This window comes from Oratosquilla oratoria, chromosome 41 (genome assembly GCF_046742065.1).
Source record: "Oratosquilla oratoria isolate Oo_2021 chromosome 41, ASM4674206v1, whole genome shotgun sequence".
Taxonomy (NCBI): domain Eukaryota; kingdom Metazoa; phylum Arthropoda; class Malacostraca; order Stomatopoda; family Squillidae; genus Oratosquilla; species Oratosquilla oratoria.
In genome coordinates, this window is record NC_134817.1 from 37,725,116 (window position 1) to 37,791,229 (window position 66,114).

Below are 66,114 nucleotides of genomic sequence, written 5' to 3' on the forward strand. Positions count from 1 at the left end.
CAGGGAGTTACTAAATACAATGTCACTGTGGTGTGGGGAAAAGAATATTGCCACCAAATATTTCCACTTGGATCGTAAGAGGTGAGAAAAATGGGACGGAGATTGGGACCAGGCTCCTTCTCCCTGTAGCCCCACAAGGGACATTCCTAATGTGTGTGGATGTGGTACTGATGAGAGTAAAAGGGAAGAGGTAGGTAGTATATTTGTGAGAAGAAGGATGGATGTGTTGGCTTTGAGTGAAACTAAGTTCAGAGGGAAGGGCAAGTGTGAGTTTGGGAGTGTAATTGGGAGGCGTTCTGGAGAGAAGGGGTGGCTATACTAGTAAGTGAAGAGATAGGTAAACGTGTAGTGGAGTGGAAGGAGGTTTCCTCAAGGATAATGTGGATGAAGGTGAAACTGGGAAAGGAGATGTGGGTTTTTGTAAGTGCATATGGGCCTGGTAGTGAGAAGAGTGTAGAAGAAAGGGAGGCTTTTTGGATAGATTTAAATGAGTGCATAGAGGGATTAGGGAGAAACGTCAATGTAGTAGTACTGAGAGACCTTAATGCTAGGGTAGGAAATGAACCAATTGATGGAGTGGTTGGGAGATGTGGAGTTCCAGGAAAGTATTGTAGTGGAGAGTTGATGGTGGAGATGTTTGGAAAGAGAGTTGATGATAGCAAATACAGTTTGTTCCGAAGAATACAAACTCTTCGGTACTCCTTACCCAAGGATACGCGGCGCGTTTCTACCGCTAACACTGTGTGTGCTTGAAAACACCTCACTCCGAGGGTCTGGGCAACCATTATCCTCAGTAAGGGGCCCTCCTGGGGCAAGGGGGCCCCCCCTCCCCCCACAAGGGTAGGAGGGTAGAAGCTCCATTGTCTAAGCGGTAGCGATCGAGTCAACATCTCTCACAGTCCGGCTAACACTGAAGTTCAGTTGGGGGACAGTATTCCCCGCTCCCGTGCTTGTATCAGGGAAAAATTAATTTCCTGCGCCAAACCCGACCTCGTTCGATTGTGACGAACGGAAGGCACGCACGCTGCTTCGGCCTTCTACACCCTTCCAACGGCGTCCTTTGTGTGGAGCGTCCTGCATCGCCGCCATCCCCCCGCTTGGAAGCGCTTGAGAACCCTGTTCCCTACCTTTTCCCTCTCTTTAATCTCCACCGGGTATTCTCCGCTTCTCTGTAAGTATGGAATCTGGTCCTAGTGTTGTTGTTCGCGATAGCATGTGTGCCTTCGCCCGCGGTGAATTTCGCTGCCGGGCTATTCTCCCACCGACAACTGTGGACCCACACTCTTGGTGTATCCATTGTCGGAATCTGGAATGTTCCCCTTCATCCCCGTGTACTACGTGCGCTCAATGGGATGATAAGCAGTGGTCCGCGTATTTTCATGCTCACCGGAAGGTGCAGCCACGGGTCAAAGTACGCGGGCAAGGAAGATGGCTTCCCCCCTCACCCGACACAAAGAGAAGGCATGCTACGTCGGCGGAGGACGCGGGCAGTTGTCTCCCCCCTCCTAAGCGTAGTAAACGGAAAGGTTGTACAATAGCCGCCCCGAGTCAGTCTCAGGCTAAATTGTCTCCTGTTCCTTCCCACAGGGTGGTTAGCTTCGACGGGCACGCGCCTCTGGCCCCCGCGAACTACCCCCCCGGGTACGAGCTTTTTCCCGGATGCGTCCGCCGGCCCCGCGATGCTACCCGGCAGCTCCACCCCCCCACGGACAAAGGAACCGAGTTCGGAGATTCGGAGCGCGTCAGCCTCTTCTCCTTCTCGGGTAACCCCCAGTCCCCCTTCCACCTATCGTCAGACGAGCCGGGTCATCACCGGAACCCTTTCTATGCCCGGTGGGCAGGAAGCCCGAGGTGTACCCACACGCGCGTTCGTCGTAGGTGACTCAGCTTCGTCCAGAGGAGGCAGTCTCCCCTTGGCGTCTCCCGGACCATCCGCACCCAGGCGGGACTCTCCAAGCGGACATTCCCCGGACCTCCTCCCCACTCTCTGTTCACTCGTCACTACGTTGAAGGAACAGATGGAGGCCCAACGGGAATTTTTCCGCGCTTCTCAAGCGCGGTTCGTGCACCGCACGGAAGCTCGTGAGGAGTCACCGCCCCCAAGGGCCCCCCTCGACCAGCTTCCACTTGCTCAGCCCCCCCCTGAACCCATCAGTGACGAGGATGGTAGCGTGAGGTTCCTCTCTGCCCGTGCCGACCCCTCCTACGCCGACGACGATGTCCACAGCGCCGTAGGGGGGGGGGGGGCACGCTCCCTTTCCCCTCCCGTTTCCCAGTCGGAATCCTCGATGGTGGTCCCACCTTCCTTCTCGGACGTCCTCGCGAGGGTTCGGAGGGCGAATCGACTGGGCCCCCCGAAAGAAGAGGAAGCCACATTCGAGTCTGACATCTTCATGACGGCCAACTCTCAGAAAGCCCAGCCTACTCCCCTCCACCTTCCATGGAGTACGCAGACGGCGAGAGCCATGGCCCAGGCCTCCGACGCTCTCGCAACAAGGACGACCGAGAAGGCGCGTTGGCTTCCGGTCCCATTGGAACACCAGAAGCGCTTCTACACCCCATCGGGGTCAACCCTCAGAGCAGCCTCGATCCCGGCGAGGTTACCAGAGCTGGTTAAGGCGGACGCCGAGTCGCTGCGCAGACGAAACGTCCTCCTTTCCGGCAGGGAAGTCAGCGACCACATTCATTCACTGGCTCTGTCCCTGGCGGTGAACTCTTGGCTAGAACGCCTCCTTGCCTCGGCGAGGGAGTTCTTACCCGAACTACAACCCCAGGAAGAATGCGACCTCCAGGCTTTTTTGGCAAGCGCGAGCAGAGCCCTGAAGCATCAGGCTTCCTGTCTCTCAACGTCCTGGGCCAACTTCGAGTCCCGCAGGAGAGACACCATCCTCGGGGACCCCAGTGACCCCCCTCCTCAGGGAGATTTATGCTCCTTTGAGGAGGGCCCCCCTGCTCACCCACACGCTGATTCCCCCGGATATGGTGGACTCGGCAATCACTAGCACCAACCAGTTGCTACACAACAGATCCATCGAGAGAACAGCCGTCTCTAGCTCGAGGCCAAGGACCACCCCCCCATCGACCCCTCGGTCCTTTCAGACGCAGAGGCAGCCTTTTCGTCTCCCTAAGCGGGAAGACGGGCCCCCTCCCCATTCGAAGTCCAAAGCCCAGACAGGAAAGCCCCGCCCCTTCCCCAATAGAGAACAGGGGCGCAAACATCATAGAGGTTCTGGACCCCAACGCAGGAAATTCTAGGAACTCGCCTGCCCTCCCGCACAGGATAGGAGGTTGCCTCTCTACTGGAGAGAATGGGAGGCTGCCGGGGCGGAGGACTGGACCATACAGGTCATCAAGGCGGGCTATCGTCTTCCTTTTCACACCATCCCCAGCCTCTCCCCCTATCCCATCCAAGTCAGCAACTACCATCCGGACTCGGATCGCGGGCGGGCCCTAGTGGAGGAAATCTCCACTCTGCTTCAGAAAGGAGCGCTCGAGGAAGTCTCAACTCCGGACCCGGGGTTCTACTCGAGGCTATTCCTAGTACCAAAGGCTACAGGGGGGTGGAGACCTGTCATCGATCTGTCTCCTCTCAACAAGTTCCTTTCCCTGACGAAGTTCCGGATGGACACCCCAGAGGCCGTGAGGGCGTCTATCAGGGAAGGGGACTTCATGGTGTCACTGGACCTCCAGGACGCCTATTTCCAAATACCTGTGCATCCCTCATCCCGAAAATTCCTCCGCTTCGTCCACAAGGGCACCACCTTGCAATTCACCTGCCTATGCTTCGGCCTCTCCACAGCACCCCAAGTCTTCACCAGAGTGTTCAAACTCGTCTCAGCGTGGTCCCACTCCAGAGGGATTCGCCTACTCCGTTACCTGGACGATTGGCTGATCCTGGCACACTCCGCCCAGCTATGCCGCGACCACCTGGGGACGGTCCTAGCCTTCATCCGCAAATTGGGCTCCATGGTCAACCAGACGAAGTCAGATTTCATTCCAAGACAGAGAGTCACGTACCTGGGTATGGTTCTGGACTCTTCCCTCATGCAGGCATTCCCAGTAGAGAAGCGAATCCAGAATCTCTCTTCTCTCGTCGTGCAGGCACTATCGACCGGGTTCCTCACGGCCAAACAGTGCCAAGTCCTCCTGGGCCACATGGCCTCCGTCGAGAGGTTAATACCCAGGAGCAGACTGAGAATGCGACCCCTACAGTGGCTCCTCAAGTCCCAGTGGTCCCCGCTAAGGGGAAACACCCGTCAACACATCACCCTTACCGGAGAGGTCAAGCATTCTCTTCTCTGGTGGAAGGACCCGTGCAACCTGCTCGTGGGGATGCCCCTCGGCCCATCTTCCCCCGAAGTCCTCCTCTTCTCCGACGCCTCCAAGGAGGGCTGGGGGGCCCACCTCAACGACGATCACGTCAGCGGTTCCTGGTCCACGGTCGAGCGGACAGCCCATATCAACTGGCTAGAATTGAAAGCGGTACTGCTGGCTCTCCGTCACTTCTCGGGTCAAATCTCGGGGAAAGTTGTGGGCATCATGTCGGACAATTCCTCGGTAGTAGCCTACCTGAACAAGCAGGGGGGCACAGTCTCCCAGGACCTCTGCCATCTCACTATGGAGATCCTCCTATTAGCCGAGAACCTCCAAGTGGCACTCAGATCTCGCTACATCCCAGGGAAGAAGAATGTCTGGGCGGACCACCTCAGCAGGAGTCAGGTAATCAGCACGGAGTGGTCCCTCCATCCGGAAGTGGCGACCTTCCTCATCAACAAATGGGGCTCCCCTCTAGTGGACCTTTTCGCCACCAGATGGAACCACCAGCTCCCGGTGTATTTCAGCCCTCTCCCGGATCCGCTGGCAGCGGGAGAGGATGCTCTTCTGCAAAGCTGGGACAACCTCGACACCTACGCTTTCCCACCGTTTCCCTTGCTCCAGAAGGTGCTCCAGAGAGTACGAACCGCATCCAACCTTCGGATGACTTTGATCGCTCCCTGGTGGCCGGAAGCCCCATGGTTTCCAGACGCCCTCGAGCTAGCAGTGGAGGAGCCCCTGGCCCTTCAGGGAAGACCCGACCTTCTACATCAACCAGTCAACGGGGCCTGGCACAAGAACCCGTCAGCCCTGGCGCTTCACGCGTTCAGACTATGGTCCGGATCCTCCTAGAGAAGGGTTTCCCCAAAGAAGTGGCAGAAGACATGTCCTCCCCTATTCGCTCTTCCTCAGCTGCCCTTTATCAAGGGAAGTGGAATGCTTTTGCAGAATGGTGCCACTCCCGAGCAATAGCCCCAGAGCAAGCCACCATTCCTCTGATTGCCTCCTTCTTCCACTTCCTCCGGAAGTCCAAGAAGATCTCCCTCTCGGCAGTGCAGGGCTATAGGGCAGCTCTTAATCAGGTGTTTTCTCTGAAGGGCATGGATCTAACCCTGTCTCCAGAAATTTCCATGCTCTTCAGACATTTCAGAAAATCATGCCCCCCCAGGGAGATCACTTCTCCTCCATGGGATGTGGCATTAGTCCTCAACGCTCTGCGGGGCCCCCCCTTACGAACCCCTCCGAGATGCTAATTTCAAGGACCTCACCTTGAAGACAGTTTTTCTCTTGGCCCTGGCGTCTTCCAAGAGGGTCGGGGAGTTGCATGCCATCTCTTATCGAGTCGCCCACTCGAAAGGATGGCAAGAGGTCTCCTTCACTTTTCTGCCCCAATTCATTGCCAAAAACCAGGATCCGGCCAAAGACGACCCTAGATTCTGGTCCTTTAGTATACCTTCCTTGGACGACTTTGTAGGGGGTGAACATGCGGAAATGGTACTATGCCCGGTACGTGCTATCCGGACCTACCTCAAGAGGACTAAGCATCTTAGACCAGACTTGCCAAGACTGTTCGTCTCTACCAGGGGTACACCCAAGCCCGTCACTAAGACTTCCATTTCTTACTGGATCAAGGAAGTCATCCACAGGGCCTACGCCTTGAGCCCCACGGATTGCCCTAGAGCAAAAGCTCATGACCTCAGGGCAATAGGGCCCTCCCTAGTCTTCCGAAAGAATCTGTCAGTCAACCAGGTCCCTCAAGCAGGTATATGGAAGTCCCAGACTACGTTCACTTCCTTTTACCTCAAAGAAATCATGTGGGAATCCTTAGGGACCTTCTCTCTAGGCCCCATAGTGGCCGCCCAAGAAGTCCTGAGATAACATACCCCGTACCAATGGCACACAGCCAACCCTGAAGCCTCATCCAAGTTCTGGATCGGCAACCACGGGGATACCTATCTCAAGTCCTTCTCATACTCCTACATTCCCTTACCTCACCGAGGGCTCTCAAGCATTCCAAGGGAATCAGTTCGAGCCCTGCAAGGGGTACAAAGTGAGTATGCCCTGTCTGTCTCCACTCTGGGAACAGATCCAGGTGCCCTTCACAGTTTCGGGGAATGTATAAGGGTCTGGTCAACGTAGATCTTAGCACTCTACATTTTCTCCTTACGAGGGTTTCCCAGGCTAGATAAATACTTCCTTCCCCCCTAAGTCCAAGTCTCCTTGGGTAAGGAGTACCGAAGAGTTTGTATTCTTCGGAACAAATGTAATTTTCGCAGGAAAATTAATTTTTCCCTGATACAAACCTGAGGTACTCCTTACCTCTAATGGCCCTCCTCATCCACCCCGCTAGTAGTTCCTTCTCCCTGGCCTGTCAACCCTCGTGACTAATTTCATACCTAGCTCAGACAATGGAGCTTCTACCCTCCTACCCTTGTGGGGGGAGGGGGGGCCCCCTTGCCCCAGGAGGGCCCCTTACTGAGGATAATGGTTGCCCAGACCCTCGGAGTGAGGTGTTTTCAAGCACACACAGTGTTAGCGGTAGAAACGCGCCGCGTATCCTTGGGTAAGGAGTACCTCAGGTTTGTATCAGGGAAAAATTAATTTTCCTGCGAAAATTACATATTTCGGAAGAAAGTCAAGCATAAGTACACATGGGAGAGGGTGGTAGATAGAGCGTTAATGGACTATGTTGTGGTAGATAGGAGTCTAATAGGATGTACATGTGCTAAGGGGAGAGAGTGGGGGGATATCAGATAATTTTTTGGTGGAAGGTAAGTTGAGAGTGGAGGATAGATGGAGAAAGAAGAAAAGGACAAAAGGTAGAGAAATGCTTACATACATACACCAAAGGATTTTTTCCCCATATAAGGGAGGTAGCCAAAAAACAAAGGCATAAAAACCACTCCCACCCATTCCATCCCCATCACACTCCACTCCCCTTCCTATTGGCACCTCCTGGATGACGGGTCATCCCTGCATCTTGCCCACTGCCCTAGGTCAGAAGCAGTGTCACAAGACACAGCACATCCACAGCAAGGCCACTTCATTAAATCAGCGATCCCTCCTCTCTGTCACCTCGTGCAGAAAAGAAGACAGGGAGAAATCCCTTCGGGATGCATCAAATTATTTCTCACACACTCCCTCGCTCCCCATCCCCCACCCATTCCACCTCATGCATCACAGCATCATCTATATACAACCATTCTCCATTCACCCCTATCTTCTGTCCTCTCCCATCCTTCCTCAACAGACATTCCCCTCTTTCCCAATGCCTTTTTCACCCCATCCATCCATCTCATCCTAGGACATCCCCTCATGTTCACTCCTTCCACACCTCTTTTATAAGTCTTTCTTCACTCATTCTTTCCCTATGTCCAAACCATCCTAATACTCTTTCATCTACCCTATCTCCCAACTACCTCTCTACTCCTGTTTTCCTCCTCACCTCCTCATTTCTCACTCTAGCCTAGTAGCCCCTATCATACTTCTCAGACACATTCAAACTCCTCCTCTCTTATGTTCCATGTTTCTGCCCCATACAGTGCTGTCAGTACAATCACTCCTTCATACAATTCTCTTAGCATCCATTCCCATATGCCTTTTTCTCATCACACTTTTTAAACCCCCAAGGCATTTACTCACTTCTCTCAATCTACATTCTACCTCCACATCCACTCCTATTCCAGCCACATTCGCACCCAAGTATCTAAAACTATCCACTTTCTCCAGTCTCTCTCCCTTAATACTCACTTCCAGTCTGTTGCCACTTTCTCCCCATGTACATCTCATCACCTTACTTTTACCCACATTTATCTTCAACTTCCTTCTTTTGCACACCTTCCCAAACTCTGTCACTAACTTCCTCAATCCCTCCTCTGATCCTGCTACAAGCACAGTGTCATCCACAAACAACAACTGGCTTATCTCCCACTTTTCTCCATTTTCTTTAACCATCTCTAAACCCTGACCCACTACCCTTGCATTTACCTCTCACACCACCCCATCCATGTATAAATTGAACAGCCAGGGCAACATAACACACCCCTGACGAAGTCCCAGGTTTACCTCAAACCACGCTCTCCATTTCTAATCCTGACACATGCTCTACTACTCTCGTAAAAACTCCTGACAGCTCCTAAAATCTTTCCTCCTATCTCATATATCTGCAATACCTCCCACGGTGCCTTCCTGTCTACCCTGTCCTAAGCCTTTTCCAGATCCATAAAAGTCCAAAAACATCCTTACCTTTTCTGTTGAGGAAGGACGGGAGAGGACAGAAGACAGGTGAATGGAGAATGGTTGTATATGGATGATGTTGTGATGCATGAGGTGGAATGGGCGGGGGGATGGGGGGAGAGGTAGTATGTGTGAGCAAAATTTGACGCAGCCCGAAGGGATTTCTCCCCGTCTTCTTTTATACAGGGGGGTCGCCGATTTAATGAAGCGTCCTTGCTATATAAATCGTTAGTTCGTTCACATTTGGAATATGCTGTTTCTGTATTGTCACCGAATCTCATTAAAGACATTGACAGACTGGAAAAAGTACAACAGCGAGCCACAAAACTGATTCCAAATATCAAAAATAAATTATACAAAAATTGACTAAAACATGTGAATCTGTTTTCCCTAAAAAAGCATAGACTCAGAGGTGACTTGATACAGGTCTTTAAAATTCTAAAGGTAATTGACAACATCAAAAGTGACAAAATTTTCACACTGAATGAGAATCACAAGAAACGATGGTCTCCAACTGTCCAGAAATAGATTCAATTTGGAAGTAGGTAGAAACAACATTGCCAACCGTGTAGTTAATGAATAGAGTAAACTTCCTGCACAGGTAGTGCAATGTAGTTCAGTTCAAAGCTTTAAGAATCATTTAGATAAACACCTAAGCAAGATGCTGTAATGATTATAATTTATTTTATATTTGTTTTTGTTTTGTTATCATTTGTGTTCCCGTCTGGGGTATTGGCTGCTTGTTATTGTGGCAAAGTAGCATGCAGTTGATACTTTAGGGTCTATATGGGGCGCCCCTACGGACCAGAGCCACACATCATTTTGTCTATGATAGAGGAAAACTCTGTTCATAGAGAAATGATGACACTTTTATACTACGACTGTCCCTCCGTTATGCTGTCCCCCAACCCCTTGTTGCTGTCCTGTACCATTTCTCTGAGTATTCTTTTTCTGTGGTGGGGGAATTCCCTGTGGTGGGGGAAAAGAATACTGCCACCAAGTATTCCCACTTGGACCGTAAGAGGTGAGAAGAAAGGGACATTCCTAAAAGTGAAAGCAAAGGCATAAGAGGGTCTGGAAGTTCTCGGACCAGCACCCTAAGGTTTGGGTCTTTCAATGTGCGTGGATGTGGTACAGATGAGAGTAAAAGGGAAGAGATAGGTAGTATGTTTGTGAGAAGAAAGATGGATGTGTTGGCTTTGAGTGAAACCAAGCTGAAAGGGAAGGGCGATTGTAAGTTTGGGAGTGTAAGTGGGAGGTTATCAGGAGTGAAGTGAGGGTGAGGGAGGGAAGGGATGGCTATACTAGTAAGTGAAGAGATAGGTAAACGTGTAGTGGAGTGGAAGGAGGTTTCCTCAAGGATAATGTGGATGAAGGTGAAACTGGGAAAGATGTGGGTTTTTGTAAGTGCATATGGGCCTGGCAGTGAGAAGAGTGTAGAAGAAAGGGAGGCCTTTTGGATAGATTTAAATGAGTGCATAGAGGGTTTAGGGAGAAAAGTCAATGTAATAGTACTGGGAGACCTTAATGCTAGGGTAGGAAAGGATCCAATTGATGGAGTGGTTGCAAAATGTGGAGAGTTGATGGTGGAAATGTGTCTAGAGAGTTGATGATAGCAAATACAGTGTTTCAGAAGAAAGTCAAGCATAAGTACACATGGGAGAAGGTGGTGGAGGGAAGGGTGGTAGATAGAGCTTTAATGGACTATGTAGTGGTAAATAGGATTATGATAGGAAGAGTTAAGGATGTACATGTGCTAAGGGGAGAGGGTGAGGGAATATCAGATCATTTTCTGGTGGAAGGTAAGTTGAGAGTGGAGGACAGATGGAGAAAGAGGAAAGGGACAAAAGGTAGGGAGGTGCTTAGAGTGAACTCTTTAAATGAAGAGGAAAAGGAGAAGGAGTACAAGAAGCTGAAGGAGTGGGAGGGAGTGAAGGATAGAGTAGAGGTAGGTGTGGAGGAGGAATGGGGATGGTTCAAGGAGGGAGTCAAAATGTGCAAAGATGGTGTGTGGAACAAGAAGGACAGGAGGAAATAGAAGGAAGGGTAGTGAATGGTGGGATGAGGAAATGAAGAAGGTTGTAGAGGAGAAGAAGCGAGCTTACACAGATTGGTTACAAAATAGGACGAGGGAGTCATATGAGACGTACAAAGAAAAGAAAAGAGAAGTAAAGAAAAAGGTAAAGGAGGCAAAGAGGAGAGCAGATGTAAAATGGGGTAAGAGTATGACAGAAAATTTTGAGAGTAATAAAAAGATGTTTTGGAAAGAAATTAAGAGAGGCAGAGGAGGCGAATCAAGTAGAGAAGAAAAGGTAAAAGGTGTGGATGGAGAGATGATAATGGAGGAGAAGGCAGTAAGGGGAAGATGGGCAGAATATTTTAGGGAGTTGCTAGATGTGAAGGAGGATAGGGAGGGAAAGATAGCTGCAGTGGGAAATGCTAAGAAAATGACCGTGATGAGTGAGGAAAATGGAGGAGAAATAAGGAAGGATGAAGTGAAGGCAGCAGTTAAGATGATTAAAGCAGGTAAGGCACCTGGTCTGGATGGTTGCCATGCAGAATGTCTCAAAAAAGGAGGTACGGTCATGGTGGACTGGTTGATGAGGTTATTTAATGTTTGCTGGAGAGAGGGTAAAGTGCCAGAGGACTGGAGGAGTGCTTGTATAGTTCCACTTTACAAGGGAAAGGGTGACAAGTGTGAATGTAGTAGTTTCAGAGGGATTAGCTTGTTAAGTGTAGTTGGGAAGGCTTATGGGAGGATCTTGATTGAGAGGATTAGGAGAGGAACAGAGGGAGTAATTGGTGAGGAACAGTGTGGATTTAGGACAGGTAGAGGTTGCGTAGATCAGATTTTTGTGGTAAGACAGATATGTGAGAAAGCTATAGGAAAGGGGAAGAATGTTTTTTGGGCCTTTATGGATCTGGAAAAGGCTTACGACAGGGTAGACAGAAAGGCACTGTGGGAGGTTATGCGGATATACGGGATAGGAGGAAAGCTTCTAGGAGCTCTCAAGAGTTTTTATGAGAGTAGTAGAGCTTGTGTCAGGATTAGAAATGGAGAGAGTGAATGGTTTGAGGTAAAGGTGGAACTTCGTCAAGGATGCGTGATGTCACCCTGGCTGTTCAACTTATACATGGATGGGGTAGTGCGAGAGGTAAATGCAAGGGTAGTGGGTCAGGGATTGGAGATGGTTAAAGAAAATGGAGAAAAGTGGGAGGTGAGCTAGCTGTTGTTTGCGGACAACACTGCGCTTCTGTCAGGATCAGAGGAGGGATTGAGGAAGTTGGTGACAGAGTTTGGGAGTGTGTGTGATAGAAGAAATCTGAAGATAAATGTGGGTAAAGGTAAGGTGATGAGATGTACAAGGGGTGAAAGTGGCAGTAATCTGGAAGTGAGCATTAAGGGAGAGCAACTGGAGGAAGTGGATAGTTTTAGATACTTGGGTGCAAATGTGGCAGGAAAAGGTGGAGGTAGAATGTAGATTGAGAGAAGCGAGTAAATGCCTTGGTGGATTAAAAAGTGTAATGAGGAATAGAAATTTGGGAATGGATGCTAAGAGGAGACTGTATGAGGGAGTGATTGTGCCAACAGCACTGTATGGAGCAGAAACATGTAATATAAGAGAGGAAGAGAGAAGGATCTTGAATGTGTTTGAGATGAGGTGTCTGAGAAGTATGATGGGGGTTACTAGGCTGGATAGAGTGAGAAATGAGGAGGTGAGGAGGAGAACAGGTGTGGAAAGGGAGTTGGGAGATAGGGTAGATGAAAGAGTATTAGGATGGTTTGGACACATGGAAAGAATGAGTGAAGATAGACTAGTAAAGGAGGTATGGAAGGTAGATGTGGAGGGAGTGAACATGAGGGGACGTCCTAGGATGAGATGGATGGATGGGGTGAAAGGGGCTTTGGGGAAGAGGGGAATGTCTGTTGAGGAAGGACGGGAGAGGACAGAAGACAGGGGTGAATGGAGAATGGTTGTATATGGAAGATGTTGTGATGCATGAGGTGGAATGGACGGGGGGAGAGGTAGTCTGTGAGCAAAATTTTGACTCAGCCCGAAGGGATTTCTCCCCGTCCTCTCCTTTATATGAGGGGACGGAGAGGGGGGGTTGCCGATTTAATGAAGCGGCCTTGCTGTGGATGTGCTGTGTCTTGCGACACTGCTTCTGACCCAGGGCAGTGGACAGGGTGCAGGGATGACCCGTCATCCAGGAGGTGCTAAGATGGGAGGGAGGGTGGAGGGGTGTGGAGTGTTTTCAGGGATGGAATGGGTGGGAATGATTTTATGCCTTTTCCTTTTTGGCTACCTCTCTAGTAAGGGGGAAAAAGCCTTGGTATATGTATGTATGTATCATTTGTGTTTTTCATCCATTATTAGTTATACGTCAATTTATTATTATTTACTATTTACCTATTTGTTTATTAACTATACCTATGCACTTATGTATTTTATTTATTATTTACATTATTATATTTTTATTTATTATTTCATTAGTATGATTTTTTTCCGCATCCGACCTAGATATGGACCAAAAGGTCTCCTGTTGGCATGCTCCGCCTTTGTAATCCTTTTTGCTGTGTCTTGCGACACTGCTTCTGACCCAGGGCAATGGACAAGGTGCAGGGATGACCTGTCATCCAGGAGTGCTAAGATAAGAGGGAGGGTGGAGGGGTGTGGAGTGTATTCAGGGATGGAATGGGTGGGAATGATTTTATGCCTTTTCCTTTTTGGCTACCTCCCTTGAAAGGGGGAAAAAGCCTTGGTATATGTATGTATGTCTTACCACAAAAATGTGATCTACACAACCCCTACCTGTCCTAAACCCACACTTCCTCACCAATTACTCCCTTTGTTCCTCTCCTAATCCTTTCAATCAAGACCCTCCCAAAGTCTTCCCAACTGCACTTACCAAGCTGATCCCCCTGAAACTACTACACTCACACTTTTTACCTTTTTCCTTGTAGAGTGGAACTATACAGGCACTCCTCCAGTCCTCTGGCACTCAACCCTCTCTTAACCACTTCACTCCGGGCCAAAATCTCGCGGGCAGCATCAGCTGCCAGACATACGATGTTGCGTCATAATACTTGCATCATAAAAAATAGTCACCGCTTATATCACTCGTTCTCTCTTTCACCCGTGAATTTTGATAACCATAGAAAATGTGATGAAGCCAGTTTAGAGAGTATATCAGTTACACAGGGACAACTACAATAAATATAATCAAGACGCCGATATGGCAGCCTCGAGTATCCACTTGCTCCCCATGCCGCCTTATGTAGGCGGCACTATATGGAAGGGGTTAAACAAACGTTAAATAACCTCACCAGTCAGTACTTCATTACTGTACCTCCTTTTTTCACATTCTGCATGACATCCACCCAACCTAGGTGCCTTACCTGCTCTCATCATCTTAACAACTGCCTTCACTTCATCTTTTCTTATTTCTCCTCCATTTTCCTCACTCATTTTGATAATTTTCTTAGTACTTCCCACTGCAAATACCTTTCCCTCCCTATCCTCCTTCACATTTAGCAACTCCCCAAAATATTCTGCCCATCTTCCTCTTACTGTCTTCTCTTCCATTATTATGTCTGCATCTGTACCTTTTACCTTTTCTTCTCTACTTGATTCGCCTCCTCTTCCTTTCTTAATTTCCTTCCAAAACATCATTTTATTACTTTCAAAATTTTCTGTCCTACTCTTATCCCATATCATATCTGCTCTCCTCTTTGCTTCCTGTATCTCATGGTTTACTTCTCTTTTCTTTGTACCTCTCATATGATTCCCTCATCCTATTTTGTAACCAATCTGTGAAAACTTGCTTCTTTTCTACAACCTTCTTTGCTTCCTCATCCCACCACTCAGTACCCATCCTTCTATTCCCTCCCGTCCTCCTTGTTCCACACACCATCTTTACACACTTTGTTACTCCCTCCTTGAACCATCCCCATTCCTCCACTCCTAGTTCTACTCTTTCACTCCCATTCCTCTCTCAGCTTCTTCTTGTAGTCCTTCTTTTCTTTCTCATTTAAGCAGTTCACTCTAAGCACCTCCCTACCTTTTGTCCTTTTCCTCTTTCTCCATCTATCCTCCACTCTCAACTTATCTTCTACCAGAAAATGATCTGTTATTCCCCTACTCTCTCCCCTTAGAACATGTACATCCTTTACTATACTCCTATTTACCACTACATAGTCCATTAACACTATCTACCATCCTTCCATCCACCACCCTCTCCCATGTGTACTTATGCTGGACTTTCTTCCTAGACACTGTATTTGCTGTCATCAACTCTCTAGACACATCTCCATAAACTCTCCACTATGATTCTTTCCTGGAACTCCACACTTCCCAACCACTCTGTCTATTGGATCATTTCCTACCCTAACATTGGTCTCCCAGTACAATTACATTGACGTTTCCCCCTAATCCCTCTATGCACTTGTTTAAATCTATCCAAAAAGCCTCCCTTTCTTCTACACTCTTCTCACTACTCAGCCCATATGCACTTACAAAAACCCACATCTCCCTTCATCCACATTAATCTTGAACCTTCCAATCCACTACATGGTTCAACAAAAGGTGTAGTGAGGCTAGAGTCAGGAGAGACAAAGCCTGGGAAAAAACAAAAACAAAAAACATCTAAATGGTAAAGATATACAAAACTTAGGAATGAATAAAGGCACTGTGGGAGGTTATGCAGATTTATGGGATAGGAGGAAAGCTTTTGGGAGCTGTCAAGAGTTTTTATGAGAGTAGTAGAGCTTGTGTCAGGATTAGAAATGGAGAGAGTGAGTGGTTTGAAGTAAAGGTGGGACTTCGTCAATGATGCGTTATGTCGCCCTGGCTGTTCAACTTATACATGGATGGGGTGGTGCGAGAGGTGAATGCTAGGGTAGTGGGTCAGGGATTGGAGATGGTTAAAGAAAATGGAGAAAAGTGGGAGGTGAGCCAGCTGTTGTTTGCGGACGACACTGCGCTTGTGGCAGGGTCAGAGGAGGGATTGAGGAAGCTGGTGGCAGAGTTTGGGAGAGTATGTGATAGAAGAAAGCTAAAGATAAATGTGGGTAAAAGTAAGGTGATGAGATGTACAAGGGGTGAAAGTGGCAGTAGACTGGAAGTGAACATTAAGGGAGAGCGACTGGAGGAAGTGGATAGTTTTAGATACTTGGGTGCAAGTGTAGCAGGAAAAGGTGGAGTGAAGGTGGAGGTAGAATGTAGATTGAGAGAAGCGAGTAAATGCCTTGGTGGATTAAAGAGTGTAATGAGGAATAGACATTTGGGAATGGATGCGAAGAGGAGACTGTATGAAGGAGTGATTGTGCCAACAGCACTGTATGGGGCAGAAACGTGGAACATAAGAGAAGAAGAGAGAAGGAGTTTGAATGTGTTTGAGATGAGGTGTCTGAGAAGTATGGTGGGGGTTACTAGGCTGGATAGAGTGAGAAATGAGGAGGTGAGGAGGAGAACAGGGGTGAAAAAGGATTTGGGAGATAGGGTTGATGAAAGAATATTAGGATGGTTTGGACACATGGAAAGAATGAGTGAAGAAAGACTAGTAAAAGAGGTATGGAAGGCAGATGTGGAGGGAGTGAACATGAGGGGACGTCCTAGGATGAGGTGGATGGATGGGATGAAGGGGGCTTTGGGGAAGAGGGGAATGTCTGTTGAGGAAGGAAGGGAGAGGACGGAAGACAGAGGTGAGTGGAGAATGGTTGTATATGGATGATGTTGTGATTGCATGAGGAGGAATGGGCAGGGGGGTGGGGTAGTATGTGTGAGTAAATTTTGACGCAGCCCGAAGGGATTTCTCCCCGTCCTCTCCTTATATGCAAGGGGGGACGGAGAGGGGGGGTCGCCGATTAAATGAAGCGGCCTTGCTGTGGATGTGCTGTGTCTTGCGACACTGCTTCTGACCCAGGGCGGTGGGCAGGGTGCAGGGATGACCCGTCATCCAGGAGGTGCTCAGATGAGAGGGAGGGTGGGAGGGGTGTGGAGTATATTTAGGGATGAAATGGGTGGGAGTGTTTTTATGCCTTTCCCTTTTTGGCTACCTCCCTTGGAAGGGGGAAAAAGCCTTGGTATATGTATGTAGGAATGAATATGTGAATATATGCAGGAAAGAAAAAAGAGAATATAAAAGGGATATCATAGACAAATGTAAGGATCAACCTAAACTCTTACAGATATATAAATGACAAACTAAAGGATAAACATGAAATAGTGAAACTGCATGAAGGAGATAAAGAATACATAGATGACACAGAGATGGTAGTAGTTATGATCAAACATTTCAGGTCTGTTTTTACAATTGAGAGCTCACAATCTTGGGAAGATGGACAACAAGAAAGATCACCCATGATGAAAGAAATAAAGATAACACAAATAGAAATAAGAGACCAAATAAAAAGCCTAGATGTCAGAAAATTGCATGGATCAGATGGAATTGCAAATTGGATACTGAAAGAGTGTATAGATGAACTGACAGACTATACAAGATAATTGACTTCTCACTCAAAGTGGGAAAGGTGCTCCTCACCACCTCATTTCTCCCTCTATCCAGCCCAGTAACCCCTGTCATACTTCTCAGACACCTTAATCCATAAAGGAGATAAAAAAAAAAAAAAAAAATCCTTGTCCTTCCAGTCTCTCACATATCTGCCTTACCACGAAAATATGATTCATGCAACCCCTGCTTTTCCTATACTCACACTGTTCCTCTCCAAATCCTCAAAAGGCATAATTCCACTCCCATTCATCACTCCACCCTACCTCTTTTCTTGGCTCCTCCTGGATGATGGGTCAGAAGGAATGTAGCAAGACACAGCACATCCTAAATGACCACACTAAAACCCTCACAAATCATAGCAGCAGCACTCCTCCCAATCCCAAAAATTTCAGTGGCCACCCTTGTATAATGGGAAGTGCCTTATAATATGTGTGTGTACATCCCAGGAAAGTAGAAGAAAAAAAAAAATAATAATACTATCATGGTCTGATAGATGGTAAGTGAAACAAGTGTTGGATATTTTCTATATATTAATACACAAAATAACAAGTACCTGCATGCTGAAGTTGATAAAATTTCAATTTCATGAACTCAAATTCCTTCCTTTGGCAATATTCCATGTCAAACTTTACTAAACATCGATTCCATCTTATTCCAGCAAAATTTGATTATAAAACTTTTAGTCAACAAAATGTGACTTTCAAAAAATGGCACTGCAAACTGCCTACTGAATTCTAATGTCATACTATTCACTTTGTATGAAACAGGTTAATACAAATACATACAAGAATTGTACAAGTTCTCAGACTGGACATGGCCAAAGTGTGCCTGTTGAAATATTTAACTAAACATTCTTTCCTAAAACATCAATTATCATTGGTCTCCATGGATTCATCATCTGCATCCATATCGTCTGCATCTTCATCTTGAGGGGGTCTCTCTGGAGGTTTCTCGTAAGCCTTCTCCAATGCTGACACCACTACGCCATCCCAGACTGACATCTCACTTGCTATACCTGTAATCATAAAAAACAATACTGTATGCATCTCTTAAACATCTATTTATACCAAGGGTCCCCCCCCACCTTCCCTCAAGGGAGGCAGCAAAGTAAAAAAGTAAGTATCTATTCCACTCCCATCCACAACACTTTCCTGTAATCTTAGATCCTCATGGAAGACAGGTCATTTCTGTATCTCACCCACTGCCCTAGATCAGAAGCAATGCAACAAGACTACATCCACAGCAAGGTTGCTTCACTTTATCGGCAACCCTCCCTCTCCATCCCCTCATGCAGAAAAAGAAAAGATGGCTATGTCATTCAAAACCACTCCCTACCCTCCCCCATTTCATCCCTTCCTTACATCACAGTATCATCTATAAACAGCCATTCTCCACTTAACCCTATCTCCTGATTTCTCTCTTCCATCCTAAACAAGTATTCCACTTTTAGCTCAACACCCAGTCATCCCATCCATCCATCTCGTCCTCAGTCACCCTTGTAAGTTCACTCCCCCACCTTTGCCTTCCACACACTTTTTCCTAACATTTCTTCACTTATTCTTTCCATATGTCTGAACCATCCCAATACTCTTTCATCAGCCCTGCCTTGTTTAAATTCCAGGTCTCTGTCTTGTACAGTGCCGTCAGCACACTCACCCCTTCATGTAGTCTCCTTTTTTGCATGCATTCCCAAATGTCAATTTCTCATGACACTTATTAATTCACACAGCCATTTCTTTGGTTCTCTCAGTCTACAATTTACTTCCATTACCACCCCAAATACCTAAAGCTATCCACTTCCTCCAGCTCCTCTTTTAAGACTTACTTCCAACTCAGTGCCATCCTCCCCTTGTACATCTCATCACCTTGCTTTTATCCACAATTTCCTTCAACTTTCTCCTATCCCACACCCTCCTGAACTCACTCAATCCCTCCTCTGACTCTGCCACAAGTGCATGTTGTCAACAAACAACTAGCTCCCCTCCCACTTTTCTCCATTTTCTTTAACCATTTCCAGTCCCCTGCATATGGCCCTCACCAACATCCTGCACCTCTTAACCACTTCAGTACGGGACTTAAATCTCGCGGGCAGCAGCCAATGTCAGCCATATGACGTAACGTAATAATATTCGCATCATAAAATATAGTCGCTGCTTATATTGATCGTCCTCTCTTTCACCCGCGAATTTTGAAAACCACAGAGAATGGGATTCAGGGCGCATTTGGGAGAATGTAAAAACACAGGGGCGACTACAATAAATATAATCAAGACGCCGATATGGCAGCGTCGCGAATCCACTTGCTCCTCATGACGCCTACGTGTGCGGCACCGTATGGAAGGGGTTAAACATACACTGTAAGTAACAATGATCTATCCCCTTTCTCTCTTTTTGGCTAGGCTTTCTTTGTTCTTTTAATGTACTTTGTGAGGCAGTTGCCTCACTGGCAGAGCTGGGCATGTTCCTCAGTGTGTTCTGCTTTAGTTTGGCTGCAGTTAGCGCTCCCAAACTATTAAAGCAATATAGGCGCAGGTATAGCATGTGGCCTACAAAAATTTTCTTTGTGGCCTACTAAACCATTATTTCAGTATGAACCTGTCTCTTAAACTTTAATAGTTTGGGAGCGCTAACTGCAGCTAAACTAAAATGGAACACACCCAGCTCCGCTCGCTGGTGACACATACGTAGCATTGGTGCCTCAGCAGGTCCCTAGGGACCAAACACCTGGCAGTCACTGGCTAGGTCATGACCCAGCTGCATCGGGTCAGACAAATCAGGTCTTTGAGTTCCAACCCACAAAAGACTCCTGGAACACCTGCAGCCCCCAGTTGTGCTGAACATCCCCCAAAATATATTTAATGCAAGGGTTATGACTTGATCCCAGTGAATACAAGGGGTCACTGGGAGTTCACCAAGGACAGACAGCCTTGGGAATTGAGGTAGCTATCTCCAGCCACCTTCCACACTGAGACTTTGCCGAGGACAGACACCATCTCTTTCTGCTCCTCTTGCAGCCTGAGCAAGCTTATTTACCTGTGCTTTAGCACCCAACTTTAAAAACAAACTAACAAAAATTTCCAGAATTTGCCTTCAGCCAGGGACATTCCTGACATTTGGGGCCCTGATTCCTGGTCTGTTGAGGTCTAGTTGCCCAACTACTGTTAGTTCAACTGCCTGCCAGCCAGCCTGCCCTCACCATTTTCCTGCTACATGCTCTTCTATCAGATACTAGCATTCACAATACAACATTCGACCTATGTCCACTCTCACACTGCTAGCCTCGCCAGTACAACATCCAACTGCTGAGTACCATGCTGAATTGTTTTGTGGTCTACTCCCACCACTAGATCATTTAACACACTAGAGCTGTGAGCAACCCCACCTTGACCCATTCACACTCGATGGAGATCATAAGGTCCTGAACCTCAACTCTGGTAAAGCTAATGACTAGCAAACTCAACTATCAACTCCAAACACCGACCATGGCCCATGATGGAGAGCCTTTCTAACAGAGATGACATCCTCGCCACTATCAGAGGCATTTGTATGGAAGTCCAGCTGCTGGGATATATGGAAAACAGTGAAGATAACCTTCACTATGAATGAAAAGCACTTCAGCACCATCAAGACCTCAAATCAAGGCGCCTAAATCAAACACACTACCATTTCTGGTCCAGCACCTAGTTTCCTACCTCCCCCATCCACCTTCACCCCAGAGAATGAGAAGCTAGACACTTTCTTAGGAAAGTTTGACCCATACACCAAAAGTGCAATCTATGGTTTGATGTATGCACTAACTTGCCTTCTCTTTCTTATCCCAATAGAGGCATGGGACATGGATCAATCCCTACCCTTTGACCTTCAACATGATTACCAGGAGGTTCAAAGCTGCTGAAAGATGTATACCAGCTGACACTGGTAAAACTCTGCAGTAGTTTCTTCAATGCTGCACCAAAAGTGCATGATGACATGTGACGGTTCACGCTCAGGACCCTTCAGTACCTGAATGTGTGGATCAAGGCTTGTCACATGCCAGAGACCTTCGGCAACCTCCGTGATTTCTTCGTTGCCGATCTCATCCACAGCCAACTGCCCTCTGCCATGGTAGTTCACCTTATGGACCGAAACTGCACATTCCCCAAGCAAATGATTACAACTGGGGACCAATACCTGACCACATGCCCAGACTACCTTACAACAACCGTATCGAAACCGGGTACCTCACAAACTTCCTGTGTCATCCTCTAACCCTCTTCCACAGGTGACTAGATGCCCAGAACCCCATAGTCACCAGCCATGTCCCCAATCCATGCTATTCCCATTTGACCATCAAATACCAGCCAGAACCAACCAGGCTGTGATTTCCACAGTCCAAGCAGCTACCACATGACCCAAGAATGCCAGGCCCTGCAGCAAAACTCATGGCCAAGAATGTCACCAATTCCACGTGCCACCCACATCATCATGACAGACAAGGCTGATATTACTGCCAGCCTCCTTACAACTGTCCCATTATTGAAATGTTCTGCCCTGGCAACCAGCAATGACCTCCCCTGCAACTCCTTGTCAACACCTCACAAACTGGCACCAAAGTCAAGAGTCCACAACGCCCTGCTACCAACCAGAACAAGTCTGATGTGTCCTTATTTTCAAAATGTTGCAGCCACGCCACCAAAAACACCATACCACATGAGTAGCTGAGTACTCCAAGGCTTGCTACCCTGTGACAAGTGAACCACCACATGCTACTGCCCCTGCAGTCTACCGGCCAGTTCCAAATCCGTTTTTCAGTTCCTGCCCTGTCATATTCAGTACGAGGGCAACTATCTTGACATTTCTTGTTGAGGCTCCACATGTCACTACTGCCTTGACTTCCATGGGGGCGTGTGAGGTAGTTGCCTTGTTGGTGATGCTTAAGTAACATCAGTGCCTCAGAAGGTCCACAGGGACTGAACACCTGGCAGTCAATGGCTGCCCTGAGGTCATGACCCAGCCACATCTGGCCAGACAAAAGGGGCCCTTAAGGTCCAAACCACCACAAATCACCTGCAGCCTCCAGCTGTGCTGAGCACCTCCCATGAGACAGTTAATACAACGCTCATGACCTCATCCCAGTTATAAGGGGCCACTGGGAGTTCACCAAGGAAGTTAACTCCAGCTACCTCCCATATATGTATGTATGTATGTACCTCCCATACCAAGACTTCACCAAGGAGACACCCCCCCACCCCTCCATCCTCTTGAGGCAGAGCAAGCTTATTTACCTGTTCTTAGGGGGTCCAATTTTAAAAATGAACTAACAAAACTTTCCAGAGTTTGCCTTCAGCCAGGCCCATGTCCCCTACATTCATGACATACTTAAACCATGTCAATATCTTAGAAAGCATGCATGAAATTACATACATATACCAAGGCCTTTTCCTCCCTTATAAAGGAGGTAGTCCAAGGCATAAATCCACTCCCATTCACCACCCCTCCCTATTTTCTTGGCTCCTTGTGCAAGAAATTAAACCCCATAAATGCATGCCATTCTGTTCAAAACACTTACTTGAATTTCCTTCTAACCCAAGGATCTGTTTATAGCCTCCATGTGATAGAACCCTCAAAAGTGTTTGTGCAGTCAAACAGACTTGATCCTGCTGTTCCAAGGTCATGGCAGTATGTACCCGAATATTGCCACCTTCACATGGGTCACTGATTCCTGTAATAAAATAAAATCAGACATTGAAAACAACAGGAAGGGAAAGAGACAGATGGAAGGAGGGGATGACCTTTCCCCTCCTTGGATACAGTCAGGATATGGATTATCTGCAAGGGAGAACCAGGGGAACCAAATGATTTTCTTTACACAGTATGATCAATTATCAAATGCCCAGGAATAGGTTCAGGTACATAAAAACTCCCATAGACAAAGCCATTGTATTGTAACATGGAAGAACTATATGTATACACATTCAACTCTACATTTCTAACATCCTGGACATCAAACTTTAAAAAAAATTCCATCTATACCTGCTGAGCCTGGCAGAAACAGTCCTGCTGCAAGAAGCTGCAAACATCGTCGAAATGCTGCATTGATTGGTAATGCCTGGCGACTTGGATTATTCAGGATTGCATAGTGAGCCTAAAAATAATACACAAGTTATTGTAAAAGAGAAGTATTGTCAGAGGAGGGTCTGAGACAGTGCAAGAGTTTGATATGCACAAGAGGTGGAAGTGGTAAGTCTTAAAAGAGAGAAGTTTGAGTATGTGGACAGTTTTAAATATTTACGGTCACATGTTGGAAATAGAAGAGTGGGAGGAGGTAAACTGTACAGTGAGAGAAGCAAGTAATCTCTTGCAGGAATGTTAAGAAATATGTATTTGGGAATGGATGGGAAGACTTTATAGATGGGTGATTGTGTCTATCACACTGTATGGGGCAGACTTGGAATAGAATGGAGAAATTTAAAAAAAATTGAGAGCATGGTGGATTTTACAAGGAAAGCAGGGTTGGAAAGATCTGGCAGATATGGTGATGATGACAATTCTGTTTAACATCACAAGACTAGGACAGTTCCCCTTACAGAGGACTTTGTAATGTGGAATTAAATTAACCATGCCCTTAGTCCAACTTGCTGGTGGCAGGGTTCGAATTTCCATCACTTCAACTTCTGCCGCAAGTAGTTATGCTCTAACCCACTTGGCCAGCAAGTATTCAGCAGAGAAGGTACAAGAATCAATATTGGGATTGTTTGGGCACATTGAAAGAATAAATGAAGACTAGCAAAAAATGTGTTATAGTCATAGGTGGATGGAATGAACCAGAGGGGGAAGACCAACAATAAGATGGATGGGTAAAGTAAAATAGGCTTTGACTAGAAGGGAAATGTCTTTTGAGGAGGGAAAAGAGAAAGCAAGAGAGGAGTGCGAGTTGGAAATGGTTGCGAATGGAATATATATTGACACGGCCCAAAGGGTTCTCCTCATCTTCTCTATTGTTGTATGAGGGGATGAGGGAGGGAGGGGCACTATGTAAATGAAGCAGCCAGCCCTACTGTGGATGTGCTGTCTTGCTACTGTGGGCAGGGGATCAGGACGGCCCTTCATCCACAAGGAGCCAAGATAAAAAGGAAATGGGTAATGGGTGAGTCAAATGGGTGGGGATGGGTGCATGCCTTGGCAGGCTATATCCCTTTTAAGGGGGAAGAAGCCTATTGGAATACAGAATAGATTGTAAAAGAATATGAATAATAACCCTCACACTATTTTCTCTCTTGCTTCCCAGGTCTCACACTTTACATTAATATATACCAGAAAGCCCTTTCTCAATTAAATGGGGGTCAACCAAATTGAAGTACACATTTATCATACATACATATACCAAGGGTTTTCCCCCCTTACAAGGGAGGTAGCCAAGAAGAAAAAGGCATAAAATCATTCCCACCCATTCCATCCCTAAATACACTCCCCTCCCCTCCACCCTCCCTCTTATCTTAGCACCTCCTGGATGATGGGTCATCCCTGCACCTTGTCCACTGCCCTAGGTCAGAGGCAGTGTCTCAAGGCACAGCACATCCACAGCAAGGCTGCTTCATTAAATCGGCGACCCCCCCTCTCCGTCCCCCCATGCATAAAGGCGAAGACGGGGAGAAATCCCTTCGGGCAGCGTCAAATTTTGCTCACACATACTACCTCACACCCCATTGCCCCACCCATTCCACCTCATGCATCACATCATCCATATACAACCATTCTCCTTTCACCCGTCTTCTGTCCTCTCTCGTCCTTCCTCAACAGACATTCCCCTCTTCCCCAAAGCCCCCTTCACCCCATCCATCCATCTCATCCTAGGATATCCCCTCATGTTCACTCCCTCCACATCTGCCTTCCATACCTCTGTCTTTCTTCATTCATTCTTTCCATGTGTCCAAACCATCCTAATACTCTTTCATCAACCCTATCTCCCAACTCCCTTTCCATCCCTGTTCTCCTCACCTCCTCATTTCTCAGTCTATCCTGCCTAGTAACCCCCATCATACTTCTCAGACACCTCATCTCAAACACATTCAAACTCTTCTCTTCCTCTCGTATGTTCCATGTTTCTGCCCCATACAGTATACATTTATCACCATACAGAAACTAGATGTATTTTCTAACATAATGTACAGCTTTTTCTACATTTCATATGTTGTTTTTAATAAACCTATTGCAGATATATGGGATAGGAGGAAAGCTGTTAAGAGCAGTCATGAGTTTTTATGAGAGTAGTACAGCGCGTGTTAGGATTGAAACTCCCATAGTGTACAAGAGGAGAAAGTGGCAGCAGATGAAGTGAGCAAGACTGGAGGAAGTAGATAGTTTTAGCTACTTGGGTGCAAATGTGGCAGGAAAGGGAGTGGAGGTGGAGGCAGAATGTAGATTGAAAGAAGTGAGTAAATGCCTTGGGGGATTAAAAAGTGTAATAAGAAATAGACATTTGGGAATGGATGCTAAGAGGAGACTGTATGAAGGAGTGATTGTGCCGACAGAAACATGGAACATAAGAGAGGAAGAGTTTGAATATGTTTGAGATGAGGTACCTGAGAATTATGATAAGAGTTACTAGGCTGGACAGCGTGAGAAATGAGGTGAGGAAGAGAATGAGGCTGGAAAGGGAGTTGGAAGATAGGGTTGATGAAAGAGTAGTGGGATGGTTTGGACACATGGAAAGAATGAGTGAAGGAGTGAAGAAAGACTAGTAAAAGAGGTGTGGAAGGCAGAGGAGGAAGGAGTGAACATGAGGGGTCAACCTAGGATGAGATGGATGGATGGGGTAAAAGGGGCATTGGGAAAAAGGGCAATGTCCATTAAGAAAAGGCAGGAAAGGACAAAAGATTAGAGTGAATGGAGAATGGTTGTGTATAGATGATGCTGTGATGCATGAGGTGGAGTGGGTGGGGGAGTATGCATGAGAAATAAATTGATGCAATCTGAAGGGATTTCTCCCTATCTTCTCCTTTTCTGCATGAAGGGGACAGAGAGGGGGGGGTCGCCGGTTTAATGAAGTGGCCTTGCTGTGGATGTGCTGTGTCTTGCAACACTGCTTCTGACCCAGGGCAGTGGATGGGGTGCAGGGATGACCTGTAATCCAGAAGGTGCCAAGATAAGAGGGAGGGAAGAGGGTGGATGGGGGTGGAGTATGTTAGGGATAGAATGGGTGGGAGTGGTTTTTATAGCTTTGTTTTTTGGCTACCTCTGTTATAAGAGGGAAAAAGCCTTTGGTATATATATGTATGTAATAAACCTATTAAGTTAATTTGTAATGGTCAACAAATAACACAAACTACAAACCAGCAAATCCAGCATCCAGGGGGACAAGGGCTCAAAACCTTCAAAGCGGCTTCTCAAATCTCTCAATAAACGTATGAGGACTTTAATTGATGAGTGGTGGGCATTTTCCTCAAACCATCGACTGAAAAATTATATTACTTTGTGCAAGATGATTTATTATATGGAGATTAAAAATATCTTACCGTGGTTATCTTTCAGACATATATAATATGCAATTCTCTTGTTGCATTTCACCTCAGACATAATGCCCTATCTACTTTACAAATTACGTAAAAGCTAACAACAAATAATTTTCTTCAGCTAATGAATAAACTCTAAGCAAAACGGGGGTCAATTATTAATTCATAACACTCTTACAATCTCAAAGACATCATGGATCTGAGCTTTCTACTATTCCTCCTCACGTTTCTCCCTTCCCTTACCATATATAAAAGTCCACCTCTTCAACATGATAGCGTCTCCAAGGTAAATTCACTAGGTTTCACCACTGAAATGCCAATCAAGATGTGGCACTGAGGTGGATTGAATTAGGGTGACTTCCATGGCACCATGTCCCTAGCAAGGAATCATCGGTCACCTGCCCAGAACAACCTGCAAACCCTCACCTCCATGTGGAGATGTGGCCCTAAAGGGTTGGTACATGGTCTCTGGAACAAGCCCAGTGTTCACTCACATTTTCTGAACATTCAAATATACTCTTTCCTATTCTATTTTACTTTCTAATGCAAAGCTCACTGCACTGCTACCTGATCTTTTTCTTCTTTAAGCTGGTGACAGTGAAGAGAGGAAGAAAGAAAAAGAAACTAAATAAAATAAATAAATAAATAATAATTTTGTTTTGGACGACTCTGTAAAAACTTCTGGATAACAGAGGACTTGTACCTATATCAATGAGCCCATTCAGCATGGAGTGGCACTTTCCCTATCATTCAGGCCATAGTTTGGTTATTTCACTAATCTCAACAGCACTATTTCAATGTTACACAGTTCAATAAGTAGTAAAATATATAAAGAAAAAGATAACTTCATTCACTATAGCCTTACAGGCATGTGAATAGCTTAACAAACCTATGTCTAATAGCTGCCAAATGTGATTGAAGAATCTTCTGATCCAAATGCAACTCTGGGTCTAACTTCCGTAGATTCTGATGGATGGTGGTGACCAGAACCCTCACAGTTGCTTCACTGTTGCTGATTTCAAAACCTCTGTCATTAGGTAGCATTGTCAGCACCAAAACTGTAAGACAATATGATACAATAAAGATATAGGAGAATAAGTATTAATCCAATTACCTATTACAACTAACAATCATGTATAATGAGTACAGAAACTAACCTTCCTGAGGATCCTGTGACCTGAGGTCCTCACATACTTTCTTGCCTAGGGCCTCCACAGCCTCTTTTGTGGGCAACGTCTTCAAGATGACCACAATGTCGGCAACATTGTGTCCCGTCATCATGGTGCCCTTTTTATATGAGCCCACCTGACGAACTTCCTCTATCTGCTGCATGTTACAGAGTGAATGAATAAAGAAATAAAAACACCTAATCATAAAAAGTTAAATTTACTTGGTAAAAATTATCTTTATAAAACTTCCGATATAAAGATACCTGAACAGTTGTACAGTAAAATATTGATAAATTAGCTGCCCTGACTTCTTGGGACCCTTAGAGAACCAATTATAGCCACCAGTTAAGCTTACAAGTCACTTAGTGAAGAGATTTCGTGTTCTTGTCTGGAAATACTGAGTGTAGGGTAACTTTCCATAACATTCCATGTTTCCTGATATTGTTTCAATGCAGGATGCCAGTGCAATTCTTGCATGTATTTGAAGAGAGACATTTTAAGAAGGCAAACTTAATAATGCTACAACTTGTAAAATGAAAGGATGTACCCCTACATGAGAATCTTGATTATAAAATCAAACTACATAGATATACTGATCTGTGAGAACAATATTTAGGAGGTCAAAGATACATACGCAAGCATCAAAGTTCCCAGGATCAACTATAAGATTGTCCATAACACCCTGGATTTTGGTGACCAAATTAAGCACCGCAGCTTGTTCCTGTGCAGTTGGCGAAAGGTCGGCATTTCTCTTCAGTAGTGCCTGTTGACAAAATATGGCCAATTTAAATCTACAACAAAACAAAAATCATATCAAGTTCATCAAACTACTGACCCAAACAGTGGGTACAGATGCCCTTTCATCTACAGAGAACTAAGATATTTTTACATACATACATATACCAAGGCTTTTTCCCCCTTCCAAGGGAGGTAGCCAAAAAGGGAAAGGCATAAAAACACTCCCACCCATTTCATCCCTAGATACACTCCACACCCCTCCCACCCTCCCTCTCATCTGAGCACCTCCTGGATGACGGGTCATCCCTGCACCCTGCCCACCGCCCTGGGTCAGAAGCAGTGTCGCAAGACACAGTACATCCACAGCAAGGCCGCTTCATTTAATCGGCGACCCCCCCTCTCCGTCTCCCTCTGCATATAAGGCGAGGACGGGGAGAAATCCCTTCGGGCTGCGTCAAAATTTACTCACACATACTACCCCGGCCCCCACCCCCCCGCCTATTCCTCCTCATGCAGTCACAACATCATCCATATACAACCATTCTCCACTCACCTCTGTCTTCCGTCCTCTCACTTCCTTCCTCAACAGACATTCTCCTCTTCCCCAAAGCCCCCTTCACCCCATCCATCCACCTCATCCTAGGACGTCCCCTCATGAAATAAATGGGTGTGGGATAGATGGGTGTATGCCTTGGCTGGCTACCACCCTTATAAGGATAGGTATACAGATACAGCAAACTACTTGCACGCTTAGACTTGTTCCTGATAACTCACCTTTAAACTAATAAAGGTGGACCATAAAAACATGAAAGGCTTGCATCCTCCAGTCTAGGGGGGCAACACATTTAACTTGACAAAATCATCTGACCCAAAACTTGACAAAATTTACAGTGAGACTCAAGGATTCAAAGAGAAAATTTCTCTTTAAAATACAAGTAAATGTACACAGACGTGACATACCTGAATAAACACCAAGAGAAATCATTTGACTTATTAAACAAGCAATTGATACTATTAAAGTGCTTATAAATGGTCACAATGTAAATAACTAATACTTGGCTGACATCCCCTTTGCTTTTTTCAATGCAAGAACCCCTCTAGGCATGCTAGTGACTAGTTCACGAATATCATCCTGAGGGATTTCTTGCCATGTTTCCTGTAGTAATCCTAAGAGTGGCTTTGAAGATGGCTTCCTGTTCTTTGTGTGAAGTTGTCGGTCTAATATGCCTCAGAGGTGTTCAACAGGGTTAATATCTGGGGACTGACTTGGCCATGGAAGTTTCCTGATCCCATTTTGGCTCAACCAATTTTGTGTTGCTTGAGCAGTGTGACAAAGAGCTCCATCTTCCATAAATAGGAAGACATTTTTACTCATTCTACCACTGGAGAATATTGGAACAAGTCCTTCCTTTAAGGGAGTGTTGCCAGCATTCTGGTACATGTGCAAGTTTTAGGTAAACATATCAAAATAATCTCTATGACGGTGGCAACACTCATACAAAGTTATACAGCTGTATATATTTTTTTTTTTACAGAATAAAATAGATAAAATATTGGCAACCTCTGACAACCCCATCACATAAAAAAATATCCTATATATTGAAATAGTCAATATTTCTATAGCTATTTCATTTTTTGCTACAGAATTGTGTTTAAGGAGATATTTGGCAACTCCTCCCACCAGCATACCCCACAAAGACAGTGGACAGGGCATCAGTACTCTTCAAAATGTCAAAGGTGACGTCGCTCCTGGCACTCTCACCATACACCACAATTTTGATTCCTTGCCTTGTATTGTTGCTGTGATGATGGGAAAATTAACAAGAAACAAGAGAGTGAAGTGGCAGAATACAGAGAGGGCCTGTAAGTGCCTGAAAAAGAAACAAGGAAAATGAAAGAGGAAAGCATCACAGCTGCACCCAGCACTCCACAAGCATATACTAGCCACACCCACCTTACACCTTCTCCACTCACACCACACACCCTCACCTCACACCTCATTAGCAAAGAAGAGGAAATTGGAGGTTTGCTATATACTGCAACCATCAAACAAATGGTTGTGAAAAGTTAATTCCCCATCCTGTTAAGTTTATGTTTTTGTTCTTTCTGTTATAATATCTTCAGTTGTTCTTTATGGATTTTTGTCATTTTTATTTCATTTGAAAGAAAATATCATGCTCTATATTTTCCAAAGTAAAAAATTAAATTAATTTGAATTCTTTTATGAAACATGAACTTTTCTGGCATTTTTTTTTTATATTATTCAGAGAAACAAATTAAAAATTAAAGGTATTTAATAATTTTTGTTCCCCAGACTTTCATTTCATCCATAGCTGAGTGATGTGGAAGAATTTTCCATCAAGTAATTAGAGCTTCATTATATCTTCACTATGCTTTATATATACATGGGAGGAACACAATACCCCGAGGTCATCCCTGCCCCCAACCACATTGCTCACGTGGTTGCCCACATGAGCCAGACACAGGACCTCCACAGCAGTTGGAGCTAGTTTACCCAATTTCATTCTATGTCAACCCCATCCCCTCATCCACTCAATCTATGGACCTCATCCCTTTGGGCCACATCATTCATTCACCCATTTACAATCTCTCCACTTACATCTTTACCACCATTCCTTGTCTGACATTCTTCTTGCATCCAAAGTCCCTTTTGATCTATCCTATCCATATGCTATTTCCACCCTAATAATAATACATTCATGCATAAACACCAAAAGGCCTTTTCCCACTTATAAAGGGGTGACTAATTCAAAGGAAATACCCACACTACACTCATCCAATACACATTTGTTATCCCTTCCATCTTGGCATTTTATGGATAAAGATACCATCCCAATCCCCTGCCACACCTCTTGGGTCAAAGGCAAAGCACAGAGACACAATGTTCTCACAACTGAACCTGACAATTGGAGCTGTGACCCACACTAGTTCATTATAAGGTGACCCCCTTCTTCATTTACTTAAAATAATTTATAGAGCACACATCAATTCATGCTACATCATTTCTTCATCTATTTACAACCATCCTTCATTCACTCCTCTTCTGGACTTTTTCTTCCTTAATTAACAGACATCTCAGATATTTAAGGATCAGCAACCCCAGAATTCAGAATACCCATGTGAAGATGAGCTACCCTACATATTAGCTTTCTCTTCAATACAAGTCAAATTCTCGCACACAACATTGTATGCCTGAGGTACAATGATGCATCATAATACTTGCTTTACAAAATAGTTACTGCTGTATTACTCATTCTCTTTCACTCAGAGTAATAATAAACACAGAAAACATGATCAAGCCTGTTCAAAGGATTCAGAGGTCACTCATCTACAACTACAAAATAAATATAATCAAAATGCCAACACCGGCATCCTCACATACCAACTTGCGCCTCATGATGCCTACGTAGGCATCATCATGCAAAAGAGGTTAAAATAGTAGCATCCCCAGAAATGTGCCTGGTTAGGTTACTGAACCAAACCTAACCAAACAACATAACCTAGTTAAGACCAGTCACTCCAAACATTAGCTTGTAAAGATAATCTACACACAGGCACTCTGAGGTTGCAGATCTTTACAACATCCAAAATCTTTTCTCACCAATATCTGTTTCATAGGACCACCAAAACCAATAAGAACATAAGAATGAAGAAGACTGCAAGAGACCATAAAGCCTACACTAGGCAGCTCCATATCCATCACCACCTGTCATCCCCATCTATAAAGTTGTCTAATCACTTCTTAACCACTTCCATACTGTGACGCCTACGTAGGCGGCATGAGGAGCAAGTGGGTACTCGATGATGCCGACGTCGGCATCTTGATTATATTTATTGTAGTCGTACCTACGTAATTTCCATTCTCTCTAAACTGGCTTCATCAATTTTCTATGGTTATCAAAATACACGGGTGAAAGAGAATGAACGATTGAGCACTGACTTTATTTTTTATGCGATTATTATGACGCAACATCGCACGTCGGGTAGCTAATGCTGCCAGACGTGTGATGTGCCCCGGAGTGAAGAGGTTAAAACAACTGATTGTTTCAGCGCTTACTACATGGTTACTAAGTCTATTCCATTCGTTGACCACCCTATTAGTAAACCAATTCTTGCCTATTTCCTTCTTAAATCTAAACTTGTCCAGTTTATAACCATTACTGAGTCCTGCCCTGTTGTATTAATATGATGACCTTGTTTGCATCACCCTTGTTAAAGCCTTTGATCCACTTGCACCTCTATTAGATCACCTGCACTCTACGTCTTTCCAGAGAGTGTAATGCAAATTTCTGAGTCCATGTATCATTTCGGTCATTCTTCTCTGTACTGATTCTAATGAATTGATGTCCATTCTGTAGGATGGAGACCAAAAATGTACTGCATAGTCAAGGATGGGTCTAACTATCGCTAGATAGAGTCTGATAATTACCTCTGCACTTTTATTCGTTACCATCCTAGCAATGAAACCTAATGCTCTGTTAGCTTTATTCCTGGCACTAATGCACTGTTTCCTGGTTTTAAGGTCCAGACTCACTAGAACTCCCAAGTCTCTCTTCCACTCTGTTTTCTCTAAAAGCATGTTATCTAAGCTGTATCTATTTTCAGGGTTGTGTAGCCCTACATTTAACACACTACACTTTGAGATATTAAAGTTCATCATATTTGCCATTTCACCGACCATGTGAACAATTTAAGATCATCCTGCATCATCTCTGCATAATCTCCTGCCATAATTAGGCGTCTTATTTTAGTGTCATCTACAAACTTATCAACATCAATCTTTATCCCATCGTGTAAGTCATTTATGTACATAATGAACAAAATGGGATCCAAAACCGAGCCCTGGGGGACCCCACTAGTAACACTGCCCTACCTAGATTTTACTCCATTTATGGTGACCTGCTGTTTTCTGTTACTAATCTAAGCTCTAATCCCTTCTAACACTTTTCCTCCTATGCCATGGACTTTGATTTTATTTAGTAGTCTCTGGTGTGGCACCTTGTCGAACGCTTTGCTAAAGTCAAGGTAAACAACATCGTAATTATCATTGTTATATGATGCCTTATATACTTTAGTGTAAAAGGATAGAAAAGTAGTCACACATGACTTACCCTTGGAAAAACCATGCTGTGTATCACCAATTTAATTATCTCTTTCGATGTGTTCTCCGAGTCTATTTACTATAACTGATTCAAGCATTTTTCCTATAACCGATTTCAAACTGATTGGCCTAAAAACAGGAACAACGTTTGTCTGCCTCCAAGTAATAGGCACAAAACCAGTGTCTACCGATTTATTAAATATCTCAGTTAACTGGTCGCAGATTTCAAATTTACACTCCTTAAGCATTCTCGGAAAAATTTCATCTGGACCTGGGGATTTTGTAGCTTTAAGTCTTTCAATCTGCTTGACTACTACTTCTTTACTAATGCTGATATTAGATAGACTACTTTCTTCATCCCCTCTGAAAATTGGATGGCAGTCAGGTACTATATCTAACCTCTCATTAGTAAACACCAAGAGAAAATAATTGTTAAAGTCCTCACTCATTTTTTCCTCCGATTCTATCATGAGATTTTCATCGTTTTTTATTGGTCCTTTTCTTTCTTTATATTTTGTTCTATAGAGATGAAAGAAACCCTTTGGGTTGGATCTTGCTTGACTGGCAACCATAATTTCATAATTACATTTTGCTATACTTGTATTCTTTTTAACTAGCTTTGCCATTTCATTATATTTTGACCTAAGGTGTGTTTCCCCGTTTTTATTTTTATTTTTATGTAAAATACTCTTTTCATTCCGATCTCATGTATCAATCTGTCCGTCATCCATTTGGGAGTATTACTATTTTCCGTATAAGGGGGATAAATGTATTTTGTGAATTAATAATTAGATCAGTTAGATTGCTATACCCATTGTTATTCCTTTTAACACTCTAAGTTCCAACTAACCTGTTGGAAAGCTGACTCATCTGGAGCAGTTTTGACACGGGGAAATGCAGACTCGCACAGCACCATATCAAAAGGTAATCTGGGCACAAATTGCTTCATCTTGGGAACAAAGTGTGGCCCTGGTCCCATGGGCCTTGGTCCCATTCCACCCCTCATGCCACGACCTCTTCCTCTCGTCATTACCATGCCGTGCTCTGTAAAGACAAATTTTGTATTATGTATATGTGCTCTAAATCAACCAAATATGCATTTAACCCTATCTTTTTTTTGCAGTAAACCCCACAGCATATAAAGACAAATTTTGCATTATATGTGCTCTAAATCAACCAAATATACACCTAATCCTATTTTTTTTTTACAGTAAACCCCACAGCACTGATAGGTCTGGGTAAAGATTTCTAAAATTTATTCATGAGGTTTTCACACATACATACAATATACCAAAGGCTTTTTCCCCCTTTTATAGGAGGTAGCCAAAAGACAAAGGCATAGAAACCACTCCCACCCATTCCATCCCCTACATACTCTACTCCCCTCTACCCTCCTTCTTATCTTGGCGCCTCCTGGATTATAGATCATCCCTGCATCTTGGCCACTGCCCTGGGTCAGCAGCAGAGTTGCAAGACAAAGCACATCCACAGCAAGGCCACTTCATTAATTCAGCAACCCCCCTCCCCCATCCCCTCATGCAGAAAAGGAGAAGACAGGGAGAAATCCCTTCGGGCTGCTTCAACTTATTTCTCATACATACTTCCTCACCCCCCATCCCCCACACACTCCCCCTCATGCATCACAGCATCATCCATTCACAACCATTCTCCATTCACCCCTATCTTCTGTTCTCTCCCGTCCTTCCTCAACAGACATTCCCTTCTTTCCCAATGCCCCTTTTACCCCATCCATCCATCTCATCCAAGGTCAACCCCTCATGTTCACTCCTTCCACACCTCTTTTAATAATCTTTCTTCACTCATTCTTTCCATGTGTCCAAATAATCCCAATACTCTTTCATCAACCCTATCTCCTAACTCCTTTACATCCCCATTCTCCTCCTCACCTCCTCATTTCTCATGCTATCTAGCCTAGTAGCTATCATACTTCTCAGGCATTTCATCTCCAATACATTCACACTCATTCTTATGTTCCATATTTCAGCCCAATACAGTGTTATTGGCACAATCACTCCTCCATACAATCTCCTCTTCCCAAATGTCTATTACTAATCACACTTTTTAATCCCCCAAGGCATTTACTCACTTCTTTCAATCTACATTCCACCCCCACCACTCCCTTTCCTGTCACATTCGCACCCAAGTATCTAAAACTATCCACTTCCTCCAGTCTCTCTCCCTTAATACTCACTTCCAGTCTGCTGCCACTTTCTCCCCTTGTACATTTCATCACTTTACTTTTACCCACATTTATCTTCAGCTTCCTTCTTTCACACACCTCAAACTTCCTCAATCATTCCTCTGATCCTGCTACCAGCGCATTGTCATCAGCAAACAACAACTGGCTTATCTCCCACTTTTCTCCATTTTCTTTAACCATTTCCAATCCCTGACCTACTACTCTTGCACCACCCCATCCATGTATAAATTGAACATCCCTGACGAAGTCCCATCTTTACCTCAAACCATTCACTCTCTCCATTTCTAATCCTCACATAAGCTCTACTACTCTCGTAAAAACTCTTGACTGCTCTTAACAGCTTTCCTCCTATCCCACATATCTGCAATACTTCCTACAGTGCCTTTCTGTCTACCGTCATAAGCCTTTTCCAGATCCATAAAAGTCCCAAAAAATCCTTACCTTTTCCTATAGCTTTTTCACATATCTGTCTTGCCACAAAAAATCTGATCTACATAACCCCTACCTGTCCTAAATCCACACTGTTCATCTCCTAATCCTCTCAATCAAGATCCTCCCATAAGCCTTCCCAACTACGCTTAAAAAGCTAATCCCTCTGAAACTACTACACTCACACTTGTCTCCCTTTCCATTTTAAAGTGGAACTATACAGGCACTCCTCCAGTCCTCCGGCACTCTACCCTCTCTTAACCACTTCCATACGGTGACGCCTATGTAGGCGGCATGAGGAGCAAGTGGGTACTCGAAGCCGACGTTGCCATCTTGATTATATTTATTGTAGTCGTACCTACGTAATTTTCATTCTCTCTAAACTGGCTTCATCATTTTTCTATGGTTATCAAAATACACGGGTGAAAGAGAACGAATGATTGAGCACTGACTATTTTTTATAATGCGATTATTATGACGCAACATTGCACGTCGGGTAGCTAATGCTGCCAGACATGCGATGTGCCCCGGAGTGAAGAGGTTAAACAAACATCAAATAACCTCACCAGCCAGTCCGCCATCACTGTACCTCCTTTTATCAAACATTCTACGTAGCATCCATCCAGACACCAGGTGCCTTACCTGCTCTCATCATCTTAACAACTGCCTTCATTTCATCATTCCTTATTTCTCCTCCATTTTCCTCACTCATCATGGTCATTTTCTTAGCACTTCCCACTGCAACTACCTTTCCCTCCCTATCCTCCTTCACATTTAGCAGCTCCCTAAAATACTCTGCCCACCTTCATCTCACTGCCTTCTCTTCCATTATCATCTCTCCATCTGCACCTTTTACCTTTTCTTCTCTACTTGATTCACCTCCTCTTCCTCTTTTAATTTCTTTCCAAAACATCTTTTTATTACTTTCAAAATTTCCTGTCATACTCTTACCCCATTTCACATCTGCTTTCCTCTTTGCCTCCTATATCTTTGCTTTACTTCTCTTTTCTTTGTACCTCTCATATGATTCCCTCGTCCTAATTTGTAACCAATCTGTGAAAACCTGCTTCTTCTCTTCTACACCTTTGCTTCCTCATCCCACCACTCACTACCCTTCCTTCTATTCCCTCCCATCTTTGCTCACCTTATGATGCCCTCCTTGAACCATCCCCATTCCTCCTCCACTCCTAGTTTTATGCTATCCTCCACTCCCACTCCTCTCTCAGCTTCTTCTTATACTCCTCCTCCTTTTCTCATTTAAGCAGTTCACTCTAAATACCTCCCTACCTTCTGCCCTTTTCCTCTTTCTCCACCAATTCTCCACTCTCTACATTACTCTTATAGTTAACTCAACCCCATTGCACAAGGTTCTACATACATATACATATACCAAGGCTTTTTCCCCCTTATAAGGGAGGTAGCCAAAAAGGAAAAGGCATAAAATCATTCCCACCCATTTCATCCCTGAAACACTCCACACCCCTCCACCCTCCCTCTTTTCTTAGCACCTCCTGGATGACGGGTCATCCCTGCACTTTGTCCACTGCCCTGGGTCAGAAGCAGTGTCGCAAGACACAGCACATCCACAGCAAGGCCGCTTCATTAAATCGGCGACCCCCCTTCTCCGTCCCCCTGTAATGGTGACATATTCCTTGTGTGTTGTACATACATACTTGTAGTATTAATATGTATTTATTGTAGTATTATTATGTATATTGATTTGATTGTTGCCATTGTATATTTGTGTGTGCATTTTTCTTTGAAATCGAACCGTGCGATTTGTGCATGTTTGCCCGCGAATCTTGGCGTCCCCACGCCAGTCTTGTTCTCACCTCTAAAGTGTATGCACGCTTGTTCGTGTTGTGAAATATTTACTTTAAACATATGAACCTATTGTTTCATTTAAAGTCATCCCCAAGCATAAAGGTGAAGACGGGGAGAAATCCCCTAGGAAGGTCCTACATTGTTTTTGACATTCTCAGGTAATTTGTTGACCCATAAAACCTTCATATCCCAAGTTGCATGTCAATTGGGCCAAGGGTTTGAATTTTACAGATGATTATCTCTAAACTGTTAATAGTTGCCACGGCAACACGAAAGGTGTTAGTAAGAGTAGTATAAAAGGAAGGTCCTACATTTATTTTGACATGTTCAGGTGATTTGTTGACCCATCAAACCTTCACATGCTAAGTTGTATGTCAATTGGCACAGCAGTTTGGGTTTTACTGATAATCATCTCTAAATTGAAAACTTCGAGTTGCCATGAAAAGGCAAATTTGGTATGATGGAGACATTCCAAATTGTTTTTGACATACTCAAGTGCTTTGTTGACCCATAAAACCCAAGTATTCCAAATTTCAATAAAACTGGATAGGTGGTTTAGAGTTTGTGTATTTCTTTACCAAAATCTTTACAAATTACCACACTTCGGTCTCACTAATTACCGACTAAAACCGACCAAACCAGAACAAGGACGGTTTTTGCTCAAATGCACAATTCTATATAAAAGATTAGCATATGGTTGCATTATTTGACATATTTTCTTTAAAATGTGTGATTTTTATGTAATTTCATCAAGAAGTTACATTTTTATCCTCTGCAAAATTACCGACCACAGCTACGAATACAGTCCTTCTCACTACAGTAATTACCGACCAAGGATGGTTTTTGCTCAAATGCACAATTTTATATGAAGAAAATTAGCATATGGTTGCATTACTTGACCTATTTTCTTTAAATTGTGTGATTTTCATGTAATTTGATCAAAGAGAAGCTGTGGTCGGTAATTTTGCAGAGGCTAAAAATGTAACTTCTCTTTGATCAAATTTTCATGTAATTTGATCAAAGAGAAGCTGTGGTCGGTAATTTTGCAGAGGCTAAAATCGTAACTTCTCTTTGATCAATTTTAATGAAAATCACACATTTTAAAGAAAACAGATCAAGTATGCTGATTTTTTACGGTATTCGTAGCTGTGGTTGGTAATTTTGCAGAGGCTCAAACAACTTCTCTGATCAAATTACATGAAAATCACACATTTTAAAGAAAATAGTTCAAATAATTCAACTATATGCAATCTATTACACTAATAATAGTAAGAAACTTAATAGTGTAGTTTGTGGTCTGTAATATTGCAGAGGATAAAAACTTCTTTCATCAAATTACATGAAAATCACACATTTTAAAGAAAATACGTCAAATAATGCAACCATAAGCTAATTTTTAAAATAAAACTGCATTTGAGCAAAATCTGTCCTTGGTCGGTTTTGGTCAGTAATTAGTGAGATGGACAGTATTCGTAGCTGTGGTCAATTTTGCAGAGGATAAAAACATAACTTCTCTTTGATAAAATTACATGAAAATCCCACATTTTTAAAGAAAATTGGTCAAATAATGCAACCACATGCTAATTATTTATATAAAATTGTGCATTTGAACACAAACAGTCCTTGTTCGGATTTGGTTGGTAATTAGTGAGATGCCACACTTTGTTATGGTAAAAACTAGCCAAAAAATTGGAATAGAAAAATCATTAAAAAAAAATGTATCTCCCTTATTTTTCAAGCTACTTAAAAAATTTGGTCAATTTATAGTTTCACCCAACCAACGATTTTGATATGTGGCTTGTTTTTCTGGCGAGAAATTTTGTGATTTGAACGATGGTGTACATAATTTCCGTTGCAAATGCATACTTTTCAAGTAATTATTGAGGTTATGCACTTATGCCTACATCTCCCCAACGATCTGGGGGGACCTGTGGGAAATCCGGGTTTTTGGGTGGGGAGCACTAATAAATCGAGTAATGCACATTGCAAAACAGGTATAAAATGAACAAGAACACACAAAAAAGCTTAGAATCACCTTTGAGGTCCAGAATGTGGTTGGCTAACGTGAGTGGTAGCCATGTTTGTTTACCAAGTTACCAACGATTCGAAATATTTGTCGCTATATCCGCTACATTTAGTGAAGGCCACTCCACCTGCGCAGGAGTTGCTAACTGTAAACTAACGTAACCTGACCTAACCAAACCTAACCTATCCTAACCAAACCTAACGTAACCTATCCTATCCTAACCTAACCAACGTAACGTAACCAAACCTAATGTAACGTAACCTAACGTAACATAACCTAAGCTAAGCTAAGCTAAGCAAAGCAAACCTAACCTAACCTATCATAACCTAACCGAATGGTTAGGTTAGGTTACGTTAGTTTACGGTTAGCACCTCCAGAATTTGATATGTGGCTTATGTGTTTCTGGTGAGAAACGTAGTGATATGAACGATGGTGTACATCATTTCCATTGCAAATACATACTTTTGAAGTAATTAAGTATTGAAGTTATACACTTATGCATACATCTCCCGAACAATGTGTGGGCGGTACAGGATTTTGGGTGGGGAAGACTAATAAATGGAGTAATGCACATTGCAAAACAGGTATAAAATGAAGAAGACTAAAGAAACACATAATATCCCATTTCGGCAGGTACTGTGCGCGGCACCATGTTTGTTTACTAACGATTTTAAGTATTTGTGACTATAACCGCTAGATTTAGGGAAGCTGCTCGTGCAAGAGTTGGTAACCATAAACTAACCTAACCTAACGGAGGTAACGTTAGTTTACAGTTAGGAAGTCTTGCGCGGCTGGAGTGGACTTCGCTAAATGTAGCTGATCTAGCGAGACATTTTTTGAATCGTTGGTAAAAACAAACATGGCTACCGCTCACGTTAAGCGTGACTCCGGCCCTAAAATGTGATTTTTTTTCTATAAGTGTTTTTGTTCATTTTATACCTGTTTAGGAACGCGCATTACTCCATTTATTAAAAGTATTTTTGTTCATTTTATACCTGTTTTGCAATGCACATTACTCCATTTATTAATGTTCCCCACCCAAAAACCCCGATTTCCCACACATCCCCCCAGATCATTCGGGAGATTTAGGCATAAGTGCATAATTTCAGTAATTAATTACTTGAAAAGTACGCATTTGTGACGGAAATGATGTACACCATCATTCATATCACAACATTTCTCACCAGAAACACATGAGCCACATATCAATTTCTATGGTTGGGTGAAACTATAAATTGACCGCAACTCCTGTGCATGTGGAGTGGCCTTCACTAGATGTAGCGGATATAGCGACAAATATTTCAAATCGTTGGTAACAAACATGGCTACCGCTCGCGTTAGCCGACCACACTCCAGACCTCAAAGATGAAATTTATGGTTTTTTTTATATCTTTTTCATGTGTTCTTGTTCATTTTATACCTGTTTTGAAACGCGCATTACTCGATTCATTAGTGCTCCCCACCCAAAAATCCCACACGTCCCCCTAGATCATTGGGGAGATGTAGGCATAAGTGCATAATTTTAATAATTAATTACTTGAAAAGTACGCATTTGCAATGGAAATGATGTACACCATCGTTCATATCTGGTCTCACTAATTGCCAAACCGAACAAAACCGATAAAAGCCGAACAAACCAACAAAACCCAAACAAGGATGGTTTTTGCTCAAATGCACACTTCTATATATATATGGTTGCATTATTTGAACTATTTTCTTTAAAAATGTGTGATTTCCATGTAATATAATCAAAGAGAAGTTACGTTTTTATCCAGCCCGTCCTCAATGATCATTGGTAGTATGGATCAAACTTCACTCTATTAAGTTTCTTACTATTGTGTTATTAGTGTAATAGACTGCATATAGTTGAATTATTTAAACTCTTTTCTTTAAAATTTGTGATTTTCATATAATTTGACCAAAGAGAAGTTATGTTTTTAGCTTCTGCAAAGTTACTGACTGGTGGTCACAAATTTACCGCTAGCCTGCCATCTATGTTCTGCGAGTGCAGATCATCACTGAGCGTCAGGGTTGCCAGATTGGCGTTTTTAATGCCAACTTTTGCATTTTTGGCATGTTTTTACTGTGTTTGGCAGGAAAATTTGTAGGGTGGCATTTTTGGGAATTTGGCTTTTTTTTTTTTTAATACCCAATCATTATTAGAGATCATTATTTTACTTGTATCAAGAATTAAATGATGATGTATATGGCTGGACGAATCGTAGCTGTGGTCGGTAATTTAGCAGAGGATAAAACGTAACTTCTCTTTGATCATATTACATGGAAATTACACATTTTAAAGAAAATAGTTCAAATAATGTAACCATATATATATATATATAGGTGTGCATTTGAGCAAAAACCGTCCTTGTTTGGGTTTTGTTGGTTTGTTCGGCTTTTATCAGTTTTGTTCGGTTTGTTCGGCAATTAGTGAGACCCTTCATATCACATTTCTCACCAGAAACACATAAGCCACATATTAAAATCATTGGTTGGGTGAAACTATAAATTGTCCGTTGCGTCGTTTTCTTTCCAATGAAATGGGCTTTCATATGCAACAAGAATTTAGGGGTTAATTTTTTTTTTGCAAATTTTGTGCCTGTACCTAATTTATGGTTGCCCAATCACTGGCCAATGCTACATAAAAAAAAAATGAGTTCTCACAACACTTGTTACCACTGAACATTAACGGGGTTCTATATTGATCTGACAATATAAATTTGTTTAAAAAAATTATATTAGCTTCCCTCACCTACGCGAAGCCAGTCAGAATGTCCCACTGTCAAAACGTCCCACTTGGCCTTCGGTCAAAACGCCCCACTTGGGTGCACCAAAACGCCCCACTACCACTGGATCAAACTACGAATAACGTCCCACATAAAAACGTGTTATTAGTGTAATAGATTGCATATAGTTTAATTGCTTCAACTATTTTCTTTAAAATGTGTGATTTTCATGTAATTTGCGGTCACTACTTAGCGACAACTAGCAAGAACTAATTGCACGCCAGTCAGAACGTCCCACAACTAACAGGAACTAGTTAACGCTAGCGTCAACTGCATTAATTAAACCGACAACTAATATTTTTGGGCATAAAATGTATCTTGCAATGTACTCAGATGTATTCGAACCAAATTTGATGCGATATACAGGACCTAAATTTAATTTATTTACTAGTCGCCGACCAAACCTACCAAACCCAAACAATGACGGTTTTTGCTCAAATGCACAATTTTATATAAAATTTAGCTTATGGTTGCATTATTTAACCTATTTCCTTTGGAATGTGTGATTTCCATGTAATTTGGTTAAAGAAAAACTGTTTTAATTTAATATACCTAGCAAGAACTAATTGCACGCCAGTCAGAACGTCCCACAACTAACAGGAACTAGTTACTCAGAACGTCCCACAACTAACAGGAACTAGTTAACGCTAGCGTCAACTGCATTAATTAAACCGACAACTAATATTTTTGGGCATAAAATTTATCTTGCAATGTACTCAGATGTATTCGAACCAAATTTGATGCGATATACAGGACCTAAATTTAATTTATTTACTAGTCGCCGACCAAACCTACCAAAGCCGACCAAACCCAAACAATGACGGTTTTTGCTCAAATGCACAATTTTATATAAAATTTAGCATATGGTTGCATTATTTGACCTATTTCCTTTAAGAAAAACTGTTTTAATTTAATATACAACACATTTTAAATACAACAGGTCAAATAATGCAACGACATGCTAGCTAATTTGTCGCCGACCAAACCTACCAAACCCAAAAAATGACGGTTTTTGCTCAAATGCACAAGTTTATATAAACTTTAGCATATGATTGCATTATTTGACCTATTTCCTTTGAAATGTGTGATTTCCATGTAATTTGGTTAAAGAAAAACTGTTTTAATTTAATATACAACACATTTTAATAATTTATAATGTCCCACTTGGGTATACCAAAACGTCCCATGCCAAGTCAAGGCATTTGATGGTCTACCGGTACAGGACATCACGACTAAAAATTCGTCATTACTGGAAACTTTTGCATTTACAATGCACCCATTGTTATAGATACTACTAACCCTCCTAAGTTTAAAGTGGTATACGTCACTTGGATAATAATATGTCACATAGGGTTCATTGCAAACACAAAAATAACCAAATATTGCTTGATGGACAGTCCTGTTGATAACAACAAGCATAGGCATATTCACGGATAATAGGGTTCTTAAAGTCCAATTCCCAAACCCAAATCAAATATGTGCTTAATCCCAGCATTTACTTCTCACTTGTTCCAGAAAAGAGTAAATTCTAATCCCTCAACGATTTTACTTACCCAAGACTTTAAATTCTACAACGCTACCGCCAGACTTACTAGTACACGCTTAGCCAGACGCCGACAACCATCAAAACAATTCCAGTAATATTTTCATTAAAACATAAATAAATATTTTACATACATTTACCAAATTTACATGAAATAAAAAGAAATATTTAAATATAATTATTTCAATTACCTCTTGAGATGGATAACACGTACTGCTCTCTTTGCAAAAAAACGTACAAAGGTTTAGAAGACTTTGGAATATTTTGACATAATTTTCCAGGCTAAAGAAAATCAATAGGATATACATTATCCAAACAATTTCGTGGAAAACACTGTATATATCATATATTTAGCCATGAAAGGAATACTTTCAAACGCATTCCGTGTTTACTCACCTGGTTTACTCATCTCGTTTAGAACATGGTCCTTTGAGTAATATCATATGTCAAAGTTGAGATTCAATTAACATTGGGTGAAAACAAATAAGATTAGAAAGAATAAAATAATCAAGTTTGGAATTTGTGCATCAAATAAGATTTGGATGCAGGACTGTAAGTGATAAGTCGCTTACAAGTTACATGTGACACCGGACACAATTACCCAATTCTATATATCTAATAAATCTCGAAACATGGTAATTACCTCGTTAGAATACCTGTAATATCGAACCATGGCATGTATCCAGTATTTACATGTTCTTTACTTATGATATGCCCCGGCCGGAAAATGACCTGTTAATTTTTACATAAGTCTACATATTCCGAGGCAAGAGAGGAAAAGAAGTGGAGTGGTTTTTGTGATTATATATCACGTTATTATAAGAGATCTCTTAACATTTGTAGATATAACTGATGTCCGAGTAATATATTTTGGGTCCCTTTATTTTTTTTTTTATGTTCAGGATCGCACATGTTTTTTCTACTTATAGACTCGTGAATCCAAGCATCTTGTGCCTCATTTACTTTGCGTAATAAATTATATATCCTCTGCCATTTTAATTGACGTAATATGATACCCTTTTCAGCTTGATATTGACGGTAAATTTTTAGTTGTGCACACCTACGCGATATAGCAATAGAAAGTTAATTGTTAATTTTGTAAATCATAAAAGATCAACGCAATATGGAATTTTCTTGGCGGAAATCAATAAAAAAAAGTTCCTAAAACCTATTTTCTAACGAACGAAGTCGCGGCGGTTGAATGATGCGCCATGTTTGTTTTGATAGGTGCCGAGGTCGAAGAAATGAAAGGATGATAAATTAGCCTATTCTAATCTAACCTAACGTAAACTACGTAACCTAACCTAACGTAACCTACGTAACCTAACCAATGTTTGGTAATTCGGTACCTCAAATTCTAAAGATCATCCGGGTCGTCGTCGTTGCCACGGATGCTGACGGCCTGATTATTATTGTACCTCGGGCAATTAACAGACGACGGTAGAACCCCGTGTTCTTCCATAAAGTCCAAGGAAGCCCTGTTGTCCTTGTAACAGCGCTTATTGACATCACCTAGAGTTGGAGAACACACGGTCCACAACATGATGAGTTTATGGAATTGGCATTAGTGATAAGACTTGCCCAGAATTAGCTCCGACATTGGTATTTATTTTCCAGATATTTGTGCATGTATGCACTTAGACCCTGTTGCATAGTCTTGACAAATTAAGATTTATGTGAAGGCCAGTCGAGAAGTTAACAAGAGTAAGGAAGAAAAGGGAAGAAATAGATTAAAATACTGACGTAAGCTTACCAGAAATTAGTGCTACGATTAGCGACCTGACGTCATATCGGCTACTGATCGTGACTGTTGACAGCAAGTAGCAACTAATGAAGTAACAACCTCAATTTTACATGACCCAAGAATATGTATATTCAAGACTCAAAAATACCATTCAAGACCCAGAAGACAGAGGTAAATATATAATTACACGTAAATTAAGCTTGTAGTAGTTTTAGTTCGGAACAACGGCAGGACAAATGAAAATCAACACAAAATATCTAATCTCTTTCTTTTGGTAATTAGCCACAAGGTGCGGCACTAGAAGTGTCACATGAGAAATATAGGTGAAGCTCGGACTAAGGCCACAGCTTAGTGGAGCTTATGGTTGTAGCTGGACGTGGAGCCTAACGTCAGCGAGGCGGTAGCAGATGATGACGGCGAGGCTCGATGGGACAGCTAGAAGACTGGACGAGATGTAGTTTGTGTGCTGATCGGTCTGGTCGGTACTGTTCTGCCCATCTCGGCGAAACGCCGACCTTTTAGAGGAGGCTGGCGGGAACGTGAGGAGCTTTCCAAGTTCCTGATTGGCTGACCGCTGGCTGCCAGGGACACCCTTGCGAACTACGCTTGCCAACTACAGGAACTTGGAAAGGCTATCTCCGAAGATTTCTTTGATTAGTGTGTGACGGGTCGTAGGATGCATCACGTCACTACAAGCTCGTCAGATGAAGGTGAGAAGCATTAGTCGGTGATATCAACGTTGTTTTGCTGCTACACGGTATCATCTTTAGCCAGAACAAGCTTGTTAGAGTCATATTTTAGCACGAGGTAAACTCTAAACTTGCATATTACTGGTGATACTGCAAAATATGGCAATTAAACAGATCGACTCTGCCCCTGGTGGAGGTAGACGAAAAGTAAGTAAAACAACAACAGCTGAAGCTTCGACAGAGGGAAGGAGTGATATTGCAAGTGATTGCTGTGGAAGATGCAGTAAACTGGTAAGAAATGGTGATAAGCCTAAGGCACTCTTATGTGATATTTGCGCAACTTGGTATCATGCCAAATGCGAGAGGATACATAATGAGGTTTATCGATTTATGGTAGAAGAAGCAGGATCCCAGTTTACTTGGCACTGTGTCTCTTGTAAGAAAGGGTGTGCAAAATTAAAATCACATTTAGAGAAAGTGGAGAAGATGCAAGCAGACTTAATCGAGAAACAAGATCTACTGCAAGAAGAGGTTAGGGAGATACGTGAAGCAGTTAAAATGAATAAAGATGATTTTACCAATGTTGTAGAGTAGCAGTTTTGGAGGCTAAAGCAGTGGATACTAATGAACATTGGAAAAAGACAGGGAGTCTACAAGATTTGAGCTCACGAATGGTGAAAGCTGAAATCAATATACAGGAAATGAGGGAATCAAGTACTAAAGAAGTAAATGTGATACAAGGGGCAAGTGGGGGGATTTGTCGGCATCTCAGAGTAAACAGGAGGTAATGGATATGACTACAGTTTTCCAAGAACTAAATAATATCAAAATGAGATAAAACAACATAGTGGTGTACAATGTCCAAGAAAGTAATTCAAACATGTTCCAGGAAAGAATAAATCATGACAGACATATTGGCAAAAAAAAATTCTGAATACATGTAAGGTTCGTGAGGATAAGTTGGTTAAAGTGATTAGGCTTGGAAAAAGAGTAGTAGGTCGAGATCGCCCTATACTGACTGTGCTGACTGACTCAGAAGCGAGAAATAATGTATTTAGAAACATAAAGGATTTGGGCAAGGACGACAACCTGAAGATTTTTAGGGTATCCTATGATTTAACCAGGAGAGAGAGAGAACTGGATAAAGAATTGTTGAGGAAGGCAAAAAACTTAACGGACCAGGGAGAGGGGAAGCACGTGGTCAGAGGTCCACCCTGGAACCGAAGGGTTGTCAAGGTGGAAGATCAGAGACCACGGCCAGAGTAGAAATCAGCCCAGGTATGCCATATGCTGGGAATGTAAATAACGTAAATGGAAAGTTTAGTGTTATATTTACAAATGTGGATGTATATACTTTTGATAATATTTTAGAATTAAAGTCATTACTTGATACCTTAAGTGACAAGCCTAACATTATTGCCCTCTCTGAAGTTAAACCTAAGCACTTCAGATATCAAAGAGATCTTGAAGAATATAACATTGAAGGATACGAGATGGAAGAAATTAATGTCATGGGTAATGAAGATAGAGATCTCTTGATATACGTGAAAAGGGCATCAAGTATAGCAAAGTTGATCTGGTATCATGTTTCTGTGAATATTGTTGCCTGGAAATTACGCTTCAAGGAGAGAAACTTGCTTTAACCCTTGTATATCGGAGTCCAAACAACAGGAGGAAAACGATAATTTGCTGCTGGATTTACTGCAAGAGGACTTGATCCTCGTTTTGATCCATTTGTATACAAAGGAATTATATCTAATAATCCTAATGGAAAGTCAACAGTGTAAATGTGGATCTGAAGTCACAGGCGTAAGCCTCTTCCAGGAAGTCTTCTATGTATGTATGTAAGACATTGACAGACTGAAAAAAGTACAACGGCGAGCCTCAAAACTGACTCCAAATATCAAAAATAAATCATACGAAAATCGACTAAAACATATGAATCTGTTTTCCCTAAAAAAGCGTAGACTCAGAGGTGACTTGATACAGGTCTTTAAAATTCTAAAGGGAATTGACATCAAAAGTGACAAAATTTTCACACTGAATGAGAATCCGACAAGAAACAATGGTCTCAAGCTGTCCGGAAATAGATTCAATTTGGAGGTGGGTAGAAACAACTTCGCCAACCGTGTAGTTAATGAATGGAATAAACTTCCTGCAGAGGCAGTGCAATGTAGTTCAGTTCGAAGCTTTAAGAATCATTTAGATAAACAACTAAGCAAGATGCTGTAATGATTATAATTTATATTATTTGTTTTTGTTTTGTTACCATTTGTCTGTTTGATTCTCATTTATTATTAGTTATATGTCAATTTACTATTATTTACTATTTACCTGTTTGTTTATTATCTAACTATACCTATGCATTTTTCTATGTATTTTATTTGTTATTTACATTATTATAGTTTTTATAATTTTGATTTTTTTCGCATCCGACCCAGATATGGACCAAAAGGTCTACTGTCGGCATGCTCCGCCTTTGTAATCCTTTGTAGTCCTTTGAAAGCCGTTGTCTTATAGTGACTGGACTGGCATGGCGTCCGCACCGTATCCTAGCGGCTTCGTTCGTTAGTAAATTTGCTTTAGGCAAGGTTTATTTTTCCGCCAAGAAAATCGCATATTACGTTCATGTATTATAATTTACAACTAAGATTCTTCCTTATTCTTATTAACACCACTTCACTCTATACTTGCCCTCTTTTCTGTTCAAAAGTATTTCGGGTTTAGTTTACCCTTATTTTAATGCCAGATGCCCCTCCGTCATTTTCATTTCCTTAACTTTGATATAATGTGTGATTAATATTTTCGCTTCTTATTTGTTCTGTTTTAGATTTATATGCAAAATAAAAGACTACGCTCGTAGATCCCGTTTGTTCGTCCACAAGTGAGTGTGGGATGAACCATGGTTGGCTACCTCCCTCATAAGTAGTATGGGATCTTTGTAAACATGTTTGCCAATCTCACATGTCCAATTCTTATCTATATCATCGGATGGATCTTATCATTCTGCTGATATCAATATATAGAGTATTTTGAACCCCATTAATAATTACAACAAATTAATAGTATCAGTAGTGATTTTTTATGGGGCTGAGATGCAGACTAGCATTACCGCACATAACCTTGTACCGGGTGGCTACAAGAAATGAAAGTCAAATAGTGGGAAGTACACTGTAATCACTGATACCACTGACAACTAATGCGTGTGAATACAAAGAGAGCTGGCTCCGAACTGACGCCAAGCTGCCAATTGGCGCGAAAAGACGTGCATCGCATTTGCGATATCCAATATAATTACAATTATACACAATGATTACACATAATTACAATAAATAATAAAACAACAAACAACAAAACATATGACAATTTTATAAAGAGGGGGAAACATATAATTCCCCAAATAAGCAACACACAAGTACAATGTACAATAATAATGGTATGATATACAACATACCATGCTAATACAACCTACCATATCTTGGTAATAATAAAGCTTTCACTTTCTGTTCTTCATCAGCTTCTTCGACGCTCGAAACCTTGAGGAGATGTACTGCACGTGGTTGACGAAGATGATTAACCTGTGAGGAACAGAGCCTTGCCGCCTGGATAAAAAAAAAAAAAAGCGAATGTTTTATTTTTGTGGAAGTTGATATATGGACCATGGACTACAGAAAGGACCACCCTCTCACGCCAGATCTGTATTTGTGGGAGGGGAAGAGAAGTCTGTAAGAAAATTAAAAGATAGTTGTGTATGGAAGGGGACTATTGCCACTGGGCACTTTAAGGGTTATCTATTAAAGTTTTGTGTTGTGGCTCAGGGGGCATCGGTAGGAGACCTAGAATTCGAGGACATTTTCACTATACAGGTTGAAGTACCCAAAGTCGGCATTCCTTTACTCGGAAACTCCCAATACTCAGTTCAAATAGAGCAAATTTTATCACATTCTATCGCACGGCAAAAGCTCCCACTACTCGGCATTAGTCTGGCAAACCGCCACTACCGGTGGGTGGCGCACGCTCCACCACGCCAGCCCACAGTCTTTACCGCCAAGTTTAGTCATTGTTGTGATCGGTGCTACACCGTCCCATGTGATTTGCTCTGTTTTCAGACATTATATTTTTGTTGTGAAATATGCCACCCAAACGTCCAAGAACACCCCTTAGTGTGTCTGTTAAAAAAAAAAAAAAAAAAATGAAGTGCTGAGTATAAGTAAAAAAAAAAAAAAAAAAAAAAAAAAAAAAAAAAAAAAAAAAAAAAAAAAAAAAAAAAAAAAAAAAAAAAAAAAAAAAAAAAAAAAAAAAGACCTTTTGACAGGTGCATCTACAGGTGACTGAGATGGAAGTGAAGATGATGATAGCACAGCTCCGTCAGATCGTTTCACAATTTATAAATGTTTACAGCTACGGGAGGAATACATTGCAGCACTAGAACAGATGTCTTTTCTTACTGAATAAGGCATCGTGAATATTTGCAATTTACAAGCCAAAATAATTCATGAAAAACCTAACTACATGAAACAACGTACAGTCACTGATTACTTAAAAAAAAAACGTTATCAATCAAACACCCACAATCATCAACATTGGTAAACCCAGATATCAGCGATTCAGGCAGCACTCTAGCCAGCACTCCTGTCACCACTCCATCCAGCACTCCTGTCACCACTCCATCCAGCACTCCTGTCACCACTCCAACCAGCACTCTTGTCACCACCCCAGCCAGCATACCTGTCACCACTCCAAGTTCCTATTAATATCTACCACTGTACATCACACAACTCACTGCTTTGGAAGAGGAAGATAGAGTGTAAGAGGCCGGTAGTTGTACGAATGGAAATGAGCTTGGGAAACACTAGGGCATTAGAATGCTGAGTCAACAATTCAGACTCAACGCCTGCTCGCCTGCTGTTTGATAACATCGAAGGCGACGTTATGTCTATGTAAACACCGACGGAGGTGACTGTTTTATAATCGATGATGTAATCAAAACTCTGTAAGCGCAGGTTAGCTTCATTTGACTAATGCTGAGGTAAACGATATTGCTAGTGGCATTGCAATGGCTTTCCGGATTGGAGCAAGGTGGAGAAGGAGGAAAAACTATTGGTGCATGAATTCAAAGTCACGCCCATAAGGAGTGACATTTATTTGAGAAGTCAGAGGAGATTGGATTAGAAAAATTAGTGACGTCAGACGAAGGTAGCTTAGCGTAGGATACGGGGATCTCGGGAGACGATGTGGGGAGACGAGAGAGAGAGATCCTGAGTGTAACAAGACTGTGAAATTACAGTGAAAGAAGAAAAGTACCAATTTCTTTACCCCAGGACTGATTTGAAGTACATGACAAGAACTAGGCATGGGGCCTACTGCTTAAAAAGTACTGGAAAACTAATAAGAAAAGACGTGAGGGGAAATTAAGTGACTACTAACAGAATAGAGGGAGAGGTCTGACAGTGGTGACAGTGGCTACAAGGGAGGTGAAAGTGGTGGCAGCGGTGGGATGAACTGAGTTTTAAACACCTCCGAAGAGAAGTGGTGCTAGATAAACTGGTGAACGAAGAACTGGTGCAAGTAGTCTACGGGAACAAGACAACCAAAATCAAGTGTATTGTTTCCAAGGACGACTACGAGAGAAATCTACAACTTCAAGTAACTGCTACGATTGGAACAAGCATTCTTCAAGATTCTTCAAGGTGATCATCTACAAGGCGGTCTTCAAGGCAGTGTGTGATGGAGCTGAGGAACAACGTCGCTGACGAATGACAAGGCCGTAGAAGGACGTCAAGATAGAAGTTGACATTACGAAGTGACATCGCAAGCAGCCAGGATAAAGCAAGGTATTAGTATGAGTACCCCACAGAATTCTAACGTGTTGAGACACGAAATTCACACATCAAATACAAATATTCAAAAATTCACAGGAGAGTCTAACACATATGGTGTAAACAAAATTCTTAATTTAATAGACACTCTTATAGTGAGTAAAAACATTACTAATGAGAACCGTAAGATAGAGATTATCAAGGAGAATATAGATCCAGATAATGGAAGGGCGAGGTTTGTCATTAACTTCCAGCAAATGGAAGAAATTAATCAATATGATAATTACAAAAAGGCCTTCCTCAAACATTTCATGTCCAAATGTGATCAGGATCCTATTAGGTCATTGGTAAAAATGATTAAGGAAGTTAGGACAAGTGAAACTGACACAGAGTACTTAGCTAGATTAGATAGATGGTCAAAAGACATGAATTCTATCTTGAAAGATTCAGACTGGATAGAAAGATCTAGTGAGAAGATGAAAATCTCACAGGTAATCAAATTGATTACATTTAGCTTATTGGCAAAGAATTCTGATGACTTAACAGCAGAAAGGTTGTACAAGGATCTAAAATCAAATACAAGTTTAGGAGAAGTAGATTATCTTCTTCAAGGATACAGTGAAACCAGAACAATAAACCCATATGTAATGCCTATAAATCAACAAAGCCAATATAGGAACTGTAGAGAGTTTAAGAAAACAGAAGTAGGACATAGGCGTCATGCTAGAAGTCCATCTAGGGATAGGGATACCAGAATCCTATGTTTTAATTGTAATGCATGGGGACACAAAGCACAAGAATGTTTTTATGGGATTATTTGCAGAAATTGCAAATACGAAGGTCACAATGAGTATCAACGTAGGAACCCTCCATTCTCTATTTATCATAATAGAATAGGTCATAGGACTCATGAGTGCCGGAATTTTCGGGTACCCACAGGGCTAAGAGGAAAACCCCCAGACACAGAATAAACAATTTCAGACCTCCCCATATATATACCGATAGGCGGTATTGTGTTAAACATGGGAATGCAAGGGAGATGAAAGAAACTGACAAACTGATAATTACTGTTGGTAAAACTTCTGTAGGACCTCTCATTGCGGGTAAAGTGTTCAATAAGCCTATTCAATTTTTTTATTGATACAGGGTCTGTAGTTAATGTAATTACTAGTAAAGTTTTAAATCATTTAAAGAAAGGTACACAAATAGGATGTATTCAGGTGTGTACTAAACCTATTAAGATTTTAAATGAGACTAGTGAGAAGATGGAATTACCAACTTCATCAATTTGTTCAGTTCAAGAAGGAATAGACTTAAGAAATAGATATAAAGAATTATTACAATCAACTAATTGCCCTGAGTTGGATGAAGCTTTATTTGCTTTGCTTATGAAACATAAAAAAACAATTGCTTTGCCGGGGGACGCCTTAGGCAAAACAACTGTTTTAAAACATCACATTAAGTTAAAACCAGGAACACAACCTATCTACATACCAGCCTACAGAGTTCCTCACTCTAAATTAGCTGTAGTAGATAAACTCATCACTGAAATGTTATCACAGGATATTATTGAACATAGTAAAAGTGAGTGGAATTTTCCGTTGATCTTAGTACCAAAGTCTATGCGACCAGTTATTGATTACAGGGAATTGAATAAGCACACCATTCGTGACAGGTTACCATTACCCATTATCGGTGACATTTTGAGAAGTTTGGGAACTGAGAATATATATTTTAGTACTATAGATATCAAATCAGCTTTTTGGCAAATAGAATTGCATGAAGATTCAAGAGAGTTCACAGCATTTTCTACTACAACAGGACATTACGAGTTCAAGAGAATGCCATTTGGGTTATGTAATAGTCCATTAACTTACATGAGATTAATGAATACTATTCTAGATGGATTGTTAGGAAACACTGCCAGTGTATTTCTAGATGACATTTTAATAGTTTCTCAGACTGCAGTGGAGCACTTTAAGAAATTAGATTTGATATTCTCAAGACTAGGAGAAGCAGGGTTAAAAGTAAAACATGAAAAATGTAAGTTCTTGCAAGACAGTGTCATTTACTTAGGACATAAGATAGACAGACACGGACTTAGTACAGTAAATTCAAAGGTTGACACTGTCAAGAATTTTCCAGTTCCGACCAATGTAGACAAAGTTAGGAGCTTTTTGGGATTAACAGGATATTATAGAAAATTCATTCAAAGTTATGCTGACATTGCAAATCCACTAAGTTCATTGTTAAGAAAGGACTCAAAGTTCATGTGGGGACCTGCTCAACAGCAAGCTTTTGACAAGTTGAAAGATAAACTCACGAGTTCACCTATTTTAATTTTTCCCGACTATGAAAAAGAATTCATTCTTTGTACTGATGCGTCTGACATAGGATTAGGAGGCATACTCATGCAAGAGAGAAATGGAACTTTGAAACCCATAGCTTACACATCCAGACTTTGTAATAGTGCGGAGAGAAACTATTCTATAACAGAAAGAGAAACTTTAGCAGTAATTTATTCTTTAGAAAGTTTTAGGGATATGATACTAGGGTATCCCATCAGAGTTTGGACTGATCACACAGCTATTCAGAACTTATTTAAGCATAAGAATCTTAGGGGCAGACTTGCTAGATGGTTTGCGATACTCCAGTGTTATGAGGTTCAATTTGAATATATTCCGGGTAGAAGGAATGTAGCAGATCCACTTTCTAGAAACATTAGTCAACCAATGACTGGGACTGGGTTGATTAATTTTGTTTGTAGTATAGAAGAATTAGTAACTTTAGATGAAGAAATGCTAATAAGAGAACAGAGAGATGATGAGACATATGATTCAATAATCAAGCATTTGATGAACCCAAGAGGAGATCCTCCAAAGCTACCAAAGGGGTATAAGATAGAGGAATTTCATTTGATTAATGGAATATTGTATAGGAAAACATTTGTAAATGGGAAAGATATTTCTAGAGGTCAAGTAAATCAGTTGGTTATACCACAAACTCTGGTAAATGAGATATTGAAGTTACTTCATGATAGTGATTGTAGTTCACATCCTGGAAAGGATAAAACTTATAGACAAGCACAACTTAAATACTTTTGGCCAGGAATGAAGAAAACTATATATGATTATATAGAAAAGTGTGTAAAATGTGTAAAGGTGAAGGGAAATACACCAAAACCTGCTCCTATACTCACCTATCCCATTCCACAGAAACCTTGGGAAAGAGTTCACATAGATACATTAGAATTACCAATGTCCGAGAACGGCTTTAAATACCTATTTGTTGCTATTGATTATTTTTCAAGATTTTGTATATTACAACCCATAATCAATAAGAAAGCTGAAACTATTGCTTCCGTAATCTATGATCAGATAATCTGTAACTTTACTACACCTAACATCTTAGTTTCAGATAATGGGACAGAATTTAATAACAAAATCTTGGAAAATTTATGTAGTTTATTCCACATCAAGAAAGTCAATATACTCGTTAACCATCCCCAAAGTAATGGAGTAGTAGAAAGGTTAAACAAAAAGATAATTATATGTCTTAGAACCCTAGTAAGTCCTCATAGTGTAACTTGGGATACTTGGATTCCTTGTGTTAAGTGTACCCTGAACAATCAAATTAATGTAGCAACTGGTGATACACCTCATTTTATAATTTTTGGGGAGGACAAAACTCTGCCATATAAAATGTTGACTGCAGAGCAAAAACCCATATATAATATGGATGATTATATATCCAATAGGATAAATACTCTTCAAAGTATTCACCAAAGAGTTAGGAAACATATGCAGGTGTATTCACAAGAGATGAAGGAACAACAACACAAAATAGCTCATAGACTAGAACTGAAAATTGAAAAAGCTGTAATAAGCGAAACGTCGTACAAATAAAGGCTCCGTCCTCATATGGTGTTTAACTCGTCAGAGAGGATCTAATAAAATGGGATGATAGAAATACAAGACACGGAAAGACAATCAAGAAAGACAGCTATAGAAGAGATATGAAAAAGAACAGCTTTCCTCACAGAGTAATAGACAGTTGGAACAAGTTAGATGAGAAAGTAGTGTGCGCAAAAGCAATACATGAATTTAAAAATAGTTTAGATAAAATGATATATGAAGACGGAACACCACGAGCATAGCTCCCCTTCCCGTAAAATACAACTAAATACAACTAGGTAAATACACACACACACACGCACACACACACACACACACACACATATATATATATATATATATATATATATATATATATATATATATATATATATATTATATATATATATATATATATATATATATATATATATATATATAATATATATATATATATATCGTATACTTAGGGCGCAGGTTCTCCTTGATACACACTGAGTTAAACACCACAGCATTGTCACAATTATTTATATTCTTCATAATATTTTCAATTCTTCTCACTATAGTTCTGACTTCGGGAGGGTGATCGAAAATCAATTGTCCAAAGTTCTCCATTTTAATAACAAATTTGACGTTTCGACTTCAAGGAGTCATTTTCAAAATCATTACATTTATCACAACACAATTACACAGAACACAGAACAATTACATTTTTTCGGACTGAACAGTGCGACGTCTTTCCACATACATGGAAAGACCTACAGTGGAGTGTGGCTTGATGACCTTGATGACCTGACCCAACTAGATCGCCTAAGGAGAGAGGGAGGGGGAGGAGTAGGGGGGGGGCAGTAGGCGATGCGAGAGGGATGGACATAATCCCAGCACGAACATCAATCTTCCCTTGATAGAGCAACCATTGTTAACAACACTGAAGTAGTTACACAATGTAATGATATAAGAGAATTAAGGATGCTAGAGGCTATGTATATCAGGGAATGGGCTCCTAGCATTAATATACAATCTAATATGATTACGGCCATTTCCTTGTTCAATAGCTCATCGAGACATGTGAGAAATAATCCCACCAATGGTAGGATTATATCCATCCCTCTCGCATCGTCTACTGTACCGGCCCCCCTACTCCTCCCCCTCCACAACCAAAACAAAACCGGGCGTTCCTGTTGGATCATCGTCTCCTAAAGGTCCAACGGCATTGCCTCGTGTGCTTGTAAGGGCAGTGTGCCACCGAATGTGAGTGAGCACTCTCTAAGCAGATCCAAGTCTTGGACATTAAACAACATGAAGAAAATGAAGATCTATACCTACAACGTAAGAACATTCTCAGAAGACCACAGGCTGGAGAGTCTAATGGAAGAACTAAACATAAAGTGGGTCATCACAGGACTGAGCGAAGTCCGAAGAACGGAAGAAAAGCTGATTCAATTACAAGATGGTCACCACCTGTTCTACTATAGAGGTAAGGACAAAGAAAGATCTAGTGGAGTAGGATTCTTGATAAACCGAGAGGTTGCTGGTAACGTAGTCAAATGCAGTAGTTTATCGAGCAGGGTAGCTTGGATTGTGATAAGGCTGTGTAAAAGATACACTCTAAAAATAGTTCAAGTTTATGCACCAACTTTACAGAGTTCAGACGATGAAATTGAGTCGTTCTATGATGATTTAAGTCAAGTAATGGATCAAGAAAAAAGGAAGTACACGTTGGTAATAGGCAACTTTAATGCTAAAGTGGGGAAGAAGATGGAAGATGAGACGTGCATTGGGAAGTTTGGATTAGGTGAAAGAAATGAGAGAGGCGAGATGTTAGTAAATTTTGCAGAGAACTACAATATGAGGATAATGAATACTTTCTTTCAAAAGCGTGTCGTTCGTAAATGGACGTGGAGAAGTCCAAATGGAACAGCAAAGAACGACGTAGACTTCATATTAGATGAGAGCAAAAGCTTTAGTAATGTTAGGGTGAAAAATGAAGTCAACATAGGTATAGTGACCATAGAATGGTAGGGTGCACAGCTAAATTCAACTTCAGAGCCGAGAGAAATAAACTAGTTTTAAAAAAGAAAATAAGCCTTGCAAAGGTTAAGGATATTATGAAGAAATTTCAGTTGGAAATTAAAAATAGATTTGAAGCTCTAAGAACTAACAAGGACACCGTGGAAGATATTAATTTGAATTTGGTGAATATCATTAGGGAATCAGCAGAGAATGTAGGAAGTACAACAAATTAGAGAAAATAAATACTCCAAAGCTACAAATGACCTAATCAAAAAAAGAAGGAACATGCAGATTAACAACAGGAGAGACGAGATAGAAAGAGTAGATCTAAATAAGCTTATCAACAAAATGCAGAGATCAGACAAAAGAAAGAGACACATGGATGAAATAGATTCGGAAAGGTAAAAGTATTAAAGCGACCGAGCGCAGTCATGGAAGACAGCAAATGATATGTTTGAAATATAGAAATGGAGAAATAATTAAATGTAGAGACAAAATGGTAAAAAAGAGTAGAAGAATTTTACCAAGAGCTTTACTCATCGAAGACCATAGTTGAGTCAGTAAATTCATGTGTAGACGTTAGTAGTGTAGCAGAGATTACAAAGGAAGAAATAGAATTTGCTCTAAAAACTATCAAACGAGGAAAAGCACCTGGGAAAAATGGCATATCAATAGATCTATTGAAAGACGCAGGTAAATTAGTTCATATTAAATTAGCTCAGTTGTACACCCAGTGCTTACGTCAAGAAAGCGTTCCTGATGCGTGGTGCAATGCTATAGTGATTTTGCTCCATAAAAAAGAAGGAGACCAGAAGGACCTTAGTAACTATCGACCGATTAGCTTGCTATCAAATGCATATAAAGTATTCTCCAAGATCCCTACAAATAGACTAAGTCAAGTTTTAGATGGAAACCAACAGGCAGGCTTTAGGAGCGGATATTTGACTAGACCATTTGCAGGCGATAAACCAACTAATCGAGAAAACGATAGAATATAATATATCTCTGTGTTTAGCTTTTGTAGATTACGAGGCCTTTGACTTGGTAGGACAAATAGCAATACTAAACTCGCTACGCAAACAGGGTACAAACAAACAGATCGTAAGAATTTTAGAAGATTTATGTGAAAGGTACCGCTATAATTCGACTACATAAAGATACATTAAAGATCAAGATCGAGAAAGGAGTACGGTAAGGCGATACAATTTCACCGAAAGTATTTACAGCTTTTTTGGAAGATATTTTCAGAAGGTTGAGTTGGGAAAAGATTAATGGCGAATATTTGAACCATCTAAGATTTGCGGATGGCATTATTCTTATTTCAGAAAGAGAAGACTTGCAAGATATGCTGAGCGATCTAAACAAAGAAAGTCTCAAAGTAGGTTTAAAAATGAATAAGAATAAAACTAATGTTCAACACGAAAGTTTAAAATAAAGAGATTGTAATTGATGATGAGAGTCTTGAGGAAGTTGAAGAGTTTATTTAGGCCAGATGGTGAAGGTGACGAAAGATCATGATAATTAAATAAAAAGACGCATTACAATTGGTTGGAAAGTGTTTGGTAAGTATGATAAAATCCTGAGAGGCTCTCTACCTTTATGTTTGAAACATATTGTTTACAATCAATGCATTCTATTAGCATTAATCTACAGGTGTGAGACTTGGAAGCTGACGAGGGCGATGGAAACAAAGCTAAGGACCGCACAGAGGATAATGGAGAGATCAATGATGGGAATAACATTGAGAGACCGAAAGAGAGCAAGTTGGGTGAGAGAGCAGACCAGAGTGAAAGATATTGTGGAGACTGTAAAGGAGAGGAAGTGGAATTGGGTAGGTTAGTGCGAACGACTGATGAGCGATGGAGCAAGTGTGCTACTGAGTGGACGCCGCGAGGTGGGAGGTGTGGAAGAGGGAGACCAGACAGAAGGTGGAGAGATGAGATCGAGAAGTTTGCAGGAGTGACATGGCAGAGGATAGCACAGTCGTGTGATTCATGGAATGCTATGAAGGAGGCCTTTATTCAGCAGTGGACTCAGGATGGCTGATTTGATTAATACATACACACACACACACACACACACACACACACACACACACACATATATATATATGTCTAAATAAAAATATTCTTCTAAAAAACGCTGTGGACGTTGGGGACAGGTGGTATTTCGGTGACACTTTGTCCTAAAAATGTTCTTTGCAAATTCCTGGGTGAGTTTCAACTCGCTGATTGGCTGAGAGAGTGATGACGTCACGGCAACGGAGACAACTGATTGGCCGACAGCGGTGACGTCACGGCAACGGAGACGGCTGATTGGCTGAGAGCGGGACGAAAAAATAAAATTCTCCAAAATGTTTCAATGTCACGACGTCCCTAACCGAGTTGAACGGGGATCCGGCAAAAAGGTTACAATGATGGACCCCGTCACACGGGCCATCCTTGTAAGGGTATAAATCGCATATACGCGGTCGCGGGACTCGAGCGGATCTTTAGGACTCAAGCGGATCTAGAGGACTCGAGCGGATCTTTGGGACTCAAGCGGATCTAGAGGACTCGAGCGGATCTTTGGGACTCGAGCGGATCTAGAGGACTCAAGCGGATCTTTGGGACTCGAGCGGATCTTGAGGGCTCGAGCGGATCTTTGGGACTCGAGCGAATCTTGAGGACTCCAGCGGATCTACCGGACCCCACCAAAATATTCTTCTAAAAAACGAAAATGACGAAAATAAAGGAGGTGAATATTTACAGTTGTTTATTCTATAGCCTTTGTTTGAAGGTGGGGCGTAGCACCCCGCGAACGAAGCGAGCTGCGCCGCAGGCCAAGCCCCCCGGCGCAGCCGGGCTGGCGAAGCCAGGGGCTTGTATATAAATATATATATATGTATATATATATATATATATATATATATATATATATAAATATATATATATGTATATATATATATATATATATATATATTTCTCTCTTGTCAGTCTTACACCCCAAATAGATCTTCCCATTTAGATTTGTCAACTATTTCATGATAGTGAATACAGTGATCATGTCACCTCTCGTTTTTTTTAATAAGGGGAGATCCAGTTTTTCTAACCACTAATATTACCTGTCTGCTACAATGGGAACCTCCTTCTGTTGTCTCAATTTTGTTCATATATGTGAGGTCTATTCCACAACTGCAAGTTCCAATCTGGAGCAATCTAGATTTTCTTTAAGCTCTTTCATTATCTTTCTGTCCACGGAATGAAACACCTAACCTTATGTTCATCAATAGTTTCAGTATTTTAGTTAAAATGTAATGTGTACAATATGTCTAGGTCCCTGTTTTCTTTCAATCTCGTAATGGTTTCATTTCCATTTGAGTAATCCATTGATGGTCTCTTGTACCTTTGTCCTTTTTTCAGAATTTATTGCTGCAGTCCTGCCCTCACCCCATATTACCTTATCTAATATTAACCCAGTCTTCACTGATTTTATCACTCTATCTCTTCTCAAGCCTGTATTTACCAGTCTCCTATTTGATACCGTGGTCCTGACCAGATGCATAATATCTAGTTCATATTGTTGATTTCTAATGTAGATGATATAGAAACATCACTGTTTGTGTATGCTGCTTATAGTTTCTTTCCATTATTTCCTTTCCTGCTTTATCTCCTCTCCAATATCACTTCAGTTTCAGATCGAAAAGGTTCCAGAATAATTGTTGCTTCACCTATTCTCTTCTTTGGTCAATCTTTTCTCTGGTTTTCACCTGTTTTCTTAAATTTTGTTCTCTCTTCTTCATTCACATCTTTTCTTAGCCAACTATTCCTGAACTTTTCATTATCTGCTAGTTTCTTTGTTTTACTGATTATCTCCTTTGCTATGGCTTGTGACCTGCACTTCAGTGAATTTCCTCAAGGAGCAATACTCTCATTTGTATTATCAAACATCTTCACAAGTGGTCTACTGACACCATATCCAGACCATAACACCAAAGTGCTCACCTGTGCAGACAACCTGACAATAACAATCCAGCACTGCAACTACAACAATATAGCTGCTAAAAATTCCCAAGTTTATTTAGACAAACAATAGCTTAAAAAATAGATTGGAAGCCTTCCATAAAAAATCAACTGTAACATTGCTCACTCCAGACAATTATGAATAAAAAAAAAAACATCCAACAGTAAAATTGAATGACCAAACCCTTCCAAAAACCCTAAAACCCTAGGCCACATTTTTTCATCCTCACATGACTTTCAGGCCACACATGAAAGACCTAACAGTAAAAATCAACAAGAAAATAAACATACAGTACAGTACAAACATCAGTAGGAACTATGGGCTTTGGTCAGCAAATGAAAACCCTTATCACAGTCTATTAAACATTCTTAAGAATTACACTCAAATACTGCCACAGCATGGTTCCCAACAATCAAGAAAAAATATACACCATTCAAACCACACAAAACAAAACAGTGAGATAAGAGGATCCAACAAAACCACCCCAATAAAACACCTGCATACAGAAACAAAAATCTTCATCACATGAAAATGATTGGTACACAATTTTATGCAAGAACCCTAACCCTACTCACCTGTATCATTACATCACATAAGTAAATTAAACTGAAAAAATATATGTTTTACTACTCAAACATCTACTACTTACCACCTACACCCTCTCCTCTTTCATTTAACAAGGGCAGCTACAACTTTTCAGCTTTTCTGATTTTCCTTATACTGTACTGTTTATCTTTCTGTACAGAGACCAAACCTTTGCTGTGTGTTCTAATCAGGGGTGGATTAGGCTCTCATTGAATATTCATAATCTCCCCATCCATGTTAAGAAAACACACTTTTATGTTCATCAACAGCTGATATGTCTCACCAGTAATATTGATGATGTGGTTGTCAGATGATATGTTATCCATAACCAACACTCCTAGGTCTTTCTCTTTTACTCTGACAATTAATTTCCTATAGAGTAAATCATAAATCACTGATGGCCTTGGAGAATGAGAGTGTAATTGTATGTACAGTGGGTGAGAATGAGAAGAGAGTGACTGAGAGTGAGTAAATGACAAGGTCTGAAGAACATTGCAAACTACACTCCAGATTCCAAGTTTGTGTTGAGACAACAGATATTATTATTCTATGATCACTAAACCCTTTACACATACACACATTGGTCGAAGTGACAACGAAGTTTGGAACTCCAGGAAAACTTCAAGTTTCATCGATCTCAACAACGGAGTACCTTTGTTGTATCAACAGGGAAGGAGAAAGCTCATGGTGTGGTGGGAAGGTGAAGAAAAAGGAGAGAGGAATTACTGGGGAAAATGGAAGAAAATGAGGAAAGGGACAAACAGGCCCCGGGTGTTAGAAGAGGTGTAAATAAGAGGGGTGCAGAACACACAGATGAGGAAAAACAAGGAAGCAGAAGTGTCAAAAGCAGAAATATAGATAATAGTAGATCAATGGAAAGAGAAGATAACTGCTTTTATGGATTTAAGGAGGGAGGAGGTGACAACCTCTCCCAACTAGTAAATCTAGAGGAGAAACTAAAAAAAGTGAACAAAGCATGGGAGGTTAGGTTTAACCAATTAACACTAGTTACTCAAAGAGTTGATAAACTGGAAGAACTAAAGGAGAATCAAAACCTAACTAAAGAAATAGAAGAATTAAAAAGACAGTTAAGAGAAGTAAAGGATGAGAATGAGGAATTAAAAAGGACTAATAAAGAGACCATAGCAAAGGAGGTAAGTGGTTGGAAAAAAGTGCAAGAGAACAATAAAATTGAATTTAGAGATATAGTGGAACAGCAGATGAAAGAACAAACTAAGGACATGGTTATTAAAGTGATGAGGGAGAAGGGGAATATAGTAAGAGACTTAGTGGATAAAAAGAAATGTATAATTATATTAGGGATGGAAGAGAAGTATAATCCAAATAGGACTACAAGAATAAAGGAGGAAAAGGAAAAAGTAAATAAGATATTAGTAGTTCATGAAGATGAACCAGAAACAGGGAAAAAATAGAATAAATATATAGAATAGGGAAATACATTACAGATAAGACCAGACCAGTAGTGAATATGAAAGTGAGGGTATGATTCATAGCAGAGAAAAACAGAAGGGAAACAGAAAACACGATGGAAGTAGCAGAAAATTAAAATTGTCTTGCACAAATATAGATGGCTTAATAACAGGCTTGAACGAACTGGATGATTACCTGAAGGAAAAAGAACCGGACATAATGGGAATTGTAGAGACAAAATTGAAAGGTCCACTACCACCCAACAGTGTAGGACATGGTGCATATAATTACTGGATTAGAAACAGAGAGGTAAAACAAGGGGGTGGATATAATTGTAAGGAATCTCACATATGGAAAGAATAGAGCAGAGATGATTATGATGGAAGTGGAGGACAAGGATGGGAAGAGCAGGAAGTTTGTAGTAAATTATGTGCCTCCTAAATTGGCTTTGTGGAAAGAGAAAGAACACAAAAATATGTTAGAAGACACAAGGATAACACTAAATAAGATAATGTAAGATGGAGGAAGAATAGTTATAATGGGCGACTTTAATTGTAAAGAAATCTGCTGGGAAGAGATGACAGTGAAGGGTGGAGATGACCTATGGGGAAATGTACTACTTGATATGATTACAGAACATATAATGACGCAATGGATACAAGAGAATACTAACCATAGAAATGAGGGAGAACCATTGATACTGGACCTAATAATCACATCAGAATCTGAAATAGTGGACAAGATTGAATATAAGACACCAATAAGTAAAAGTGACCACATATTGGTTGAACTAGAACTAAATGAGGACAAACACATGAAAATATATATATATATATATATATATATATATATATATATATATATGTATATATATATATAGAAAGGGAAGATTGATGTATGGAAACACAAATTTTTATAAAATAAGATAATTCTTTAAAAAAGTAGTCTAGGAAAGAATACACAAGGAGGAAACAGTAGAAGAGAAATGGAATATTTTGACAACAATTTATAATGGAGTGGAAAAGTATGTTCCAAGACAAAAGCAAGAAAAAGAATATGTAAAGTGTTGGTACAACAAAAGATGTAGGGAGTTAAAAGACAAAAGGGATAAAGCTTGGATAAAATGGAAAAAAAGACAAAAGACCTGAAAAATGGAAAATATATACTAGTTATAGAAATGAATATGTACAAGTATTTATTATTTTATTAATATGATTTTTTTTTTGCATCCGACCTAGATATGGATCAAAAGGTCTCCTGTCGGCATGCTCCGCCTTTGTAATCCTTTGTAAGTGTGCAGAGAAGAAAAGAGAAAATATGAAAAAGATGTCATAGAAAAATGTAAAGATTAACCAAAACTATTTTACAGATTTGTAAACAACAAACTGAAAAACAAACAAGAATTAGAGAAACTACGGCAAGGAGGAGTTGAATACACTGTGGAAATACAAATGGCAGAAATTATGAACAAGCATTTTAAATCATGTTTACAAGGGAGAACATACAACCTAGAGATATCAAGTGGG

The 66,114-nt window shown here is 41.5% G+C and overlaps 1 protein-coding gene across 4 annotated transcripts; it reads right to left on the reverse strand.

The window, feature by feature from the left end:
• Positions 1 to 17,576: 17,576 nt before the first annotated feature.
• On the reverse strand, positions 17,577 to 44,981 carry LOC143021232 (interleukin enhancer-binding factor 2 homolog). 4 transcript variants are annotated; one of them, XM_076178601.1, is made up of 9 exons: positions 44,809 to 44,981; positions 34,434 to 34,627; positions 28,358 to 28,486; positions 27,712 to 27,877; positions 27,444 to 27,612; positions 26,376 to 26,496; positions 23,076 to 23,187; positions 22,612 to 22,764; positions 17,577 to 18,079 (listed from the first exon to the last, which is right to left on the reverse strand). In XM_076178601.1, exons 1-9 carry the CDS (start codon positions 44,819 to 44,821, stop codon positions 17,931 to 17,933), a joined length of 1,206 nt encoding a protein of 401 aa, XP_076034716.1. In that variant the 5' UTR covers positions 44,822 to 44,981; the 3' UTR covers positions 17,577 to 17,930. The 4 variants fall into 4 exon arrangements, with proteins under 4 accessions (XP_076034716.1, XP_076034715.1, XP_076034718.1 ...); XM_076178600.1 differs by having other exon boundaries at positions 27,712 to 27,880; positions 44,809 to 44,979; XM_076178603.1 differs by lacking the exon at positions 44,809 to 44,981 and adding an exon at positions 44,423 to 44,508 and having other exon boundaries at positions 27,712 to 27,880.
• Between the last annotated feature and the right edge of the window lie 21,133 nt (positions 44,982 to 66,114).

Bases quoted from the DNA above. Each gene is read 5' to 3' on its own strand.
- LOC143021232 (XM_076178600.1), bottom strand. The intron at 23,188-26,375 runs GTTTGTAGTTTG...TATTATTTTTAG, and splicing joins CCTGGATGCTGGATTTGCTG to GCTCACTATGCAATCCTGAA. The intron at 22,765-23,075 runs GTATAGATGGAA...ATTTTATTACAG, and splicing joins GTTTCTGCCAGGCTCAGCAG to GAATCAGTGACCCATGTGAA.